The sequence below is a fragment of the Ictalurus furcatus genome, chromosome 26 (assembly GCF_023375685.1).
Source record: "Ictalurus furcatus strain D&B chromosome 26, Billie_1.0, whole genome shotgun sequence".
Lineage (NCBI taxonomy): Eukaryota > Metazoa > Chordata > Actinopteri > Siluriformes > Ictaluridae > Ictalurus > Ictalurus furcatus.
In genome coordinates, this window is record NC_071280.1 from 12,671,729 (window position 1) to 12,743,817 (window position 72,089).

Below are 72,089 nucleotides of genomic sequence, written 5' to 3' on the forward strand. Positions count from 1 at the left end.
GAACCACTCTTTCACAATTCGAGCCTGATGAATCTTGGCATTGTCGACCTGGAATGTCCCTGTGCCGTCAGGGAAGGAAGAAATCCATTGACGCGTTGATAACCTGGTCATTCGGTACAATCAGGTACTCAGCTGACTTCATTTTATTGCCGCATAATGTTGCTGAGCCTAGACCTGACCAACTGAAGCAACCCCAGATCATAACACTTCCTCCACAAGTAGGCGCTATGCATGACTGGTGCATCTCTTCATGTGCTTCCCTTCTTACCCTAATGCACCCATCGCTTTGGAATAGGGGAAATCTGGACTCCTCAGATCACATGATTTTTTTCCATTGCTCCACAGTCCAATCTTTACGCTCCATAGCAAATTGAAGTCGTTTTTATCTGATGAGCCTCACACTGATTAGGCCACACAGCGGTTTAGTCCCAGTTCTCATGGAAATGCGCTTACTTTCACTATTAAACCTAGCCATGAGTTCTACGATATGACTTCACCAAGCGTTTTAAAGATCTCTGATCCCAATCAATCAAAACTCCAATCAAAAATCCTCAAAGCTGACAGTTCACCACTCTCCTTCCAGGTTTTTATAACGTGTTGGACCATTCCTAACCCAATTCCAGGGATTTCAGCAAGCTCCTTAGTTGTTGTCTTTGCTTGATGCAGGCCAGTAATTTGCCCTTTCTGAAACACAGTAACATCTTTTCTACGACCATGGGACACACCTTCCGACGGTTGTTTAAGAAATAAGCTACACACAGCATCAGTTACGGTTACAAGAATTGTTGCCAGCTGAAACATGAAACATATTCATCAGTGCAATAATACTTCAATCATAGGCTTTTAAGTACTTGCTTAATTCAATCTGAACAGCGACCTTTCTTTTTTTTTTTTTTGTGGCCAGACAGTGTATTTTATCACTGACGAATTTAAGAAATAAAGGGTACATTTACACTTTTTACACGTGATTAACATTAGTCAGTCAGGGCCTCTGTGTGATCTGTTCTTCCAAAATGATATTCCCTTGACCATCATCATAATAATAATCTTAAAAAAAAAAAAAAAGTAGTTTTCATTCTGTGTGTTTGTGCCGAGTGTTGTCTACTCTTACGCACTAAGGAGTGTTTTGCTTGCACTGTGAATGAAGCAAAAGAGTTTTGAGGGGTACAAATTGAAAAGATTTTGTCCTTTACACTCTCCAAACATGTCTCTATCCGCATGTTTAAAAACATATGGTCTAATGTCCTGGATACATAATAACAGTATGTCTTCTCATGAGTTTGTCCTAGGAATTGGCAGTGGAGGTAAGTAAATAGAAATTATTATTATTATTATTATTATTATTATTAACAATATTCAACTTTGATCACATACTGTATTGTAATAACACCTAATGACCACATGGTGGTAGCAGAGTTGCAGAATTTTCACCATGTCCACTTCTTATTTGATTAGTTCATTCACTTTTATTCCAATACTATAGACATGACACAAAATATTCATCTCATGTTTGTCTCTACTCAGGCCTACAGTGCATTCTGTCTGGACAAACTGTTTAAAAACAGCCCCCAACGCATTCTACTGCGATATTCAATTTTGCTTTATGAACATTTATTCCTTTTTTCATAATCCAAATCATAAATAAAAATCAAACCCCATCCATTTTGCATACCAGTTAATCATACACAGGGTTGTGACCGAGCTTGGAGCCTATCCCAGGGAACGCGGGGCACAAGGCTGGGGACATTCTGTATCACGGGGCACAATCTCTCTCTCACACACACACACTACATTCCCCCACAGTGTCCCCAAAAATCAACATCAAATTAGATGAAATTGAAAAATGATGTAAACAGACTGTAATAATAATGTAATAACCAGATGAGGGCGGTAGAGTATAAGACGTGTGATTAATATAGCTCACTGTACTTGTTTTGCGTGTGTTCTCTGTAAGGAAATGCTTCCAGTGTGTGTTATATTTACATTACTTTTATTCACAGAATACAGTCAAAGCATAACGCTGTTGCAGAAATGATACAGACGTTTGCACCAGTTGACCACAAACAAGTGCTAGGCAGTTGTGAGCAGAAACGGGAGAACGTGAAGAAGTAAACACACAGAGACACAAAAAAAAAAAATACATGAATCATAAAACAACCAGTTAAACTATAATTAATGCTGTTGATGTTTGCATTGTACACATTTATACCACAGCACTGCAAGCTCTACCTCTATGCACAGACTTGTATATTGGACGCTCCACATGAGCGGATTTATAAATGCGTGTATGTTTATTTTGCATTTTTGGAAGGATGCTTTGTGACAGTGCTTTGTGACAGTCAAATGTAAAGCTGTAACTTTATGCTTTATGGACTTTGCATTATAGGAAAATAATCCACACGATAAGAGTAACTCCGCTTTGCGTCACGCGGCATCACACCACCCTGTTGTAGATCATTTTCCTATAACGGCATGCCCTGTAGTGTGTGATTTCTTTCTGCAAATGACTTTCAAATGTACACCACATGCTCCAGGTCCTCTAACTAAAAGTGCGACATCTGTACCGCCAAGGGTTCATTTGAATACTTAGTTTTTTCAAAGTAGCATTGAAACGATTGTGAAAAGCATCGTTCTAAACCTAAATGGAGGTAAAGCTTTGTATCTTCATACTTGGGCTATGTGAACCAAGTACGCAAACAGTGAAACAAAATGAACAGATACTAAGAAAAAGAACAAATATGCTGATAAATGAACCTCCTGATTAGCGTGTTGATATTAATATAGTCATATCCTTCTGTTGTTAAACATGCTCCTTGGGGCTGTTTGTTTTGTGAAGGTTATAATTAACCATTTTTTTTTCTAAATTAAGATTAATTAGGTTTGGGACTGATTAAGGGTGCTAATTAAAAATGGGCACAAAGGCACACAACTTCTAGAAACTCCATGTTGAGCACTCCATAAAATTTAAGCAAAGCTACCATTGAAAATGGGTAATGGAGCGTGTGTGTGTGTGTGTGTGTGTGTGTGTGTGTGTGTGTGTGTGTGTGTGTACGCGTTCACTCAGCTGTGAAATCTCCATGAGGGCTGAAATTGCAGTTATTTGCTGAGATTATTTATGAGTCATTTGGCTTTTATTCTCTCTTTGTCTGCTGGACGGCCCCTTTTATTAACGACTTAAAATGATTCTTAATGGTTCACGAAAACACTGAATTTGCCGTCTGATTGGCGTTGAACATCCAATATGTTGCTCTAAGGTCTTACTGAATGGGGCTGCGTGTGACAGTGATTGAAAGATAGTGATACGAGGGGAGTTTGGTGCTCACATGGACAGACTAGCCTGGACATATGAAACATTGTCCACATTTCTGTGGCTGCGCTCAAAAATAGTAACGTCCAACTGTGGCTCTGGGAGCCAGACGATGAGCCAGACGATATTCCAGCCTCGCCATTACAAGGATGCAACTGGAGAATCGGTATCAGGAATGGGTTCCATCAATCAAAAAATATTTTCTTATTATATAAACCAGACCTGTGCTCTAAAACAGCTACTGAGCCTTGTTAATGAGTTTTGAGTTGAATCGGTAACCAGGCATCTCGAAATGACAGTTTCAACCATAAGAAATGGTAGCAAGTAGAACCATTTATTTACAAATGCAAACTTCAAATGGCTGAATAATAAAAATAAAGCAATCAGCAGTATCCAGATTTGTTTAGCATCCCTGTTCAAAAATATAATTTGAATTTCAATTACCAAGGAGTGGATTTTGTTCAAATTTGAATACAGTTGTAAAAGGTACCAGCACTGACCCTGTCCTTAAAGGTCCTTAAAGGGAAGCTCCATCCTGAAACACATTAAATATGTTTATTTGTATGTTTGTGATTTGTTTAGGAAATTTCTGGTGCTAATTTTTTGGTGGTTGTTGTTGTTGTATTTTCTTTCTACCTAGGAGAAGTTAGCGGTTGTTTGCTGCGTTGATGTCACAGGGGAGATTGTTAGAGCTAGCACAGTTACAATAGTGTTTAATAGGAGGGGAAAAAAAAATCAAACATAAGGGCTAACAGTCAGGTTACTCACCAATTTCTGAAGACATTCATCCATCCATTTTCCACACTGCTTATCCTACACCGGGTTGTGAGGGAGCCTGGAGCCCAGCCCAGGGAACTCGGGGAACAAGGCAGGGGACAGCCTGGACAGGTGCCAAACCATCACAGGGTACACATTTACCCACTGCAGACAATTTGGAATTGCCAGTCACCCTACAACGCGTGTCTTGGTACTGGAGGAGGAAACCCACCAAAGCACAGGGAGAACATGCAGACTCCATGCACACAGGCCGGGCGGGATTCAAACCCACAACCCTGGAGGTGCGAGGCAAACATGCTAAGGCACCATGCCACCCCTGAAGACCTACAATGTCACATTAATGATAAATCCAACACAGAAGCAGGAGAGTCATTGCTGCAAAGGTTAGACTGAAAGTTCCAGCATGCAATGCAGATATATGAGTTATGACCGAGACTCAGCTCGAGCAGCTAGGAACGAGATCTACAAAGTGATGAGTGTAATGGTTTTGACGAGGGTGTTAGCATGACAGTTTGGGATGCTTTGGGGAAAAAAAAAAACCTTTCTGTTAAGAGCATCAGCTTAGCAAGATAGCAGCTAGAAAGAGAATCTTTATTTGTAGAGAAACATTCATTTGTACTTCTCAATTCCAATCCCCCAGCTGAAACCGAGGCATGAGACATGAAAGATTGTTTCTGTCCATGTGCTAGGGTAGAAAAGGTTTTTTTTCCCCCCAGTCAAAAAGTACTACCCAATGCATAGTGCCTGCTGTAAGTGCTGGGTCATCCACTTATTCCAGCAGTCATGGTCAAACAGCGTCTTTGTAATGGACTTACAACAAGCACAATGCAGCAGTAGCAATGGCTCAAACACTTTGCACAGTCAGTTTCTTGCAAACTATGTACTGAGTCATATTGGTCTACTAATTGGCTAGCAAAGTACACAACCCAAGAACAAAGGTTATGTAAGCTGTCAAGTGTATATGAAGTAGTTTGGTTATGTAAAACTTCATTTGGAACGGGAAATTGAATGATGTTGCAATGTTGTTGCTTGTTCTGCTTTTTGTGTCTTGTTTTGATTTTCTCGGTCGTTTGTCTTTGCACAAACTCATCGGAAAACTTTAATACAGCTAACAAACGAATAACCATAACACTGATGGCAGGAAAGTCAACAAAGGTGTGTTAATGGCAGGAATGAAAGCAAGAATGCTGTGCATTGATTTTCTTAAAACAGACACTGTGTGTGGCCAAGCTGAGCCATACCATTGCAGGTTTGTTGTTGGAAACCAAATTTCCATCACAGGTTAATGAAACCAACCACAGTTGGGAGCAGCTTGGCCTGACTATAATGGGTGCACAGCCAGGCATTATGTAACCCTCTCAAGCTTCACTATAGACACTTCTTAAATAAATCTGAAATATTGCTTCATTTAGACAGTCCCTCCAGGATTTCACGATTTTGTGATCGCAGAAATGAACACAAAATCAAGCAAACTCTGCAATATGCTGAGGAGCTTGCAATTTTTTCAAAATTACCGCAGATTTGGGCCGAGACGCATCATGTGACATCACAACACGCTTTCAGCCAAAGCATTCTTCAATTCATGTGCGTCGAACATGAGTACAGCTAAAAGGTCTCATTTACCAACAAATATCACTGCAAAAGACCGTGCAGAACCATTTTGTGCGATTGCGATTTCGCCAGTTCCTGTAGTTTTCCACAAAAAGCACAAAAAAAAAAAAAAAAAATACTCTCCAAGTTGTATCGCAGATTTTGAAAAAAAGCCACAGCAAAATTAAGCTTTTTTTGCTGCAACAATCACAAACAAAACCTCTGTGAAATCCTGTAAGGATTGGTTAGGCTTGCTCAATATTAGCAAATCATTTGCCTTGTCTAAAAAGAAATGAATCCCACAGCCATAAACTAAATATAATAAACTCCATAATACTGTCTTCTGAAACAGTTCTATCATCATCAAAGCTGAAAAACAGCCGAGAAATACAAAGCCAGAAAAACACTCTTAATAATAATTATATTATTATTATTATTATTATTATTATTATTATTATTATTATTACTATTTAATTCAGTGCCCAGGGGTGATTAAGTCAGTCTTAAGACACTTTAATAGAAAGCTTGACTTGACAAATCCGATTAAGCTACTCATCCCTGTTACATATCTTGAAAGAGCTCCATTTGCTGTCGGCTCCAGGGTTTCAGTCTACACAGTAAATGTGATGCATTTTTATAAAAAATGCTGCCGTGGGTTTGTGCTAGAATGGCTTGAAGCTTGAAACTTAAAAGACATCTTGATTTAAAAGCCTTGATTTGCATAAGCGCTCCTCAGAAGACGGAATATCAAAAGAGAATCTGCTATATCATTTCTGATCATTGTAAAGCGCTGGAGTATTAGAGTGATGTGTGGGTTTTGTGGGTCAGTGCTGAGAAGTCATCAGTGTGTAACAGCAGAACGGAAGAAGCAGATATGAAGTGTGTGTGTGTGTGTGTGTGTGTGTGTGTGTGTGTGTGTGTGTTTGGAAACAAAAATCTTTTATCTTTTTGTTTAATTGCATGTGCAGACATATTTAATGGTGGTCGCTTGAAAAGGAGGATCAATCTAATTTCAAAAGTAATAATACTAATAATAATTTCACCGGCAATCGGGTCCTGTAATAATTTTTGTATTCATGAATATTGAACTCAGCAGACAGAATGAAAAGATTTTGCCCTCCTAGTGAGCACTAAAAAAAATAAGAAAATGTAAAAAAAAAATATTTTGTAGGGGAAAAAAGAAAACTTCCCTGCTGGTTACCTTCTAACCTTCTGCTTTTAGCTTTCAGTCAAGCAGCAAAAGAATTTCTCTCTCTCTCTCTCTCTCTCTCTCTCTCTCTGTCTCTCTCTCTCTCTCTCTCTCTCTCTCTCTCTCTCTGTCAACCAATCAGAGTAATTGATTTTATGGCTGCTCTTATCAGACACAGCAGGCCTCATCAATGACAATGCACAGGATATTGTCCTCTGTCTCACCCTAACTAGTGAGTGAACGAAAGAGCAAGAAAGGAAAAGCAGGGAAGATCTTACAGTACTTATCCCGAGGGCTGAATGAGATCAGATCAGGATGATTATGCGATTAAAATGAAATCTCTGATCAGCTCTGTGTATGTATCTGGAGATAAAGTATTAGTCATGCTTGATTAGCAGCTACACTGCTAAACAGTTCATTAAGACCCTGTACGCACCTTTCTAATGATATAATCTAATAGAAACATCTGTCTCGTTTTACTTATAGAACATCACGCCGCGGGCCACAACATCACAACGTCTTCTGCTAGCAGAGTGGATGAGTGGGGTTTCATGGTGAGCGCTCACACTCTTGGGTAATTGGCTGCTCATTTCAGTTCAAAGCTAAGCACTGGTTAAAAGCCTACTAGACAAGGGTAGCACATCATTAAATATACCATTAAACATCTGCAAAAAGATGTGCCAATGAGATGTGGTGTAGCACAGGACACCTTTGAGGAACTAGAGTACTTTAAATCAAGGATTTCAAAGTACAAGGCTGTGCATCAGTTGGTACTGGGCTGCAACACCTGCCAACTAAGACAAGTGTGTATACTGCCATACTATTTTCTTCTTTTTCTTTGTCGTCTTCTTCCAAAAATATGGATTCATTGCCACTGGGGATGCCCCAAAGATGCAGAGAGAGCTTACATTGCCATTTGGAGACAACATTCTGCTCTTAAAGACAATCTTGTGACAGGAGAATAGCTGAACAAGACAGAGGCAAGTGTTTAATCTGCAAGCTCAGTTGATGTTATGGCATTAAAGGCCTTGTATCTTGTGGGCAAAACTGGGCAGACGTTACTCTTTCTAGTAGTTAAAATTATGCTGTATGCATATAATGTGCATGTAGGGGTGTGGTAATTGCCATGTACAGATGTGTATGCAGTAATGAATGAATAATAAATAGCAGTGTGTTGTAATGGACTCGTATAGAGCAATGTGCGGTAATGGACACGTATAGAGCGGTGTGCGGTAATGGACACGTATAGAGCGGTGTGCGGTAATGGACACGTATGGAGCGGTGTGCGGTAATGGACACGTATGGAGCGGTGTGCGGTAATGGACACGTATGGAGCGGTGTGCGGTAATGGGCACGTATGGAGCGGTGTGCGGTAATGGGCACGTATGGAGCGGTGTGCGGTAATGGGCACGTATGGAGCGGTGTGCGGTAGTGGGCACGTATGGAGCGGTGTGCGGTAGTGGGCACGTATGGAGCGGTGTGCGGTAGTGGGCACGTATGGAGCGGTGTGCGGTAGTGGGCACGTATGGAGCGGTGTGCGGTAGTGGGGACGTATGGAGCGGTGTGCGGTAATGGGCACGTATGGAGCGGTGTGCGGTAATGGGCACGTATGGAGCGGTGTGCGGTAATGGGCACGTATGGAGCGGTGTGCGGTAATGGGCACGTATGGAGCGGTGTGCGGTAATGGGCACGTATGGAGCGGTGTGCGGTAGTGGGCACGTATGGAGCGGTGTGCGGTAGTGGGCACGTATGGAGCGGTGTGCGGTAGTGGGCACGTATGGAGCGGTGTGCGGTAGTGGGCACGTATGGAGCGGTGTGCGGTAGTGGGCACGTATGGAGCGGTGTGCGGTAATGGGCACGTATAGAGCGGTGTGCGGTAATGGGCACGTATGGAGCGGTGTGCGGTAGTGGGCACGTATAGAGCGGTGTGCGGTAGTGGGCACGTATAGAGCGGTGTGCGGTAATGGGCACGTATAGAGCGGTGTGCGGTAATGGGCACGTATAGAGCGGTGAGCGTTAATCGGCACGTATAGAGCGGTGAGCGGTAATGGGCACGTATAGAGCGGTGAGCGGTAATGAACACGTATAGAGCGGTGTGCGGTAATGAACACGTATAGAGCGGTGTGTAGAGCAGTGTGTGGTAATGAACCACGGGACATGCTGCTGTTCTTGCAGTCTCTACACATGTTGCTGCTCAGCAGAAACAGAGTTTTGGCTAATTAACTGCTAAAATGCTTCACCGGGGCGGGGCCAGGCCAGGCGAAGAGAGGCGGTCTATTGTACCACAGAGCTTTTCTTCCCTTAAGGCTTTTCAGTGGAGGGCTCAGCTTTGAGTGTGTGGGAACCAGGATGGGTCGACATCATTACACGGCCAATTAAGCTTAGGTCACCGGAGACTAAAGAAAGAGCAGAGCCAGCGGGAGAGACTGTGCCCTCCTCCTCTCCTCTCATCTCCTCTCCTCAGTGCTGTCCTCCTATCTACTCTTCTTTTCCCACCTGTTCACTTCCCAGTGTGCATGTGCGTATGAGTCTCACTTTGGTTTCACGCTGCAACAGCGTATGAAAAATTTAGCTCTCAGCTTGACAGTTTGATGAACGCACCCTGGAATTGAATTGTTCTTACTGTGCAACTCAGCACCTGAACCGATCAGGCTGATGGTTATGCTTTATTAACGACTTCACGTTAAGCCTGAAGCAACTTGTTTTTGTCTGGCGTAAAAACGGCAAAAGGGTTGGAGCCAGCTGTGGGTCCTACACGCACAGCTGCTGTGGGACAATGGACCAGGTGAACGTGCAAGCAGTTTTACCCATGCGAAAGGGCCTAGTTGGGCTTAGTTTGCATGTGTGGCGGAGGAGCGTTCTCTCTCTCTCTCTCCCTCCCTCACAGCCAAAACCTGCACCTGGCCTGGAGCTCTCTGCAGTCTTGCAGGTGCTTGACTCGCTTTTGTGGTGGTTCCTCTTCAGGACAAAACTACATGGAGGGTGGGGGCTGTGCCAGCTGAGCCCTCAAGCAGAGGATTATGACACCCCCCAACCCCATACACGCACAAGCACACTTTCTCCAAAGTATGAGGGGGCACTGTCAGAGTGGGAGGCTCCAGTGCTAATTGTATGTAATTAGCTCTTTTAATTAGCCAGCCAGGTGCCTGGGGTGCTCTCTCTCTCTCTCTCTCTCTCTCTCTCTCTCTCTCTCTCTCTCTCTCTCATACACATACACATACACACACACGCATTATTGCAATGATTCTCAGTCCTGGTCCTGGAGTACCCCTTCTCAGCATATTTTGGTGCTTTCCTTGCTATAACACCTGAATCAACTAATCATCAAATTACCAGCCGCTCCTGTGGGTGTCTTAAAGCAGGGAAAACACTAACATATGCAGGGTGGGAGAACTCTGAGACCAGATAGAGCCATTAAATACATCATGCACACATGTCTCAGAATTGACCCAGTGTGTATTCCACACATGTACACCAAATGTACCACATCAGCTTTACTAAACGATTTTAGTCAAGGTTTTTCATAATATTCTGTAAAAATAAAAAGCAGACGTCATAACTTTCCATAAATCCTTCAAGGTTGAACCCCCCAAAAAAACTCCAAATAGGGAAACTTTTCAGAAATGTTTGACTCGTGTTTAGGTTGAAGAGACAAATGCATACATGTCTCGTTTTTTTTTTTTTTTTATGAAGACATTTTTAAACTTAATATATGGAGTGAGTTTAAATGTTTTTTTTTATCACAGTGTTTCTTTATGTGATAAAAAAAAATGCAACTAACCTGCATTCTGTTTTCACCAGAGAGCAAATTTGCATGAAAAAAGAAGAAGCAACGTTCACACTAAGTATCAATCACATGAAAGATTTCAGGACCACAACGCACTTAATCCCTAAATCCCTTGTTTTGACCATGCATGTGTCCTGTGTGTGTTTGTGTGTGTGTGTGTGTGTGTGTGTGTGCAGGATGTATTTGCTGAGGGGAGTGTCTATCTTGGGTCTCTCTGTGCTGTGGAGATCCAACCTGCTGAAGCGTTGTGCAGTTACCTGATCTGAGATGAAAGCTGCCCTCTGGCTCTTTGATGGACAGCTTGAATAGGAACACTTACCGCACTGTGATAGATAGAGAGGATAAGGGGAACAATACCAGCCAAATTATAGCCTTCTGGTGTGGGAGTCAGTGATACCCACCCCCCAACACACACACCCGCAAACATGCATGCAAACACTGGAATCCCCGCCTACACAGATCAGCTAAATCTTACCATGGCATGATGTATGTGTGTGTGTGTGTGTGTGTGTGTGTGTATATGTATGTGTATGTGTGTAGATGTACCTAATCGAAAGAATCTCAGCTGGACACCGTCCCTTGTCTGTGCTCTACACTTCCACTTGCTGAGTCTTAATCCAGATTGCATTACAGAGAGGAGCACTGAGAACGTGTTCATAACAGGATTATAATAGGATTATAATGAGATTAGCGGTATCTCTGATCAGAGTTCTCTTTAATTTTCTTTCAATCTTTCTCTTTTCTCTGATTCTCATGACCCCCTACATCTCTGTGATATCATTTTGGAAGACTGGGCTGACAGCACAGTAACACAATGGGAGTCATAGCTTGGTCAAACAACTGATTGATATATATATATATATATAATATGTATGTAAAATATGTAAAAAAAAAAAGAGAGAAAGAGAGAGAAACAACTGATATATATATATATATATATATATATATATATATATATATATATATATATATATATATATGTATGTATGTATGTATATATATATATATATATATATATATATATATATGTATGTATATATATATATATGTATGTATGTATGTATGTATATATATATATATATATATATATATATATATATATGTATGTATATATATATATATATATATATGTATGTATGTATATATATATATATATATATATGTATATGTATATATGTAAAATATGTAAAAAAAAAAAAATAAAAGAGAGAGAGAAACTAGAAATCAAAACAAAAGTCTTCAACATTTTACACAAACATTCATGGGATTAGACACACACAGCTCATGAAGATATACACAAAGGTTGTGTGGTTGAAAATAAATATGCAAATACAAGCTCCAATGAGGAAGCTTAATCCAAGAGCAAATTTAATCATCCTCGTAACAGCAAAGCTCTCCCACATCCTGTTTACTAACCGCGGCTCCTTGTCAGTTTTATCTGTCCAATCAGTGGTTGAATATGAGCCGTCTGAAGTTCAGGCCTCAGAGGAGCTGAATGTTGATTGGTGCCACATCGATGCATGGAAGCCCAATTAAGCAGAACATGATCCTCAGACCCTCCCACTCACGCGCAGGATTGGCTTACGGATAATTGATTAGGCTTGGCTGACCTCCAGGACTGTAGGGTAGCTGAACAGGTAAGGCCAGGTACACACACACACACACACACACTTACATACAGTCATGGGAAAAGATAGTACACCTTTCTTCATTTCTCTGTTTTTATTTATGAGGTCCTATATACTGTAACAATTGTGTGGTCCTCACCAACTTCTGTAAACAAACAGAAAACCAAACCATTTTCCCCTAAAAAAAAAATAAAAAAAAATAAAATAAAAGGAAACCAGTATTCAGAATCCAGACGGGCAATAATAAGTACACCCCGATACTTCAGTACCATGTAGAAGCACCTTTAGCCAAAAGAACCTGAAGTAAGTGTTTTGAGTTGATAAGTATCTCACCTCATTTTGGTAGTTTTAAGTCCAAAAAGCGTCTCAACTCAAAAGGGGGCAGTATGACTACACTACAAACCCGATTTGAAATCATTGCGACACCTCTCTGGATTTGGGAGTATTTAAACTAAACCATTTTAGCATTTTAATCCATCTACAATAGCCATCGAATCGATTGGCTTTACACGACAGGAAATTGGTTTCAGCACACTAGGTTGGAGATGAACTTGAAGGACATGTGTAGATGGATCTTTGTCAGAAGTTTCATCAAAATCCGAGAGAGAGAGAGAGAGCTGGTCTTCTAAGCAAATACAGAATATTACAGTATCCTATTTCAGTCTATAGGAAAAAAATATGTGTAGCTTTTGGGAATGTTTCAGTTACACGGTTGTTGTTTTTTTCTGAAGGTTGTCCTTTAGGTCCACTAATTCTGCTGGAGATCTAGCCGAGGTCCACGTGAACCTGTTGGATAGAGAACATAGAAAGAGCAATTTTGATTCTTTTTTCTTTAATAAATGCTTTTTTTTTTTTTTTTTTTTTTTCAACAGTAGAATTTTTGGATAGGTTAAATGTTCAGTTTGTAATGTTTCTGAAAACACCTTGAAAAAATGGTTTAGTCCCAATGGACTCAGAGTCTCTTCTGTTTAAAATTTTATGTTATGGCCCAGAAATGAGCTCCACCCTCAATCAGAACTGCTCAGCTGTATCTCTTTTTCCTAAAACGCAACTCAAGAGGCATGAAGTTTCAACAGAGGAGGTGTGGTGCCTCAAGGAAAAGGATCATTGCAATTGTATTTCACTTGTTAGAATTACAAAGTGTTGCTTTAATGTCGTAGAGAGAGGTTCCTATCATAAACATGGCCAAAGACCAACATCAGAAAAATGTCTGGCTAAAGTGGAGACAGATAGACAGAGACAGACAGAGACAGACAGACAGACAGAGAGAGACGGACAGACAGAGAGAGACAGACAGAGAGAGACAGACAGAGAGAGAGACAGGGAGAGAGAGAGAGGGAGAGAGAGAGAGAGAGACAGACAGAAAGACACAAAAAAGTAACTAGAAATTTTTACAAAGCGAGAGCAGTAAGAGAGTCAAGATGAAGATGCAAGAATGGAATCATTTTTCCGGATGCACCCTAATGCCCCCGCACTGCCAGCTGTGGTTCGTCCTTCATCCCTCAGCGCTCCTTTCTTCTCTCTACATATTCTGGCAGTTGCAGTTTTAGGCAGTTGCTCCATCCCGATAGCCGTCTCACCCCTGCTGAGCGCACCCCATTACAGCCTCGCTCCCTGCACACACTGCCTGACACACTAAAAGCTCGGCCTGGGGAGCGGCCAGGTTAAGAGATGGAAAATGGGGCAGTGGTAGAAGAGGATGGGGTATTTAGGGCACTGATTGCTGATTTGGCAGCAGGGGGGAGAGTGTAGTAATAACAATTGCTTGTTCACCTTTTCTGACTTTTTTTTTAAAGAAATGGAGGAAGATGGAAAATTCAGATGGACAGAGGGTAAGGACAGTGTGTGTGTGTGTGTGTGTGTGTGTGTGTGTGTGTGTGTGTGTGTGTGTTAAAGTGGAATAGCCAGCTTTGTATCCGCATTCCACTGATTCTCCGTGTCTTTCTTTTTTCTATCCATCTATCTATCTATCTATCTGTCTATCACTTCCTTTATTCCATCCATCCTTCCTTTCGTTCTTTCTCCCTTCCTTCATCCCTTTCTTTCCTTCTTTGTCTTCCTTCTTCCTTCCTTCCTGTCCTTCTTTCTTCCTTTCTGTCTTTCCTTCTTTCTTTCTTTCTTTTTCACTTTTTCTTTTTCTTTCGTTCATTACCTATCTATCTATCTATCTATCTATCTATCTGTCTATCACTTCCTTTATTCCATCCATCCTTCCTTTCGTTCTTTCTCCCTTCCTTCATCCCTTTCTTTCCTTCTTTGTCTTCCTTCTTCCTTCCTTCCTGTCCTTCTTTCTTCCTTTCTGTCTTTCCTTCTTTCTTTCTTTCTTTTTCACTTTTTCTTTTTCTTTCGTTCATTACCTATCTATCTATCTATCTATCTATCTATCTATCTATCCCTTCCTTCCTTCCTTCCTTCCTTCCTTCTATCCCTGTCTCTTTCTTTCTCCCCCCTTTCTTTCTTTCTGTCTGTCTTCCTTTCTTCCTTTCTTTCTTCCTTTCTCTCTTTCTTTCCTTCTTTCTTTCTTTCTCACTTTCTTTTTCTTTCGTTCATTTCTTTCCTTCCTATCTATCTATCTGTCTATCTATCTATCTATCTATCTATCCCATCCTTCTATCCCTGTCTCTTTCTTTCTCCCCCCTTTCTTTCTTTCTTTCTTTCTGTCTTCCTGTCTTCCCCCCTTCCTTCCTTCCTTTCTTTCTTTTTCTTTCTGTCTTCCCCCCTTCCTTCCTTCCTTTCTTTCTTTTTCTTTCTGTCTTTCTCCCTTCCTTCATAACTTTCTTTCTTTCTTTCTTTCTTTCTTACTTTATCTCTTTCTTTCTTTTTTCTTTCTTTTAGTTTTACACTTGCACAGTTATTTTTTTTTAAATATAGAACTTACAATAAATTTAGTTGGTTCCCAAAAAAGGACGTGGTGTGGGCTGAATAACTGGATGCTGTAAAAGCGTCACTCAGTGCCACATTTCCATGTTAATGAAGGTGATGTTTACTGATACTCACGCAGCCCCTCCTGCTCATATCAGTATTTGTATCAGTTTTAAACACATTACCTGTTCATTGTGCAGAATGTATTTATGTTTGGTGACATCTCTAATAATGTGTACATGAACCCAGAACGCCCATCGAAGGGGTGATGAATTCATCCACTTTCGCCGTACGTACCCTAGGTTTTTATCCAAATGCATGTGACACATTAAGCAAATCAATTGAAGCCCTGAAGAACTTCAAAGCTTGTGTTTGATCTCACCGAACCAGGAGAGCTCAGCGAGCGGTTTGAGATGGGCCTGTTCATTAGATAAATGCGCTTATGCACTTTGAACAAAAAGACGATGCTTTATCAAAGCCCTGCGGTGGATGTGACAGGTTCCTGCTTTAACAAATTCCTGCTGGAAGTACGAGTTGCCCCAGCCTGAGGTAACTGATATCAGGAAGTGTGCACCATGTATGTGGTGACAGCTTCCCTTACAGTCAGGATGTGGCTGAAAAGAACTTGTCATCTAAGATGGCTACTGGATTCTTTTCTTGCACTTTTCACTGTCTTGGCTCTTCCTGACTGCTTTAAGATCAACATTGGTGTAAGTAATAGGAGAGAGAGAAAGAGAGAGAAATTTAATTCAAAAGGCATGTACAACAACAGGATTCAACTTCCTTTCCAGTATTATTATACTGCAGAAATGCTGTTTCTTTACTCCTTACTGTACATACCTCTTGAGGGAAAAAAAACAAAACACTGATGGATCTTTACATATCTAAATATCTAGACAAGTCTACACTCAAATGATCACGACCTTAAAGGAAAACTCTAAAACAAATAGTTTATATTGCGATATTTGTGCTGATTCGTTTGATGTATTTTGTTTTAATCCTGTGAGTTAGAGTTAGAGACTGTTGGCTTCTGGGATGTCCTGCACATTGTTAGTACAGTTACAATGGACTCAAACGGGAGAACTTTTTTGTTGTTGTTGTTGTTTTTTTTAAAAACAATTTCAAACATAAGATTTTTCAGTGACGTTCAATGTCATATGAAGGAGAAATCCATCACAGACATAGTGGAGACAGCAAATGCTGGACTCAATAAAGCAGCAGATTCTGCAAAGTGTATGTAAACTTAAGACCTCGACTGTAGCTGCATTGCATTCTGAAGCACTGAGTCCAGAGTTTGCTGTCTCCACTACGTCTATGATGGATTTCTCATTCATATGACAAGCTCCATCCATGTTTTTTTTTTCTTTCCCTCAAGAGGTATGTAAGGAGAAAGGAGAAAATTCTGCAAGGCGCATGTAAACTCGTGACCTCAACTGCATGTGATCACTGGTTAGTATTCTACAAGATGACGAGTACAATGGTGTTTACGGTAGAGTTAGCATGAAAGGTGAGGAGATGAGAAAGCTGGACAGACTAAAGGATTAAAGTGCTGCTGCATCACTCTGTAGAGAGATGAATTCCTGTTGCCATTATCAGTGGGCACACAAATGGCATTGTGGGTAATGTAGAAAACCGTGAACCAAAGTATTAAATTGATCAACATGTATATGAAAAAAGTTGACTTTGAATTTCATTACAAAATAAAGCTTGGATGTTAGTAAATATCATATTAATGATAAAGATTAATGTGCAAGTCATTCAGGGTGGAGATACAAGTGTGCAAGATGAGACTCTATGAGATTATCTAGAAAACTCATGTGAGAACAAATGCTGCGATATTACTAGGCAAATGGTTGATGTCTTGATGACTGTTTATTCTATGAAGCACTATTCTACGAGGCATTTTGAGATGGCTGATTTACCTACAAGAGGAAATGAAGGAGAAAAACAGGAGAAGTGTCTGGAAGCTAATTGTTTCAGAAATAAAGGAGCTGTTGGTGATTTGTGATGGATTGAGGATGTAAGGATTCATCAGATGTGAAGTACAATCAGTACAGGTAGGGGTGTGGTAATTTACAGGCAAATCACCAGGAGACTCCATGCAGAAAATGCTCAAGGGTAAATATATATATATATATATATATATATATATATATATATATATATATATATATATATATATATATAATAAAAAGTTAATTTTGCTAAATTTGGAAGTTCCTTGCAAATGTGACTCCTAGTGCAATACTGCTGGAAAGGTGCAAGTCTGAATGATGTAAAACCTCAACATTACATGTAATGGTGTGCTGAAATTGTCCTTAGTTTTGAGGTTGAAAACTCTCTCTCTGTCTCTCTTTCTCTCGCTCTCTCTCTCTCTCTCTCTCTCTCTCTTTCTCTCTTTCTCAGAGGTCACTGAGTCCCACACAAAGCCGAACACAGCTTCCCCTGTGCAGCAAGCTCTGAGAAATCGTCTCAGCGCCAGCCAAACTTCCAGAATCCCACAACATGGAGAGGAGCCAAGAATTGGGACAGGACAGAGAAAAGGCAGCTGAATGAGTGAGTGAGAGAGAGAGAGAGAGAGAGAGAGAGAGAGAGAATCACTGAGCTCTGTTCATTAACCTCATCTCACTGTGCACCCCTGTACATACACCTCCTTAATCTTGGCAGACACAGCATGAGCTCTAGTGGATAGTGTGAGCAGGAGTAGGTGTGTATACGTGTGTGTCTGTGTCTGTGTCTGTGTGTGAGAGCTTTTTTTTTTTTTCCCTTCTTTTCCTGTGTTTGTGTGCAGTGTTGTTTATATGTTTGCTGTTTGTTTTCTGTTTTAATGTTTTGCTGTGTTTGTCCCTATATCTGCTGGTGCTCTTGTGAGGCGGATTTCCCCAGACCTTGATCCACCATGCATGATGTACAGTATCTCACAAAAGTGAGTACACCCCTCACATTTTTGTAAATATTTGATTATATCTTTTCATGTGACAACACTGAAGAAATGACACTTTGCTACAATGTAAAGTAGTGAGTGTACAGCTTGTGTAACAGTGTAAATTTGCTGTCCCCTCAAAATAACAACACACAGCCATTAATGTCTAAACCACTGGCAACAAAAGTGAGTATGTTGTGTGGGTGTGTTATTATGTGGGTGTGGTTGTGTGTGTGGTTGTGTGTGCGGTTGGGTGTGTTGTGTGGGTGTGTGGTTGTGTGTGTGGTTTGGTGTGTTGTGTGGTTGTGTGTGTGGGTGTGTGGTTGTGTGTGTGGTTGGGTGTGTTGATGTGTGGTTTTGTGTGTGGTTGGGTGTGGTTGGATTTGTTGTTATGTGGGTGTGGATGGGTGTGTTGATGTTGTTATGTGCGTTGTTGTGTGTTGTTGGGTGTGTTGTTGTGTGGGCGTGTTGTTGGGTGTGTGGTTGGGTGTGTGGTTGGGTGTATTGTTATGTGGATGTGGTTGGGTGTGTTGATGTGTGGGTGTGTGGTTGTGTGTTGTTGGGTGTGTTGTTGTGTGGGCATGGTGTTGGTTGTGTGGTTGGGTGTGTTATGTGGATGTGGTTGGCTGTGTTGATGTGGTTGGCTGTGTTGATGTTGTTGTGTGGGTGTGTGGTTGTATGTTGTTGGGTGTGTTTTTGTGTGGGCGTGTTGTTGGGTGTGTTGTTATGTGGATGTGATTGGGTGTGTGGTTGGGTGTGTTGTTATGTGGGTGTGGTTGGGTGTGTGGTTGGGTGTGTTTTTGGGTGTGTTGTGTGAGTGTGTGATGTTGTGTGGTTGTGTGTTATGTGGTTGTGATTGGGTATGTGGTTGTATGTGGTGTTGTGTGGTTGTGTGTGTTGTTGTTGAGTGGCTGTGTGGTTGCATGTTTGGTTATGTGTGTGGTTGTGTGTGTGGTTGTGTGTGTTGTTGTGTGGGTGTGTGGTTGGATGTTTGGTTGTGTGTGTGGTTGTGTGTGTTGTTGTTGTGTGGGTGTGTGGTTGCATGTTTGGTTATGTGTGTGGTTGTGTGTGTTGTTGTGTGGGTGTGTGGTTGGATGTATGGTTGTGTGTGTGGTTGGTTGTGTGTGTGGTTGGGTGTGTTGTGGTGTGTGTGTGTGTGGTTTTGGGTGTGTTGTGTGGGTGTGTGGTTGGATGTATGGTTTTGTGTGTGGTTGGTTGTGTGGTTGTGTGTGGTGTTGTGTGTGTGTGTGTGGTTTTGGGTGTGTTGTTGTGTGGGTGTGTGGTTGTGTGTGTTGTTGTGTGTGTTGTTGTTGTGTGTGTTTGTGTGGTTTTGGGTGTGTTGTTGTGTGGGTGTGTTGTTGTGTGTGTGGTTGGGTGTGTTGTTGTGTGGGTGTGTGGCTGTGTGGTTGTGTGTGTGGTTGGGTGTGTTGTTGTGTGGGTGTGTGGTTGTTTGTGTGGTTATGTGTGTGGTTGGGTGTGTTATGTGGGTGTGTGATTGCGTGTGGTTGCATGTGTGGTTGAATATGTGGTTGGATGTGTTGTTATGTGTTTGTGGTTGGGTGTGTTGTGGTTGTGTGGGTGTGTGGTTGTGTGTGTGGTTGGGTGTGGTTGGATTTGTTGTTATGTGGGTGTGGTTGGGTGTGTTGATGTTGTGTGTGTGGGTGCGTGTGTTGTTGGATATGTGGTTGTGTCCACAAGGATAGAATACACATATCTGACAGTTTTGACCTTGTGGGGACATTTTGCTGGACAGAACAAAATCTAAAAAAAAAAAAAACCTATAAGAGACAAAAACTAGAAGAGATATTTTCCTTCCTTAAGGTAAGGTGTAGACATAGCATAAATTATCTGCATTAAAAAGTATGTCAAGGATAGTAAGACAAATGTGTGAGTGTGAGGATTTGTCATCTGACCGCCTTCTTTCAACCAGGAATGTGAATTTATTAATATAACTAAATGGATATTAACATACATTTATTACTATAAATTATTGCTATTACATCACCATAACCCTGACCAGGATGAAGAGGCTACTGAAGGAAAACAATGAATGAATGCTATTTCATTAAAATGTATGTTTATATAACCCGATGTTAAAAAAAGCTACAATTTAAATTCCCACAAGAACAAAACTGAAACTGTTCTAGAAACAAATGCTTGGCTTAGTTGAAGAGAAAGGTCAGAGAAGAATCTCAGGACTGGTTTAAGTTGACAGAAAGGCTACGGTAACTCAAAAAGCTACTCTGTACAACCATGGTGAGCAGAAGAGCATCTTAAAATAAGCCACAGCAGCAGAAGAGCACTCCAGCGTCTACTTCTATCAGTCAAGAAAAGGAATCTGAGGCTACAGTGGGCACAAGATTGGAAAAACCTCGCCTGATCTTTCTCCTGGTTTCTCATGAACAAGCCATTTCCAACAGTTGCTATGAAGCCAACTTTAAACGTGAAAATGTGACTCCTGCGTCAGCCAAACACAGATACTGTATTAAAACCCAACGTTAGCTTGAATATGGAAGCATTCACATATGTGTTCACTTGAAACTTGTGTTAATGTAACTATGCAGCAACTGTGGAAGTCCATTTTTTGTAGAAATTTTGACTTATCTCAAAATTCAGATTTATTAGATCAGAATTTACACGTATTATCTAAAACGGTTAGACTTATTATCGCTAAGTTTTGATGTACAGTATGCCAAAATTCTGACTTGTTTTCTCAGAAAATCTGAATTATCTCAGAATTTTGTCTTATGTCAAGATTCTGAGTTGTTTTCCCAAAGTTTCACACATTTTTGACTTATGATGGACGTTTTGACTTATTTGTCTTTTGGGACTGTATCTTTTTTATACTTATCGCAACATGTTGACATATCTCGAAGTTATGAAATTGTAAAATTTTGAGATAACGCTTCAATATTTTAACTTATCTCAGAAATGTTGAGATAATGCATCAGAACTCTGAGAAAAGTAAAAAAAAAAAAAAATGGCATACTGATTCTGCCAGAAAAAAAAAAGTAAAAAAAATTGTATTTTTTTGTTTCTTTTCTACTTGCCAGAAATGGGCTTTACTATGTAATCCTAATAAGTAGTTTTTCTTTTCCTTTCTTCTGTTTGTTTAATTTAGGGCAACTCCATACAATACATTCAACACCTACACTTTTACACTTCAACTTTTCCCCTTAATCCTTTAAACTGACTTGTATCATTTGAAAGAATTATGACTTGTGATAGCTAAATGATGACTAATACAACCTCCAATTTTCAGCAGCCTGACCAATACAGCAACAGTAACTAAGCATAGATGGGCTTTGTAGTTTGGTCATCCTTTGCCATTAGTATTTTGAAAACTAATGTGTTTTATCTGAAACATCCAAACACTTCGCAGCTCTGCCTCAAGTCAAGCTGACTTCAAAAAAGTGTAATGTCTCCCCATCAGAAATTGTACAAAGTTAGAAAACCCATTTCACCATTCAAAATATGAACCGTGACACGAAATAGCTTTTAAACGAAACGTAGACTAAAATAACTGACCACCCAAGAGCAAATATTCACAAAAAAGAGTTAAAGTTGATTTTGATTGGTGAAGAAAAATTGTACTTTCATAGGCCTGCTGGCTTTAATTATATGATCAAACAGAGCTTGGGGGGAGAGAGTGAAGTGTGGTGAGAAGGCTTTTGCAGTCGAGTAGGAATCAAGGCTGGAGATCAGTGGTCTAAAAGGCCTTCTCGACTGCCTGCACACTGGGAATGAACGCTGCTTTTTAAATTTCACATCCTCCTGGTTGCGAGGCAAGAAAACCTCACAGAATTAATAACTAAACTAAAAAAAAGACTCCAGTCCAGATCCACTGCTAATTCATACTTTCCTACCATGATTTATTTTGTTTTTGGACGCCCCATGACTTGAACATGCAAACCTTTTAGGACTCTCTCCATCCAAGAGTCCCGTCAATCTGTTAAAGTCGCACAAGCACAAGCACAAGCACATGCACACGCACATGCGCTGTCCTCTAGCTGCACACTATGCTTGCCTTCTCCATGGTGACTCAGGTCGATGGCAAAAACAAAGATCAAACAGTTTTTTTTTTCTTTTTCTCTTTTCTTTTCTTTTCATTTTTTTTTTTTGTCGAAATGTCACTCACTCACTCTCCCCTTGTCACTTAGTGGTCCGTTTGGCCTGCTCTTGGTGGCCCGGGGGCACTGAATAAAGCACAGCAGAAAGAGGAGGCCGGAGCAGAACCGCAGGGCGCCATTGTTGCTCTGCTCACACTGCAAGCTAAGCGGGAGATGGCAGGACTGCAGGGGTCAAATAAAACCGCACAAACACTCCAGAGCTGCTGTGGTCGTGGACTAAAAGTGGACTTTTTCTCTTTTTCAGGCTGATTGCCATGACCAAATTATGTTACAGTATTGCTAATGTATTTAAATCTGGTACATCTTAAATCAGCCAAATAATATAACGTATACCCAAAGCTAATGTTTTTATGGGTACTTTTTTAAAGATGGAGTACACAATGTTTCTCTCTCGCTCTGTCTATTTTTGCATGGCTTAGTAGTTTGTTACTTTTTGCCATATAGTCCCCTCTGAAACTATTGGAACAGCAAGGAGAATGCGCTTGTTTTTATGCAGTTATTGCAAGCAATGGATATGCAACCAAATATGACGTTTTATTCACTTTAATTTACTTCAAGACTTATCTGTTCTTATACTTTTGCTCACCTAAAAATTGGGTGGTCTGATACAAAAGGTTCTCTGTTTTATGTTGTTTAACACATCTAGATGTAAATACCAGGAAATAAAAGCTGAAATCCCAAACTATCGTTTTTTTCTCGTCTCATCTTTTGATCTCAAAACCAAATGTCTTTGGTGTACAGCACCAAATGACTTGGGCTTGCCGTTCCAATAGTTGTGGAGAGGACTGTATGTCTTTGATATCCACTTTGTATTTATGTGCAAATTAGAAATGCAAATTGTAATGTAAATTGGCAGATTTTCTGTGTGTTTGGAAATCTTTTAAATAAATTTTAAAAAATTATTGTATAACTTGTTCAAGGCTTTAGTTGTTTCACGTATAATACCCAGGATTTCTAATTATCAGACTACTACAAATATGTCAGGTTTTGAGGAAAAAGATGTAGACCGAAGAGTTAAATCCATCAGTGACACGGGTGATTTTATCTTTTTTTTTTTCTTTTTAAATATACAAAATTCTTCTTTCTGAAATCATGCATAAAGGGCCTTTAAAGTCTCATTCACTACACAACAACTTAAATATTTGGTTTCTAGGAAACTGCAGTCTTAAAAAAAAATATCCGAAGGACGGTTCAATGGATAGTTAAAAGTTCTTAGTTTCCTAACATGGTTCTTCTTGAAAGCCATACTGACAGTGAAACATTTAGCCGTAGGTTCTACATAGAACATTTAAATGGTATAAAACAAACAGATGAAAAATTTGAGAAATATTAGAATGAGAGAATCAGTATAGGCTCCCTGTTTAGTGCCTGACAGTAAAACCCGATAAGGAGCTGAACTTTATTCAAACATGCTAATGTGGGTTATAAAGGAATGCATGTAAATTAAACATCATGTAAAATGAAAAAGTTGTTTGACTGAAATATCTTCAATTTACTGTACAGCATTTCAGCATGACGTTGTAGCTACTCTAGTTCAGTGCCCTATTGCCCCCCAAGTAGTGGCAGGTTGATCGGATGATTATTTCTTTGAGAGAATAAAGTGGCTGCTAACTGAGCCACGGCGATTACCTACAGGTAATCAAGGCTGGGGCTGGACAAAGCTCCCGGCCTGGAGCTCCATCGCCTCTCCTCAGATTCTGTTACCTGTTGTCTATTCACACGGCATAATAGGGCAGTAACCGGAACCAGCCACTAACCAGCCAAATTTGGCTGTCTGTCAAGTTCATTGTTTTGCTCTGGGCTGAAACAAAATACCAGGGGAGATGTGGGTATCAAAGGGCTCAAGGCCTTTAGCCATGACCCTGGAGTGGTGGCAATCCGTGACCTGTACAGCCTCTCTACAATTTCAGAACATCTGAGTGGTAGTTTTACTCCTCAAACAAGTCCTGAAGTTCCTATTAGCTGGGTTCTGCTGTGACGGCCCTGAGGAGGGAAAAGAGCAGAAACCCAAGAGATATCTATTTATAGGCAGAAATAATAATAGCAACTCGTTCACACCGCCTACTTGCCTTTTGAGAGAAAGAGAACGAGAGAATAGGCGTAAAAAGAGAGAAAGTGTGAAACAGAGAGAAGGGGTGAAGAATGTGTTATAAATAGAGGGTGTGCGCGTGGTGGATCAGGTAAGTAAATGTGGAGCCACAGTGACAGTTTGTTCACAGTCGGAGGTGATGGAGACAAAGCTCCCTTCCCCAGTGATAATTACAGTTTAGATCTGCTTTCCCCTTCAGCTCCAGTCATGTTTATACAACCTGTTATAACCTCTCCCTTCTTCTCCACTCTTCTCCTCTCACAGTTTTTCATCACATCTGACTAGTAGGGGAAATATAAACAGCAGCACTTCCAACTAATCCTGTCTAAAGTATTGATGCAATAAAAAATACCAAGCCATGTACTTCACATTGGCGTGTGACTGCTGTTTGGCTAATACAGCTTGAAAGTTATTTTAGAAATATTGCGTACTTGTTCTAGAGCCTTGATTCAATCTGGTTGACTGGTTCAAGTTAAACCAAAAATGTGTAGATATTTTGAAGTTATAACTGCTGGGTTATTATTCAGTTCTTCATCCGTGCATTTTCTGTACCACTTATCCTACACAGGGTCACGGGGAGAATGGAGCCTATCCCAGGGGACTCAGTGGACGGGGTGCCAACCATTTCTTCATCTGAAAGCACGTTATTCAGTAGTTACTATTAATTATTCTCTATCTTTACAGAAACTGATCGAAAATGTGTGTAGTTATGAGAGTGAGGAATGTAAGTCTGGGAATTTAAGGACTGAAAAGATGGACCTGTACAGTGGCAAAGCACATTTACAAACCAAATATGAAATCACGACCTGCAAAACCACAAACAAGATTGCAAGGCCAAAAACACTGCAGCAAATTTGAATTTGGAAACCCAACAATAAATCAGAAAACACAAGAGCATTAACTCAAAACAGAATGGGTAAATCCTTATAGAAGATGTTTTGCATTTTCAGTCCACCGTAGACCAATAATCTCACTGCTGACATAAAATTTCACATTCTTAAACATCAACTGGCCGAAAATAAACTACAGTAAAAACAGACATTGCAAGGACACTAAAGAAAATACAGAAAATAAGTGCAACCAATGAAAATATCAGCTGTGAGAGATTTGCCTTCCAGGCAGGGCTTGATCTTCTATGTTCTTGTGCTACTTCTTTTGTAGAGAAAAATATACTGCAGAAAAATGAGGGGAAAAAAGGTGCCTCAATAGAAGTTGTATTCCCGTGGCCTTCACTTTAATTGTTTGACAACTACACAGTATGAAACACAGACAGTTTCATATTGTGTCTAGTTGACCTCAATAGATATGTTTTTTAGGAATGATTTTCCAATTCCCGACCTAATGGTTCTTTTTTTCTTCTCACTGTTGAGGAGGCCTTTCCCCCCTTACCAATTGCTTTGCCAATAGACATTTCATTATTTACTCAAGAACTTCAGAGAAAAACATTTTCTTCAACTAGAAACATAAAGTGAACTGAATTAGATCCAACTTAAGCAGCCTGGCTTTATTTTTGATTGTGTGTGTGTGTGTGTGTGTGTGTGTGTGTGTGTGTGTGTGTGTGTGTGTGTGTGTGTGTGTGTGTGCTTGCAGTCAGATTATGGAAGTACAATAGGAAGTTTAAAATATCTTTCTTTTGCGGTGTTTTAATCCTGGATCTGTGCTTCCTCTAAACCAGTTTAGCATTTCTGCAGTGTGGACGGTGTAATAATCAGTGTAAAAGTGGATCAGAGTGGTGGGAGTGTGTGCGCGCTTGTGTTTGTGTGTGCGTATCTTGAGACAGGGTATCACTAACATGCATGGTTCCCTGGTTAAGCAAATCCCTGTCTAGGATTTGCATACTGCTAAATACGTATGAGCACACAAACGTGAGAGAGGATTTGGAGACACATGTATACACACACAAACACACACATACACACTTGGGGGAAGCTGAGCGATGGCAGTTACTCAACCATTTCATGAGACCTTGTCATACCTAATTCAACACATGCACCTCATAAGTGTTTCTGTATATTGGTTTGTTTGTGAAACTTGAAGCAACTTGGTGATCCATTCAGGGTGTGTCCCCACCTTGTTCCCAGTGTTTGTGGAATAGGCTTGGGATTCATCATGACCCTGACAGGATAGTGAAGATTTCAGTCATTTTCTTCCACATGCATCAAAACCTATCCTGTAAAAGTACTTTAATTAATACTTTGATTTAAAACTTTAATTATCAATAAAAATAGCGTAGCATTACAGCCTACAAATGGGATCATGCAAAGCAGTCCATGGAGTTCACGGTTAGTCTGAAGTATAGCTTCAATCAGAGCAGGTCAGCAGAAATATTGTGCACTATTCAATTGCTCCATGGAGTAACCAGACTGTTTGGACTGCTTTATTGTGTATACACACACACACACACACACACACACACACACACACACACACACTTTTCTCTACATTTAAGCTGTTCCACATTACATAGACGGTTTACTCATGGAGGCTCATTTGCAACCATCTGAGCAGCTTGAGCCAGCAGTCGATTTAGAAGTGGGGTTTCGGTTCCACCACCAGCGTTTATATTCAGAAAGATGCTATTGTAATCCAGAGGGATAGTTCTGTTCACCACCTGTTGGTTGTCCAGTGATACAATTTTATGTCCACATTAAACCATGTGTTTTCTTGTGTATGACTGCTGTTGCACGCATTATAGTCGTGAAGTTCTGGTTGCATTTGTAAGACTATGTGGCCTTCACTCTGAGCTCGCTCTTTGATTTCAGCACCTGGACAGCTCCTGTGTCTTTGCCTAAAGAACAGGTTCCCAGCCCCTGGTCCAGGAGAAAACTCCCGTCCTGTACATTTTAATACTTTTCCTGCTTAACACACCCAATGTAATTAATCTTCTAATTAACAGCCCTTACTAAGCGTTAGAGCAGTGTGAGGGACATGGGGTACTCCAGGACCAGGGTTGTTTTACTTTTTACCTGCCAACGTTTTAGCAAGCAGAAGTTTACTGACTTTTGTTGGTTGTATGATAGGGGTCAGTGAGAGAGTTCCTAATTTTACTATTAGCCCATAATGTTCATGATTCTAACACACTATCTATTTCTGTCGACCATGCTATTGATGCAGATTAACTGTAATTTTTCGACTGAGCTGACTGACTTTACCTTAAAGTGCTTCTTATATATTAGTTCAGTATTTTTAAAGAAATACTGTCAACTGGAATTGTATGCCAATATAAATAAAACGAGGGGGAAATGGTTATTTAGAGATACAGCACATTTAAAATGATTAACCTGATTGGGGTTGGGTTCTGTGGATTGAAACCAAGGGAATTCAAAGCACTAATGCTTCACTAAATAAATATGATTGCCTAATGTGCTTAAGATTTGAATAGTTTGGATTGTAGTACTTATAAGATACTTTCAGAAAAACAATAGTATTAAACTATACTTTTCCTTGTCAGTGGGATGGTACGCTTATCTTTGTACCTTGTATCTTTCACCTGGAAGTATGGATAAAGTGTACTGGAAATATGGATAAAGACTCATGGTACATCTTTGGACCATATTTAACTTTTAGAATAAAACTTTAAAGGTACTGTAAATTGGATGCACCTTTCTAGGTAAAAGCACCCCTGATGATAGCAATGTTTTTTTAGCCTGTCTGTATTTTTTACATTAAAAACCGTCCTAGGAAAATCTATCACAAAATTTGTCAAAATTTTAACAAGTAAGAATTCTTGTATTATATTTTGTAAGAAAAGCCAAACCCCACCCCCTCTTCCCCAAATATGTTGGCTCGTGCGAATTCCTTCGCATTTGCAATCATGAGACCATACTGGCCCAGGAGAATAGAGGCCTCCAAAACAGCTAATGAATGTGAGAGGGACAGGGGTGGGCGGACAGCTAGACTGGGCTTCTTTGGGCGAGTGTGAAATGGAGCGTCACAGGGCAGTGACGGTGGTGCAGCTGCGCGTGAGGCCTGTGAAACACCGAGAGAACAATCGAGCTCACTGTTCACCAACCGTACGCTCTCCAAAAGCCCATTAGCATAGGCCGTTCTGCCTGATTAACTTCCATAGCCGGCCAGGGACATGTCCTTTGTCCACTAATCAGCGTAAAACATTACATTAAAGATGGCCATCAAGGTTGCAGAGTGACATCAAGCGACACCTTTCAGTTTGAAACTGTCCATAAAATGTATTTATTCTACCAGGCATTTGAATCTAGTTAAGGTCTGTATTTCGCTACTGGTGTTGTATTTTAATAATTTCGTTGATTTTCATTTCATTTCATTTCTATTTATTTCATTGCTGTTTGGGTTTAGCGGAAGATAGTGTCCAGTACTTTGGCCAACACGTGTCTGAAAATGAAAAGCACTCACTCACATAACTGTGAAGGGAAAACACCCCTAAATTGAGATACAAGAATATTCTAGAAATAGAAATGTCCATGCTGATGTTTAAACTGAAACTGATTGATAGGATTTCACTATAACATACCAAAGTACAAGACCTGTTAATTTCTGATATTAATATGTCAATTAATTTTGATGATGATGAGAAATGATACACTCACACACTTGCTTTCAGCAACAGCAATATCCCTGTCAGGGTCAGAGTGGATCCAGAGTCTATCCCAGGAACACTGAGGGTAGCACAGGAATACACACCGGATGGGATGCCAGTCCATCTTGGGGCACCATCCACACACACACACACACACACACACACACACACACACACACACACACACTCACACACTCATTTACACCTAGGGCAATTTATCTTAGCCAATCCACTTACTGACATATTGGGAGGTGGGAAGAAACTGCACAACCTGGTGGAAACCCACACATACACAGAGAAAAATGCTCAGGATCATCAATGTGAATGTTAAATTATTCTTTAGGCAAAATGAATCTTTCTCTGGCTATTTATTTCCATGCTATTAGAAGATAGTGATTCCTAAATAATTAATTGTATAATTAGCTTCACCATGGGATTGTACAAGGAACCCTCTCTAATATGGAAACACTCTGTTGTAGGTTCTACGTGGACTATTTAAGGGTTCCCCCAAAGGGGAAAACTGAACAAACATTCCTAGAGTTGATTGGTGGTCCCGTTGAGTTTATTGTTGTTGAAACTAATCAAGGGTATTGATGCTGTTGATATAGTATAATCTATCAAAACAATTTATATGCAATAGGACACGTTCTAGATTTGGAGGCTATTTGGAGTCTGCCACCACCTACGTACAGGCTTTAAGATTGTGCAGTCCTTGGAGGGCATTTATACAATGCTATTAGATAACCCAGTTCCTTCAGGGTTCCTTGCATAATGACGAGTTCTCCACTTCATAAAATGGTTCCACTTGGACGAAAGCACTCCGGTGTAGGGTTCTACATGGAATATTTAAGGGTTCCCCCAGAAGGACAAGCAGAAAAACTCTTTACAGTTTTAAATTGGTGGTTGCATTGAGTTTAGAGATTTGCAAGTGTTATTTTAAGCTAATTAGGGGCATTGGTGTTGTTCATACACTATATTGCCAAAGGTTTGCAAACACCTTACAATCACACCTATGTGGGCCTTCCAAAAAACTGTTGCCACAAAGTTGAATGCACATGATTATCTATAGGATGAGTGTGTATGCTGTAGCATTACAGTTTCCCTTCACTGGAACTAAGAGGCCCAAACCTGTACCAGCATGACAATGCTCCTGTGCACGAAGCGAGATCCATGAAGACGTGATTTGCCAAGTGCAGAGTTGAAGAACTTGAGTGTGCTGCACAGAGTCCTGACCTCAAGCCCACTGGGTTGAACGGTAATGCTGACTGCACCCCAGGCATCCTCACCCAACATCACTGCCTGACCTCACTAAGGCTCTTATGGCTGAATGAGCACAAATCCCCACGATCCAAAATCTAGTGGAAAGCCTTCCCAGAGAAGTGGAGGTTATTATAACAGCAAGGAGTGAGTAAATCTGGAATGGGATGTTCAACACATTCATATGAGTGTGATGGTCAGGTGTAAACAAACCTTTGGCCATATGGTGTACATGGTAGTCTTCTATTCATAAAAAGAGTTTAATGCAATAGGAAATTTGGAGTCTATTTGCAGTCTGCCAGCACCTAGACGGTTTCAATTGTGCAGTCCCCAGGTCATTAAGGGTTTCCATGTTCTCCACTTCATAAAAGGGTTCTAATTAGAAGGACACACTCTGTTGTATGGTTCTAAACCCTTGCTTGAGTTTCAGATTGGCAGTTCCTTTCAGTTTAGTATTGTGTGAAACTAATTAAGGACATTGTTGATGTTGATGTATGATTAATAAGGTGAATAATCTGTTGATCAAAATGGTCTGTATGCTGTAAGATATGTTCCAGAATTGGAGTCTAAACTCCAGCACTTACAGGCTTTAACCTTGTACAGTTCTTGGACTTTTCCTTCTGCATCTGCACCGCTGTGTGTGTTGTGTGTTCAGGAACTCGCTGAAGTCTGTAATGAGCTCTGTGAGGCCAAATGAAGAAAAAGTTCCAACTGTGCCAAATTCCACCAGAGAGAGAGAGAGAGAGAGAGAGAGAGAGAGAGAGAGAGAGAGAGAGAGAGAGAGAGAGAGAGAGAGAGAGAGAGAGAGAGAAGGCAGGAGGAAGGCAGAGAGAAGAGATTAAGCCAATGCCTATTTCTCTATTTCCTTAGGAGCATGTTCACTGCTCTTGAGCTTGATAAAGAAACCATCAGGCCATTGACCGGACAGGCAAATTGTGTTTTTGGGCATTTCTGTAGGATCGAAGGTTAGAAATTTAATAATGAATCAAATGTATTTTTTTTTAAATTGTCATTTGACATTCAACAAGATGCTAAAACGAACTGGAGGAGGGGTGAGGGGCATAAACCCGGTCTCTCGCCTCACTGGGAGCTTGTGGATTAGGCAAGAGGCTGCGAGATTGCGAAACACGCCAACGTGTAATTGCACGATAAGGCGCGCGCGGAATTTATTGGCCCGGTTGCTGTTTCTGCTCCGCATATAATCTCGCGCCTCTCCAATCTGTCTTCGTAATCTTCCGTGGCAGAACCGCAACCAGTGGCGTCAGGAGCGAGGGTTTTTTTTGGGAGCGCTGAGAAAATATGCAGGGGAGTGATAAAGTCGATGCTAATTAGGGACATTTAGGACAGGGTTTACAAACGGGGGGGGGGGGGGGGGGGGGTGGGGGCTTGGGGGGGATACGGGCCAATGATGGCTGCTGTTTCTCACTGGTGAAGTGAGTTTTAGTGCCAGGAAGGGTAGACTGTTTGGATTTTCGTGTTATTGGTCAGAAGTTTTTTTTTCTGGTGTGTGCAGGAAAGTGAACTGGTGAATTTTGCCAGAAAACACTTGTTTCAGCAGCAATTGTTCAACTCCTAAAAAAAAACCCCAGTACCCTTATCTTTTGTTCCTTTAATATGTAGACTATTTATCACCTGGAAATGTGGATATCGCCCAGTAAAAATATTTTTAACGCATAGCCTATAAATCTACTGTAAAAAGTTAGAGTAAAACTTCAAAATATATAGAGGTACAAAAGATGTATACTTGAAGGTAACAACCCAGAGACAAGGACTAGTACCTGGTAGCTTAGTACCTTTTTTATGAGTGTACTGACGCAGTAGGATTGAGTTAACCTTTAGTCCGATATTAAAGGTAAAGGAGAAACGATTGAGAAGTTAAAAAAGGTTATTTACTTTATGAAAAAGGTTTGGTTAAAAAAAAGAGTAAATTGTGTGCAGCTTAAAGTATTGTCTATACAGCTATAATTTATATAGTGTATAGTTTAGTTTAATCATCAGTCACATTATTTCTGGTATATAGAAATGTGTTCTATAATGTAGTTGGATGATGTTTTTTTTTAAACACGCACACTTCGATTCAGACGATTTAGCTCACACTCGCCACATTAAGTGTTATTCCATTTTAAATAAAACACACACGTTATGGGGGAGGGGGGGGGGTGGGGTGGACCCTGCCATTTTTTCACTTAATTAGTATTCAAGTATTAGTGGCCTGTGAGCCCGAGTTTAGCTCTCATGGCCCTCTAATCCTTTTCCTTCTCCTTCTCCTTCTTCTCTCCATTCATCCCAAATCCAGCTCACATCCTTCCTCAATGAGAAATTCAAAATGTCATATTTGTTTCTTATGGAGAAAACACAAACGAACAGACGACAGATATGCGCATTGTGCAACAAAAAAGATCCGGAAAAGTACATGTTTTAGGAAAGAAACGGGAAGATTTTAATGTAAGTATTGGAAAACATGTTTGGATTTTATATGCGGAGTGGAACAAGGTGATGCTCCCAGGAGGATTTAGACGGTGAAGTGCAACTTGGACTTTGAATAATGTGTTTTGCTTTGTATGCGTTGCGTTTAGTTTTCACTGGATCATTTTTATTTAAAGAGGCCCTGATCTTTGACTGACCCCATCTATCATCCCCCTAAACACGCACCAATGACAAGTCCGGAACAAGCTGAGGGTTTCTTTCTTTTTCTTTTCTTTTTTTTTTTAACTTATTGAAAACCTCTTTTCAGGAAAATACCTAAGCAACTTCTTTATATCTTTAGTTTATACAAGGTGTTTATACGAATATCTTTAGTTTGTACAAGGTGTCACGTGACATGTTTGTTTGCACTTTGAAATAATGGGATAAATTCTAGGACCGTATATCCTTTTGACCCTGCTCCAGCTAGGCTATTTCATAACCGACGCATCATTTACTCAATCGCTTTAGTATCATTTATGTCAAATACACGTACAGTAAACGATCCAACAGCAAAATTACTGAACCTACGAAAGAAATCATAAAAAAAATCTATCTATGCGTAATCAAAAACAAAATAATAACTAAAACAGCAACAACAGATTTCCATTAACACAATTCAACAACTAAGTAACTTGTTATACCTACATTATATTTATACTAAACGTGAAATTGTTAAGAAAAAACGATAAGTAAAATCTATTTTTTGTAAAATGCAGTATGGGTAATTTGATATCTTAACAATGACATTACATGGAATAAATCATTTCATCGTTAAGACAAAATGTATTTGCAATTGTAGCCTACAGATTATTATATTATGACAATAATGTAACATACACTCATTTTAATAATAATAATAATAATAATAATAATAATAATAATAATAATAGGTCAATACAATCTTTGTATATCTGTTACAGACTACACTGGACTCTAGAAACATAAGATTTTCACAATATATTTACAAATTTGCATTTAAGCTTGTTTATTTATTTATCTATAAGCTCACAGCGGATTTTTGGCTCAGGAAGTGCTGGATCGCACTGGAGTCGGCAGTCGATGCAAAGATCAAATTAACACCAGAATAAGAGCAACAGCTGAGAAATTTATTCGTTTCATCCCAACGCAAAAAAAAACCTTTGCTTTTCTATTTGCAATAATAATAATAATAATCATAATAATAATAATAATAATAATAATAAGTGAAAAATGAATTAACGAACTATTTACAGTTTGTTCAGACCTATCACTTTTTTCCTCTATCATATGTGCACAATTTACAAGAATGAAAAATACAACGACCAAAGGAAAAAAAATTTTTTTTTTAAATACACAGGCTCAGTCACGTGTTTACAAACCAAACAATTGCGGGTTATGGACAAATAAAATACCCTTTAAAATATAGGCGTTTTCACTCTGGATTGTTCCCCGGCATTTCCTGTGTATTAAAACTTGTATTTCACAGATAATAATCATTAAAAATATTTAAAACTCTTAAGTTTTCACAAAATGATCTAGATTGTGTAAAGGCTGGTATCCTTATCCTTTTCATATTACATATTGGCCTAAAGCTATTATCTGAAATGTAGGCAAATCGGAGAAATGAATTTCTGTTGAATGACAATACCAGTGAACCAAGGCTTAAATAATAATCACCTTTAAATTTACAACAAAACATTCTGTACAAAAAAAGCAGGTATTTATAATCTAAAAAGAGGTAAATATTTGGTTACTTGTTTGTGAATATATGTGGTTCAGTTTAATGATTTTGCTTCTTTCTTTAAATGTGCGTCAGTGGGACGGTTCCGTTAATGGCAGCGGCAGTGCTCTGATAGTGCTGCGGCAGCGCGTGCAGTCTGCTCTGAACAGCCGCGTCTCCAGCCTCGGCCGCCGGTAAGTACATGCTGATCATCTCGCGCAGGTCACCGGGACAGGGCGCGCGGGATGCGGCGCTGAGGGGAGGGCTCGCGCTCGGCTCGGGCTTCACGAGCGATCCGAGCGTGCCGACGCCTCCCGCCGCCGCCGAGACAGAGCTCTGGTGCTGCGTGTACGGCATGGCAGCGTAGGCCGACGGCGAGGCGCTCACGTAGCTCGGAGAGTTCGACATGGGGCTGTACTGCAGCGCGCTCATGTCGTAGCGGTGCACGGACTGCGCACTGGCGGCGTGCTGATGGTGCGGGTGGTGGTGTCCATGGTGATGCGGGTGGTGTCCGTGATGGTGAGCGGCGCCAGCGCTTGCGTGCTGCCCGTAGGCTAACTGCGCCTCCTGCATCATGGCTGCGGCGGCGGCTGCTGTATACGCGCCGTTTGCCCAGCCGTTCACGTGTGCGTAACTCGCCGCGCCTGCTCCGCCGCCGTGACCCACGGGACTCTCTAACCTCTGCACAGTGCTCATCCCCAGAGTCACACCGCCACCGCCGGTAGAACTTGCGAGCAACCCGCCGGCCAGGGAGTATTTGTCCTTTTTAAGCAGCGTTTTGGTCTTTCTGCGTGGCCGGTACTTGTAATCCGGGTGCTCCTTCATGTGCATTGCGCGCAGACGCTTCGCCTCGTCAATGAAAGGCCGCTTCTCCGCCTCGGACATGACCTTCCACTCGGCCCCAAGCCTCTTGCTGATCTCCGAGTTGTGCATTTTGGGGTTCTCCTGTGCCATCTTCCGCCGCTGCCCGCGGGACCACACCATGAATGCGTTCATGGGGCGCTTGACGCGCTCCTGGCTCAGTTTCCCCGGAGCGTTTTGGCCCGTGTGCCCCGCACTCGTGTTCGTTTGGGGAGCCGGGGAATGCAAGTCCGTCTCCATCATCATGCTATACATTCACCTGGCTTTAACTTTCGCACTCAACACGCGAGAAACATTCACTCTTGGAGCCAAACAGCGGCGTCCCTGTCCTGTCCGCTGGCACAGACGCGTAAAAGAAAAGGTTCCCCACAGAACAAGGCAAGGTATACAATCCAAAACGATACAAGTCGCTATTTTCTTTACCTTTCTTTTCAGCTTTTGAATTTCTCATCCAGTGCCGTGAAAAAGCCTGTGAGCTACTTTGTGCGGCGCGGGAGAAAAGTTAGTAGCAGAGCGGCCATATGATGCGCTTTGACAGCCGCTAAATGAGAGCGAAGCGACCAATCACGTTCGAGCTGGGGACTGATTTGCATGGCGCGCGGTCACGTGACCTGAACTCAGCTTCCACTCTCCAGCGCTCTGAAGGTAAACAGTATCCTACAAAGCCACGCTGCCGTGCGCATTTTGGACAAATTATATTCAATTGATAAAGAAATAATATCCAAAAACCAGAGTTGGACTAAACCCTTACTCTTTTGAGAAACAAAACTACGATGCTGTATACTGTGTAATTTCTCCTTACTATTTACTAGCAACTATGGCAACTAATTAAACAGTAGTTTGGGATAGAGCTAATTCCTTAGTGTCTACATATGAGGATTTTCTGTGAATATAGTATACTCAAGCAATTAGAGAGAAAGTGGATCATATTTAAACAGGTCCTGGAGGCAAATTAAGATTATAAGAGTGAATGCAACACGGTAGAAGAGCCATAGACGAGTGCATTTAATTAAAAATTGTATTATTATTATTATTATTATTATTATTATTATTATTATTATTATTTATTGTTGTTTTCGTTGTCGTCGTCTTTGTTGTTGTTGTTGTTGTTGTTGTTGTTGTGTATTGAAAGCATTTACATCTATATCTCGTTCATCCAATACACCCCCAAGGGTGATAAAACTGAAGCTTCAAACTTGAAACATTTTGCTATAAAGTACATTCTTGGCAGTTTTGTTTTATTGACTGATCTCAAGTGCTTAAAGTAAATTAACATCACTCTTCAACACATTGCTAAATAAACAAGTAAACTGTCCAAAATATAGTTAAATATTCGGATTTTTTTAAAGGGTATTGTGTAACGTAGTTATAATGGAAACAATATTTTTTTGTCATCATGTAGCCCAAAGGTCACGAGAAAAATGAAAACGTGCATAAGCAACTACGCATGGCTATTTTGATGTATTTTGAGGTTTTTGACATTGTATGTGATCAAATAGGCTATGCGCTCGCACAGCTTCGGGGTTTCTCACACAGCTCGCTGCTTTTGTTTCGAGCTGCTTTAAAAACCCGTGAAAGACTCTTTTCAGTAAATTGGTGCCACAGGTGCTTCCCTGTTGTGTCAGTTGCTAAGAAACAGGTGACTGACGCCCAGCGCACGTGCCACATCAGACCACTTTGTCCACAAGTGGCTTTAGGGCATGATGGAAGCTAAAAAAGGGTTCTCTGAAACTGAAAAAAAAATATAATAATAATAACGATGTTACCCCCATGACAATAATAAACACGTGTTGTATTAACTACTTCATCGAAAATAAATGTATAAATCATTTTAATAAATGTCTTTTTATGTCCTTAAGCTAAATAGCACAATCTGGTAGTTAATAGAGAAGCCTAATGAATGCCCAGGCTTGCTGAAGATGAAGGACGGTTTCTGTTTTAGATACAATAAATTGGATAAAATGGGAACGCTGTACACAAAATTGGATAAAAATGAAAGCACAATAAACTCTACTTTAAAGCATCGCATCTCATTCTTGATGGAGTCAAACAGCCCTCAGGCATGTATGAGACTGCTCCAAAAGAAAATGTATCAGCTTGTATTTATCTAAATAAATAAATAAAATATATTTATAATCCGATTCAGTGATTCTTTAGTTTTTCCCTCGAGAGTAAAAGTTATATGCCAACTGTCTCACAGAAAGCCAAAATTTATTTATTTATTTCTTTATTTATTTATGACGACAAAACAATAATATTTATAATTGGTTTTGTTTTAAATAAAAATATTCTAAATTATACTCTTCTTCTCCTTATTATTATTATTATTATTATTGTTGTTGTTGTTGTTGTTGTTGTTGTTGTTGTTGTTGCTGATGATGATGATGAGGAGGATAGGGATGATTGTAGTGGTTGTTGTAGTTTGTTTGCTTGATTTACTATAATTCACTGTATTATAATATATAGGCTCTATTATTATGTTGGATTGTATTTTTTTTTTATCAATACCTATTAAGCGTATTAAAACGTTTCTTTTAAAAAAATCGCATTAGTATAGTCTCAGTACTCACTACTGAGATTAAAAACGACTGTTTTTATTACTACACAAATGCAGTCAAATGGTAAATGTATTTTAAAAGTCAAAACATACCTACACAGGATACAAGGAATATTAAAATTCACGTTAACCCATTCTTATTGTTTGTGAGTTAACTCGTTATCTGTAATGATATGTTCATTATACTAAGCAAATCTATACATTATTACATGTATAACTGTGCCTGGGTTCAGCGATCTGACAGCTAGAGCATGAGGGAGTCGCACACATCCCATTACTCAGAATTTACACCAGACCTGCTACGAATAGCTCAATTAATTGTTAGTTGAAGCAAAAAAAAAGGGGGGGAAAAACATATATCGCATCAGTGGAACCCAGTTAACAACTTAATCATCACACTCATCACTGCAAGAAGAATAGACATAGCCATTATGCAATTAGATGTTATTTGTGGAATTGCACTATTGCTTTGACAATGCTCACAGTATTCCAGCTGGCCAGTAGAGCTAATAAAACACGATAATAAACAATGTGTGTGGCAGTGGAAGTAAACAACAAACAGTAACAAAGGCGACTAAAGGGTATTGTCTTTATATCAGATATTCAGAGTAAATCCCATGCAGAGTACCTCTCATTTCCTTAAGGAGACATTGGTCAATACATTTGCCAATGACTCTATCACGTGTGTCTTTGTAGTTAATTAAAGTCGGATTAAATTACGTTATATTTTATTGGTTATTGAACTGTTGTAAATGGGTTATCAGTAATTATAATAGGTTATAATATACAATAAAACGTAATATAGTTGTAATAATAATAATAATAATAATAATAATAATAACAACAACAACAATAATAATAATAATAATAATAATAATAATCCTTTATAACAACACCACAATTATTATTATTATTATTATTATTATTATTATTATTATTATGAGAGTGATCTTGGAGTTAGTTGAGATTGAGAGTGAGACAGTAATGAGATGAGAGTGAGATTGGAGTGACGTGAGAGTGGATAAGAGCGAGGCAGGGTGGAGATGAGAGTGACATGAGGTGAAAGCGAGGTGAAAGTGAGATGAGCGTGAGATGGAATGAGATGAGAGTGAGATGAGAGAGGGATGGAAGTGAAATGAGAATGAGAGGATGGATATGAGTATGATGAGAGTGAGACAGGATGGAGATGAGAGTGAGACAGGAGGGAGTTAAAGGTGACATGGGAATGAGGTGAAAGTGAGATGAGAGTGAGACAGGAGGGAGATGAGAGTGAGACAGGAGGGAGTTAAAGGTGACATGGGAATGAGGTGAAAGTGAGATGAGAGTGAGACAGGAGGGAGATGAGAGTGAGACAGGAGGGAGTTAAAGGTGACATGGGAATGAGGTGAAAGTGAGATGAGAGTGAGACAGGAGGGAGTTAAAGGTGACATGGGAATGAGGTGAAAGTGAGATGAGAGTGAGACAGGATGGAGATGAGAGTGACATGGGAATGTGATGAGAGTGAGACAGGATGGAGAAGGTTGTACAGGCCCTATACAATCTGCATGAACAGAGAAGTGGTTTCTCTTGAACCTGGGAGCGCGAGCACCTGACAGATGTTGACCGTGTGAAAGCGCGCGCTACAGCTCTTCAGCCTGTTTTTAAGCGTAATTGGGCGCGTGGGGGTGGAGAGAGAAAGAGGATGAGAGAGAGAGAAAGAGAGAGAGAGAGAGAGAGATGGGGGGGGGGGGGGAGACCCCAGCGCCAAACTTTCATTTTCCGCACATTTTCCAGTCGTCCGCTTATTTTCGGAGTCATTTTCACGTCGTTCAGCGACACGTTGAGTACCGAGCAGGAGCAGGAGGAAAATGAAGCGTGAAACCAGGAGGAGGGAGCGGGGCTGCGGGGCTGCGGGATAACAGTCTCTCATCTACCACCGCGGATAAATCAGCAGTCAGGAAAGCGGAAATGGAGAGTCACAACTCTGACTGAAGCGCGCGCTGAACGGGATGAAGGTTCCTGGACGATTCTTAGGCATTTATTAACAATATACTTAAGTGCATGCAGCAAACATGTTCTTAAGAAAAAGTTCTTAAAATACAAATAATTAAACTCCCAAAGGCTTTTAGTGGATTCATCATATTTTATAATGTATTATTTTTGTTTTGAACAGATACAATATAGATTTAATGTAACAATTCAGTAAAGTTTTGCATTTTAATTGGAAGCCACACATCTGAATTCAATCAGAGTATTGATAAGAATCATTATTAATATTGGTATTACATCCATAATGAAACATCTATAATGATCCTGTGACCAGGATACAGGATAGAATAACCTTGCACACAATTACAGATTTGAAATATAGAGGCAGTTTTTTTTCCTTAATCAAAATTATTTGTCTTATTATATTTATATCATAATAATGCTTTCATTTATATTTGATGAGTGAGAAAGCAGTGTATGAGTTTTACTGCACAGTCAGGGGAATATATATATGTCCTAATGAGCACACCATGGACAAGTTTATGTACTTTTAAACTCCCTCTTTAGTAACTTTTAATTGAACAGAATTTACTGAGCAGAATTGTTTTTCATATCTTTTCAGAGATACATTTTTTTTTTATAAAGCAGGTACAGATCAAACTGGCCAAGCAGGCTAATGGAGGACTCCTTACATCTTTCAGTCAGAGCCATTCTTACTGAATGACCTTTCTTCCTTTTGTCATTATATCTTTTCCACTATTTTCAATCTGAAACACTCAGGGATTCATAATATGGCAGGCTCCTTGCAATTTATCTGCAAATAAACATATTCAGTAGTAGCCTATATATAATACATCATTTAGCATATGAATGGACAACAACTTCACCTCACAGCTAGGCAGCTAACCAAACTTAACTAACCAAGATACATATCATTAGTATGCAGTGTGGTGTTGTTATTAACCATAGATATAAACAACATACAACAGTTATGTTATAATATCATAATAGACAAGTAATCTCAAAATCACAGTTGAGTGTCTTAATGAACAAAATGATGTGGTCATTTCCCCCTGTTGCCCCTTTCCATGCATCAATGTACCACATTCACTCTCTTTAAGCCTCTTGAATTGCTTTACATATTAAAACTTAAGGCTCATTATCCAGTGCCTATAGAAAAGCAATGCAACAAATTAAAATCAGCAATGTTTTCTTTAAGCTCGGGTAAAATAGGCATATTTTTGCCTGTATTGGACTATACAGAGATGATCCGGCCAAATTTTCTAGTGTTATTTTTTTTTGGTTTTGTTTTCTTTTGCCTCAATTACCTGTGGCCTCAAAAGAACGTCTACTGAATGATAATACTGAAATGCCTTTACAAAAGGGTGTTATATGTTAATTTCTAAGGAAGAATCAAAATATCAAACAACAAATTCCCATAAACAGATTTCATTACAGGCATAAGAGATGCACAGGACAAGCTTGTCCTTTTATTTATGGGGGAAGAAATACTTACTGTGCTACACTGACCTAAAGCAATATTACATAGTGTACATTAAGTGTGAAATTAAGTATGAGGCCATTTGATGCAGATATCCACCAAATGCCCCCTTCCCTTTTCTCCACAATGCATATGTCTATACTTGGATCTGTCTGAAAACTACAAATTTTTAGTCCTTTTTGTTTTTCTTGCAAACACACAGACAGAGAGACAACAGACAGACAGACAAACAAACACACACACACACACACACACACACACACACTTCTATTTCCCAGCCAAATTAGTATTAGCAGCTCATCAGAAGATCAAAGGCCTCACAGATAAACACACACAAATGCGCACACATACACTTATATGCACACACACACACACACACAGACACACACACACACACACACACACACACACACACACAGGGATGTGTTCGCAGCGTGTTTCCACCTGCCTGCGCTCCTATCCCTGCTGTTAGCTTGGGAATCTCTAAGCCCACAGGCCTCTCCTACCCAACCAGCAAGCAGAGTCAGCTTCACAGGATCAGCTGAAGCTTCTAGAAACAACACGTTAGTGCACTACGGGGGTTAACACTATCAAAGGCATTTTTCTCTCTCGCAGGCGATTCGCGTAAGCTTCCTGTCACAGCAGCTGTCAGGTCTACTGCATGAGCCCTGATTTGACAAGGCGTATGGATGCTGCCATAGTTGTGACCTATCCAAAGTCTCTATATACATGTCTCTCAGTCATGATGTTTGACGCAAGCAGGGATGTGAAAAGTGAGGTGACGGAGCCGAAGCAAGAGAATATGTTTCCTTTCACGGTGTATACGTGAGGATTTAAAGAATGCTTTAAATCCTTACATCTCAGTATCTTGAAGGTTAAGGATGACAGAAACTTTATTTGAAGCGAGTGTTCTGAAGAATTGACAGCAAAATGGATTAGTACATAACCTTCAAATATAAAAGTGCAGTGAAACTACATGAGAGAAAATAAATGAATATCAGAGAACTCAATGTTCTGTAAGCTGTATTCAGTGCTGAGGATGGTGACAGCTAAACAACCTGTTGATACCTCGGTATGCTATGATTACTGGGGCAACAAAGACAAATTTCCTGATCCTAGCCATCACCATTAGTTTGCCTAAATTGTCATTTTTTCCACTTGTTTTTGTTATTCTTCTTTTTTTTTATATTGGTGTTGGTCTATTGCAATTTCATGCTAGATTTTACTTTTCAGGTCTTGGTTAAAACATGTAGTCTTATTCAAGCCAATAAAAAACCATGGTCTCCTTGCAAAATTGGAACAATTCACACGGTAAGATGTTAAAAGGGTTAAGGGTAAGATTATTGTCAGGGTGTTAGTGTTTGTCCATATTCTTACCACTTCATTCGTTTGCAATCTAAGGATCCAAAATCCAACCACACTGCCCTGTTGTTCAAATTCATACAAATCTGTCATAAGCGATACGAGGTTTAAAAAATCAAATTTTATCTCACATCTCATCATTCCATTAATAATCCAATAGAAGGTGCCAGTTATAGTTCTTTAAAGTGATGCCATACAAGAACCATTTGATTTAGTTTTCCTGAAGAACCTTTTAAATTGATGGATCTTTGACTGTTTTTGATGGTGCCACAGAGAACTAAAAAAATGTTTCCCATTCTAAATGTAACAATTATGGTGGAAAACAATTATTCAGTCTATTGTGGAAACAAAAAATAAAATGTTCTTTAGAGAACAAAAAATGGTTCTTGATGAAACCGTAAATGGTTCCACTCTAAAGAACCATTTCAAGTACAGCACAAATTATTATGATGGCTAATGAGTACTGACCCAGCACACTGGGAGTCCACTGTATTAACTCTCAACAACAAAAATATTTCCTATACCACACCTTTAATATAAAATAATCTTGGTGTATCCTGGATTTACAAGTTCCTATCTTAATATGGTGATGGCTTTGTAATTCGTTACAGTTTGCACTGCTCAATTCATAAGAAAAATTATGATCATTAAGGATGGGGTTAGGGGCAGGTGACATCTTCATGTGTATGAATCGAAGCTCTTCACATTGTCCTCATATGAATTTGTATGGTTTTATAAAAAGAAAATTCCTTATCACTACACAAATAATCACCTGTGTATATAGGCGCATATAATACTTTAATAAATGCCTCAACACTCATATTAAGCAGCTACTGGAACAGAATGATGTGTCTTTAGAATGTATGATTTCCATCGAATGCTTACTAAGAAAGCTTTGATCACCATATGGACTCAAGACTTCCCTCTTTGTCTAAAACAAGAGAGCGACCTCCTCAGACCCCCCAAAATTATCAACACATAACGGATAAATAAAATAGTTTCCTTTGTCAGTTAATCATTACACCATTTCTGATTGATACCTAATGACCAGGATGGGATTTTGGCAGCTTGTGAGACCACTTACTCAGAACAGCTCTGTTAATGGTCCCAACAGCCTTATTGTATTCAACTACATCTGCCTTCTGGAAACACATCTATAATTAGTCCCTGTGTCACCCATTAGGAGGCTAATGGACTTTGGCTCTAATGAGCATTAGACAAGGCATAGGCCCTTGCTCAGGTCTTAATGTAGGGGTCTAGTAACCCTGGGACAGAAGATGGACTGGGAAAGAAAAAACAGCTTTTTGCAGTAAATCCTTTGCACAATGGTTATTATGCAGTATGAGAAAGGAAGGGATCATTGGTCAACCACTTTGTAGCTCATATTGGTAACCTAATTCAGATGTTAATCAGGCTACCGGCTTGTGCCTGTGAGTGTGTGTGTGTGTGTGTGTGTGTGTGTGTGTGTTAGAAAGCAAAAGGACTGATCAGAAGCCTTCTTTGACATGCCCCAATGAGCAAAAATCTCACTTCCAGTTCTTTGCCAGTTAATAAATGAGAAGTGAACAGATGGAACAGGGACCATGTTGATCTCTGTCAAGACTCTTTGCTTATAACCAGGGGCTGTCAACTGGTAGTACTTCAGCGATCCAAATGAGCAGAACTAATCAATCTATCAAAACTGGCCGTAGTTTAGCGCCTCCATTTTTTTTTAAACATAAGCCATCTCAGATTCTGTAGAAGATCCTCTGTTATGGCTTATCCAATCATATTTCTGTAAATGATTTGGCTGAAAGCAGCTCATGGAGAAAGTAAAGAATTTTCACAGATGCTCATAGATTTTGACAGAGCTTATGAAAAAAAATGAAGACAGAAATGGAACTAAATGAACTGTACTATATGACCAAAAGTATGTGGATGTCTGACCATTACAGCCACATGTGGGCCTATTCCAAACTTTTGCCACAAATTTGGAGGCACAAAATTGCATAAGATGTCTGTATGTTGTAGCATCAAAATTCCCCATCTCTAGAACTAAGTGCTCAAACCTTTTCCAGCATGACAATGCTGCTGTGCACAAAGTGAGGTCCATGAAGACATGGTTTGCTGAGGTTGGAGTGGAAGAACTCGAGTCTCCTGCACAGAGCCCTGACCTCAACCCCACTGAAAACCTTTGGGATGAATTCAGGCCAGGCCTCCTCGGCCCAACATCAGTGCCTGACCTCACTAATGCTCTTATAGCTGCATGGACACAAATTACCACAGGCACATGCCAACATCTAGTGAAAAGCCTTTCCCAAAGACTGGAGGTTATTATAACAGCAAAGGTGGATGAAATTTGGAATGGGATGTTCAACAAGCGCATGGGTTTTATGGACAGGTGTCCATATACTTTCGGCAATATAGTGTAAGTGTTTATTCTACACAGTTCAAGACATGTATGTGTTCAGAGTCCAGTGGCACTAGTTAAAATTGGCACCAGTTGAAACAAATCATAATTATCTAATGAACTTAAGCATCAACATAATGCACTATTTGCACCATAATACACAAGCCAGCTGTCCCCTATAAGACAACTACCAACCCTGGAAATTGAAGGTTGACAAGGATGTCCTCTGAGACATGTGAAGCCAGCCAACCACATTTTTCCTCATCCTCATCCACATCCTCATCCCGCATACATGAACCCACAGATGCCCATGATTGGAACTTGTAGACCTTCACAAATTTTACTAACCATGCAATCATAATTCAATTCAATTCAGTTTTATTTGTATAGCACCTTTAACAATGGACATTGTCCCAAAGCAGCTTTACAGAAATATATCAATTCAGGATATAGATTTTAAATGTATGAATTTGTCCTTAATGAGCAAGCCAGAGGTGACGATGGCAAGGAAAAACTCCCTGAGACGATATGAGGAAGAAACCTTGAGCGGAACCAAACTCAAAACAATGCAATTATAAATAAATCCCTTCTATAAATGTTCGAATACTACATGTTGAAATAGTGCAGTTGTGTAACCAGAAAATTCATTGCAGTTTTCACATGAAGTCTGTTTTGTTGAACTTCTCCACTGTTCACTGATGGAGACTTGAGTGCAAAACTGTTTGTGGCAATTGCAGTCCTAAAGCTATCATACCAATTGTAGAGAACCTAACAATTAGGTTACCTATAATCAAAACTGATCTGCAGTAACTTTTTCTCACCCCTTCTCCCAACACCAACTCTTCTCAGATCAGCAGCTCTCGACTTCTCAACTATCGTCACTTATAATCTTATAATCCTTATAATCCGTCTACGAGGGTCGGCCGCCCTCACCCAAATAACCATAATCTCATTACACCTCCTATGAAAGTTTCATATTTATCTACTGATTTCAAATGAAAGTAATAAGGCTTCTCACCCACCCCCCTTCTGATCTCTGCCACCAAAAACCCTAATCATATTTCGCCCCTATCTGAAAGCAATCAGTAATTGTGTGTGCAGCAGCAGAATGAAGCACAGCAGCAATAACGGCCAGCAACAGCGAACGCCGCCAGTGCAGCTGGGCTAATTAAATTAAAAACGACGCTAGCCCTGTGGCTATAGGCACGACGCTTTCATAAGTATTCCGAAAAGCGGGGTTATATTGTAATGGACGTTGAGGTGTTTGATGTTGAAGAGTCTTGATAGTGGGTTACTGTGGGATTAATGTAGAGATGGTTGGTAGCAGTGGGTTGGAGAACACCCTTACTAAGCAGTGGTGTCTAGTCAATAGGGGCAGATATTCAACAAATGTTAATCTTCATAAAGTCCTCATTCACAACTACATACATTTTAAATTCTGTTGAAACACTAATTCAGACCCCTGCTGATCATAACCATGTTACAAGTCACTGCTGATCATAACCATGCTAGTTGTTATGTAATCTGTTATGCAATTTTCTCACCTAAATTTCTAAATTATCCTCTTGTGTCCATTTTCATATAATCATTTACATAATATAAAGGAAAAAAGCTACAGCATGTGAACTAGAAGTAAAAAGAGCTGACTGTCAAATGCCACATGACCAGCGGCAATGCGGAGTCTGTCTGTTTGTGGTGTCTAAAGCCGCTAATCTTGTTTTTGCCCTGTTCTGACAGCGCTGCAAATTAGTGCTGACATGCTAACAACACGTATGAAACGCTCTTTAGCCCCCAAAGTCAAGCCACACTGACTCATGATGACCTCAGTGCTCTCTCTTTTTCACTCTCACTCACTCTCACTAGGGCTACATTAACCATCAATGACATCCTCCCTCTGTCCTCCTTCTCTCCTCCCTCACTCTAGTCTTCTCTCCACCAGGAGACTACCCCAGGCCCCTACTCTTTTCCTTTTGAGGATAAAGGGCAAGGGAGAAGGGGAGCCGGCCGGGGCTGAGAGTGAGGCCTCTCAGCTGGGTGGCCCTCCTTCAAACCCTTCCTCTTCTTCCTCCAGTCTCCAAGCACCATAAATGAGGTCATCCAGTCCATTTCCTTTTCAGGCTGACAACCAGCTGCGTTCAAAGTCTTAGCCCACCATACCTGGCCTTTCCTTTTCAGCTGCACCACACACACATACACACATACACATCTCTCACCCATTCTCATCCCTCATTAATGCTTGAATAAAGTACCTTGGCTGGCTGTTAAGATACTTTTCACCCCACACCAGAGAAAGGATGTATAAGAAAGTAGTAAACAGGAATGGAAAGACAGAAGGTATGAGAGAATGAACTAACTGCTTCAGACTTCATAATGAAAATAAGAGCAAGAAATTGCTCTTCTTATACAATGCAATCTTGCACAACTTCAAACAATCAAGCAATTCTATTCAATTCATGCAAATTAGGATGTAAATATGGGATATGAATGCTAGCCCCACCCCCTTGACCTTTGTAACTTTTTCGACTGATTCTACAGCCATGCAAATTGTTACAAAATTTCCAACTATGTTGCTACATTCGCTCATTTCAAAAGTGAACATAACTGATACGATGCAAAGTATAAATAAAAGCCGCTCTTACTTAACATTTATGCTAGCAAATTTAGACGTCTCAAATGTGAATATGAAAATAATTCCATTTAAGGATACTTTATTTAAATGCATTTCCAAACCCTTTGAAAGTCTGACTGACTGATATTTTAATAAATGAAACAAGGATTTTTCAACTAAGCTGATGAATTTAGCTCAAAATGATTGATTTGGAAACTTCTTTTACTTCATACTCTTAAATGTATGCCTTAAAATGTATGTTTCAAACACCAACAAAACACCAAAACTAAAGCCAAGAATGCTTTGATACACTGCTATTAAAAGTATTAATGCATACACATAACATATGCCTGACATGCTGATTGAGTTCACTTCAAATAAGAGCCATATAAGATTCATATAACAAGAAAATAAATCTGCAAGGCCAACATCAACAAGAACTAATCATTTAAGGTCCCTTAGCATTCAGTCATTTTGCTAATCTGATTTTGTCTGCTGTGGTGGTCGCCTCCTTCCTCCCCACCCCACCACCCCCTTGACATTTCTGGAACTTTCTGATGCTTTCCCCTCCCTCTGTGCATCCTCCTTCTAACAAACCGTTTTCCCTCCTCAGAAGAGGTCTTCAGGTGTCTGCCACTAGCCCAGTGCCCTGCGACCCACCTCAGAGAAACTTCAAGACCTCTCTGCTTCTGGAGGTGGGGCTGTACGGGAGAGACAGAGAGAGAGAGACAGTAGAAGAAAAAGACACAGAGAGATCTTTCTTCCATCTTCTTCCCTCTCCACAGGATGACGATGGATCAGAGGGGGGGCATCTCTCTCTCTCTCTCTCTTCTGCCTCTCTCAGCTCCTCCAATACACACACTTCTTCGCACCTTCCACGTCTTCGGCTTTGCCTCCGAACCACACCGGCGTTCCGAGCCACACAGGATAGATGAAGTTCCATCGGGAAAGATGCATCCTTCCTCGCTCACTCCAGAGCTCTAACCTGATCCCGCCCAGACCCCAGTCTCTTTAGGCAATGGAGTGGTTTATTTAATTTTCCACTATAATGGTGAACTCTCTGAATGAAGAGCTGGTTGTGAAAAAAAATGAGGTGAGAGAGAGAGAGAGAGCGAGAGAGAGTGAGAGAGAGAGAGATGGAGAGAATGTGAAACAGCATTGATCAACAAAAGAAAAGAGAATGTGAGGCAAGCAAGAAAAAAGAAAAGAGTGAGCCCAGAGAAACAAAAGCTAAAAGCTACCACTATTTTGATTCACCCAGTACCTCCCGCCTCCCCTGTTTTTTTTTTCTCTTTTTAAAATTACATCCAAAGTGTGATATCTATTGTGGTGGGAAATGACAGCGAACAATGTAAGCAGGGTCTTGGCAATTTTCACAGGGGCTTATTCACACAGGGCCAACTGCTGCTGTACATTCAAGCCCACAAAACGCTTCGATAAAAGGCGCATCGGAGGGGGACGATGGGCGCTCATTGTGAGGGACAGTGTAAACAAAAAAGGTAGAGAACAGGCCTGGACTGAGTGAGGGGATAAAAAAAAAAGAGCCATGCTTTATTCTCATCCGGGTGGGTGTTTTTGGAGGGTGAGTGCGTGTTGGTTTTGCTTGAGCGTGGCCCGGCCCTCTGTGATCACGCCAGCGTCAGACTGGGAGGCCCAGCTGGAGTATTTAAAACCGAGTGGTTTCAGAGAGAGAAAGAGAGAGAGAGAGAGGATCGTGACCGAATATGGAGCACCATTTTGTTTCTTCACCTAGGCCAAAATTGTCATTTATTCCATGGTTTATTTTAATTTAGCAAACAAACTGTTGTTCATGCGAATGGAGTCGATTATACTCCATATAGCTACAGGCACCATTCCTCTCGTACAGAATGCTTTCCTAGACTGAGCTCGGTCTATTCAAGCAACTCCAATCACACACACAAACACACACACACACACACACACACACACACACACACACACACTCACACACACACACTGCTCTACAAGACTGCTGTGTGTCCCATTCATACACAGACTCCACCTGGGAGACACGCTCAGTGTTTGCACAAGATTATATTCCCCATGGGCAACCATTACACACACACCCCACACACACACACACACACACACACACATACACACACATACACACACACACACACACACGCACACACAGCAGCAGCAGCCAAGTCACTATTGCATCCTCCTAAACAAACAAGCTCAATGCACAGGGAGAAGCAGACATATCATTATAGCACATAATAGAGCTGGGCTCAGACATCAAAAGTCTGTCTGCTGAGAATGTCACTCAAAACCGATTACACAAGAGTTTTGTACATATTTACACAAATTCCCAACTCTTTCCTTTTTTTTTATTCGAGGTCAAGAGCCAGTGACATGCCCGAAGCTTCATCGTACAATATACAAAATGTAAAAAGTCAGACTAGTAAGACTAATAAACAAGTCATTATCATCAGTCACTAATCTGAAACCAATTAACCATAATTTCATTTCCATTTCATTTTGGCAGGTATTCTTATCCAGAGCAACTTAAAGCTCATCGGCAAAGTCGTCACACTAGAACAAATAAGTCAGAGGCTTTAAATCATTTTAAGCTAAGACCCTGTTAGAGAGATAAGTACAATGAATTGGCACAGCAACACAAACAGTATTTGTTTATTTTGTTTATAATTAGTTATATTCCTATGTTGCGTTGTGTAAAATAAAATATGAAAAGAAAAGCGATCGTTAAAAATCATTAATTTCTCATGAAATGTAATCAAACCACTACCAGGCTAACTGCTCCTAATTCCAACTCTGTAGATTTTCCAAAAAAACCCCCAAAAAACTCATGAGTGCTTTCCCCAAACAGGTTAAAAAAAAACAACAAATGTTAGTAGAGGTCAGGTTTAATTCTATGAAAATTTAAAGCTTATGATTCATTTCTTAAGAATGCTGGAGTATTTTTCTTTCTTTCTTTCTTTCTTTCTTTTTTAAGAATCTGATCAGGATAAATCTGACTGAAAAAAGGCAATTCCTTTATAGTCATTCTAAAATGTATAGTTTTATACAGTATGTATATGTTTTTTCGTGGAAGAAGCCACTATGAAATATAATATTTTTGAATTTGATTTTTATTTGACTTTTTTTTGTTGCAGAAGTAATTCACAAAATTTGAATTGCAAAATTGGAAGAGTGCGATCCTACATTGCTAATTAGCTGCTGGCTCATTTATAATCTAATGTTGGATGCAACCAAATACACAAACAAACAAGTGAATGAATAAATATATAACTAAACAATTGTAAATCATCCAATAATGTCCTATATTCAAAATTAGAATGTTATTTTTATTTAATTCGTTTTTTTTTTTTAATCGCAGAAGCAATAACATCATTTTGCTCGTTTACAGTTTTTTTCTCCTCCCAATTCTGAAAAACAAGCCTTCAGGCAATCACCATTATCATGTGGTATCCATTGTAAAAGCCCTGAACCAGCAACACCACCACCACCTGATGGAAGGCCAGTCATCAAAGAAAATCCAGGATGTTTTTCTGATTACGTATGCAGTTCGTTGCCAGTCTTTATTAGGCTTTAGTGGTAATATGTCCAGCATTCAATGAGGGGAACAAAACCAGCCCATGTGACACAGTGCTGTCACAGCAAAGCAGGAGAGACACCCAACATGCAACAGAAGAGACAGCTTAGCGCTGAAACAAGCAGAAATATGTGGAACGTCAGACCTCGAAAATGTAAAACAGCTCTCAAAGCCATGGAACCTCTAACTACAGTGTGGTTTTAAAATTAGACCATTATTTAGTATCGCTTTTCAATAAGTTGTGTGAAATTTACAACCACAAAAATTCCAAATTTATGTCAAATATGGTGTGTTAGAATTTCAGTAAAAACAATACAGTTACATTATAAGTCCATTTATCATGCCTTACAAAATATCTTATATATATATATAATTTTTTTTAAAGTCATATTTTCATAAGCCCTATTTAGATCAGACTAGATTTCAGGGGAACCTGGGGTAAGTTTCTGGACTCTGTGATTTTATTTCCAGAGTGGGATTAGATCCTCCACTGTGAGAATTACAGACCAACTTGCCAAGTGTCTTTGGACTCACTCTGTGGTAGTCTGATCATTTTAATTCCATCCGGATCCACACTTTACAGGCAGATGCTTTCTTTTGCATTGGTTAAAAAAATGTTTTTGCAATACTACTCCTCTCTCAGTTAAAACACATATCTACACAAAACACTTCTGACATCACATAATTAGAAGTTGTGCGATTCTAAATGATCGGTTGACAAGCGAATTAGCAGTTGGCTCAATTATAGTCTAATAATCCATCCATCCATCTTCTATACCGCTTATCCTTCCTTCAGGGTCACGGGGAAACCTGGAGCCTATCCCAGGGAGCATTGGGCAGAAGGCAGGGTACACCCTGGACACCCATTCATACACTACAGACACTTTAGACATGCCAATCAGCCTACCATGCATGTCTCTGGGGGAGGAAACCGGAGTACCCGGAGTACACAGCACGGGGAGAACATGCAAACTCCGCACACACAGGGCCATGGTGGGAATCGAACCCCTGACCCTGGAGGTGTGAGGCGAACGTGCTAACTAGTAAGCCACCGTGTGCCCATTAGTCTAATAATAAATAAATAAATAAATAAATTTTTAAAAATCAGCCAATAATGTCCTATATTCAAACTGCTAAGGCATATATGACCATATGTGACATAAATGTCCAGGTTCTTAGGAGACAACAATTCTATACAAACTTACTCGTCCTGTGTTCATTTTATCATAGACACGTGTAAAAAAATTGTATTACAGAGACTAGCATTATTAGAAACGGTGGTTAAATATGGCTAGCAAATTAGGTTGAAAATTGAATCGTATCATATGAGACATCTAAATGTAGCCTAGAAATGGCAAAATAAAGAGTTTAAGTAAGAACTGTTGAAAATATATCCTCAAAGACTGCATGAGTAGGTGGAAGTCTTGAAGTAGCTAGCTATGTTAACTAGCATGTAGCCTAGCTAGCTAATGTTACAGTCGCTATTGCAACTGTAAAAATGTTAACGTGTCATTTTTATGGTGAAGTTCTTTTTCATGTCAGAGACCTTTTACTTGCAATAAACTATAATTGTTGTCGGTTCCAAACAGTGATGTATTACAAGGGTGTATTACATAAAGATACATTTTTATAGCTCAAACATCTCTGAAGGCTTGGTTTACACTGCATGCTTTTTTAAAATAGATTTTTGGTAACATTTTACAATAACAGTAGATGAATAATCCTGAAATAATACCTGCATTAATACATACTTAAATATGAACTAATGATGAGATAAGCCATGTACTAATCACAAACTAATGAAGAGCTAACCTTCACTATGACGTGAGTCATGCATGGATTCCTGCGTGAATAACGACCCCCTTTAGTATGTTAGTACATGTTTGTTAGTTAATGTATTAAATAACATGTAGGGGTAAAATAAATCAAACATGTTCTAGAAGAAAGAATATGAATTAAACATGCATAATTTGAAATTGTTTTTATCATTTTCCATATGCAGCTGCATACATAAACAGCATTCAATGGCGCTGGATTAATTTCATAATGTACACTGATCCTCCTTATTGAGCATGGAAATACGCGTTAATAATAAACACCAATAATTTCATCTCATTTTGTGTCATTCTTCATAAATGTATTAAGTGCTACTAATTTTTGTAATAAAATTTTTGTTATAGTACATGAATCAATAGTACATAGTCTTACTCATAACATAATCATAAACTCACCTATGCACCTGTGCATAATGTGACTCACCAGCCTAGCTGCCTCACTTTATTTTATTTTATTAATTAATTAATTTTTTTATGTGACCATGACAACAGCTTGCTATGTGTTTGAATTAATTTTTTTTATCAACTATTATTTACTCCATTAAAGTCAAATTTTAGAGTTTGATATTTGGACGGATTTATTGTTGCTGTGTTTTTGCTATCAATCTGTCAAAATGGTGTGAATGAGCCCCTGTTTGAGTCCTAACAGGAGGTATATGAAAGAGAAAGCAGCTGACCCACTAATATACGAGGTCCCTGGGCAGAATTATGTAACATGACCAAGGTCTTGCCATACATTATGCACCTTTTGATTTCCTAAGGGGCTCCCAGTTGTACTCGAATGACTTCTCGCTCACTGTGCAGTTAATATGAGGTTAGTGAAGTGGGGGAAGTGGCAGAAGTGCAACAGGTGGAGGATATCAGCAGTGTATCGTATGATTCTGTAGTGCTCACCAGTGCATTGCCAGGGTCTGTAGATTTGGACAAGGCTGACTGGCCAGATATAAATTGGCCAGTGTTTGTTAATGTCAACATATGTTAGGCTACAAAGCTTTTTTTTTTCTGCAGGAACCTTCTGGAGAATATAGGAGAATATACAAATCTCCTGTTTCTTCACACTCTCTTGAAGTCTCGAAGTTGGTCTAATGTTTGAGTTCCAAAAAAGTACTGGACAAGTGGTTCATCAAATACAGCATCATACTGTCTCGCTCTCTCTCTCTCTCTCTCCCTCTTCTAAATGCACACACAAAGAAACCCAGTTCAGAAGCTCAAGGAGAATTTTTCCAACCCTGTTATTTCTATGATGTTTTATATATATATATATATATATATATATATATATATATATATATATATATATATATATATATATATATAAATGAAGGTTTTCATATAAACAGATTTGTTGATGGAGAATTGTCCAGCAACACAGACAAACACCAAAACAGAGCCTGAACTACTTAAGCAAATTTCTGAATTTGTCCAGAAATGTGTACGCTCTATACAGCACTCAAAAACAAATTATATCCTGATTTGTTTTGTTGACGAGAATCGTTCTTAGTACCCATCTAAACCATAAAATTTTGCTATAATTCTTATGCATTCTTTAATAATAATAGCATCAAAGTATCAAATGCCTGCTATTCAGAAAAGAAATTATAACCAAAAAGTAAATAAGCTAGCTAGTATACTAATAACATAATTAATGCATTAAGTCTGAATTTCATTCAGTAGTTCATGTTGCTTTAAATGCCTTTTTAAAAAATGTATTTCAACAGATCAGTCAACAGATCCTTTTGTAGTGTTGGACATTTCTAAAGGTTATTATGCTGTAGATCCAAAGGAAATTAATTCAAAAGAGATGATGATGATGATGATGACAGTTTTACAAGTGGGTTAGTTTTTTGGGGGGAAGGCGGGGGGGGGGGGGTGTTTTTTTATTTGTTTTTTTTTTATTATAGGATGGCATCAGCTTACATTCCACCTTAAAGTTATCATTGTCAGCAAGACACGGATTTATGATCTATAAAGAAGCTAGTTGGGGGATAGGCAGTGTGATATATGGAATTTTACAACAATTTAAAAAAGGTGTATACAGTGTGATGGTAAATTTGACTCGGAAAAATAAAAGGTTGTAGTTGTATCCAGTGAAATAGCTCTCATAACAGTTCAGTATTCAGTATTCAGTATCTGTATTAATAAGTAGCAATGACACCGTTGAATTCATGATTCTGATTGGTCAGAACATGTCGCTCTGACAGTAGTTTCTATATTAACAGCTAATTCACAAAATCTAAGACCAATAAACAGGATCAACAGATTTAAAAAATCCATTGTTATTCAACAAAGAAAAATGGATAAATGTTGATATGGTGCTTGATATGGCTTTAAGAAAATATTTATTTAACATGGACAGTGTTATGGACAGAGTTATGGACAGTGTTATGGACAGTGTCTCCAGTGTCAGTGCTTTGTCACGTTCATTTTGTATGGGAAGCCAAATAACTCAAAATCTGGTCCAAACTGAGCTACTCAGAAGAACCATGGCCCAACTGATATGCGCAACCTACTGGACAGCACGGCGTGGGCGGGTTTTAAGCACGCTGCGCGGACCAGTATGGACCTCCCAGCACGAGTAACGAGACCTGCGTGACGAACTGAGCAGCACAGCGAAAAATAAATCATTTGGTTACTTACAGCCGTGCAAATAGGCTTACAGTTACATGTTCCTGCTCTTTAAAGAGAAACAATTTGAATATGAATACAATTCACTGAGACCTCTGAGTTTTCTTATGCTCGTAAACTGTTTTCTGCTGTGTGTCTATTATTGATTCTTTCAAGGGCTTCGTCAATTTGTTAAGAATTTTGACACTACTTGAAAAAGTTTCAAATATTCTCCTAGCCCTGTTTGGCATCTCCTATAGCCTAAGAATTTTAAAGCTGAATTTTGGGGAAGAATTCAAATGAATTTGTGGGTCCAGTGGGATCAGCGCTATGCTGATCTTCTGAGTAGCTCAGTTTGGACCAGCTTTTGAGTTATTTGGCTTTCCATAACTTTGTAAAGTTCCACCACATGAAAGTCTTCAGGATTTTGCACCTTCTGGTTTCTCGGTAACAGGACAAGCTAGGTTTTTCTTTGTTATCTTTGTAAATTCATGAGTAACAAAAAAGAAATAAAACTTTTCAGATATGCTGATATTGGAAAATAATCAACTTCAAGGTGCTAACTGTATCTCCAGGTCACACTACACTAGACCATCACAGTCTAGTGTTTTCAAGCGGCGAGTCATAAACATAAGGTCTGTACAGTCAATGGAATTATCAATAGGTAAGTCATGCGCTCACCTTTTTTTGCCACTGATAATTTTGGAGTAAGAAAGTTCAGCATTAAAAAAATCTTGTTATAACTGAGACTAAATGCATATATTCCATGAAAAAACTGAATGGGTGGTAAGAAGAAAATGCCAGGACCTTTTGAGAATGAGAGACAGAGAGAAAGAGTGTGTGTCTGTGTGTATGTGTGTGTGTGTGTGTGTGTGTGTGTGTGTATTAGACAGTAAGAGTAGCAGAGTGGTGGGGTTGTAGTGAGTGTTGTCTGTAATCGTTGTGATTATAGCCTTTACATCCTCTTCACCCTCTGAAGCTGCGAGAGTCGATAGAAAATTGAGACCCTCCCCAGACTGAGACGAAGACCCTATTTTATCCCATTTCTCTCCCTCTTTCTCATTCTTATTGAAGCACACTGATGCACAACAGTGCATTTGTGGTCCTGCCAGGGATCAAGTCTCATGCATATTATCTACTAAAGTGTAGGGAGTCTGCCTCTATCTCTCACTCAGACAAAATCACACAGACAAGCATGCAAGAACACACCTCTTGCTATTCACCCAAATCTTGTTATTGGATCTGCCAAACCACAGGCCTCGCTGCATTACAAAGCCCCTCGACCGACTCAGAGAAGCCCGCTAAGTGCTCGGTCCTGCCACAAAACCATGTAGATGTCCATGTAGAGGAACCCTATCATCTTTACAGCCAAGTAAGCATCCAATTGATGATAAAATTACACATCTTGTTTACTTTGGATCCCATGCAAGAATTTAAGAATTCCGCACAAGCAGTTTCCTTGGGGTTCATACAAATAAAGTTGTGAGAACAAATTATGGTCGCTGCAGTCATGTCCAGAATTATTGGAATCCATAAACATAAACATATTTTCTTAGGAAAACATAAAGGTTTTCTCAAATACTACCTTTTTTTTTTTTTTTTTTTTTTAAAAAAACCCCTAGTTATGATTTAAAATTTTTTTTGCAATTCAGACATTAATGTCCCTTGTAGAGGATCTTATATTAGCAGGTGGGTGCTCTCTTTGATTCAAGCTTTCAATCGAATTTAAAACCACTGGCCATTGCAAAATATTGATTTTGGGTCCAACAATCACTTCTGTCTTATTTCAGATGTATGTTTTTGAGGTCACCATGTTGTTGAAAGATCCATATAGCCAAGTTATAACCTCCACACAAATAAAATATTTTCTGTCAATAGAAGAAGCCAATAAACGTGCAATATTAGTTCACATTATCAACAGGTTTCCGCTTTCATTCTACATTATACCTATATATCTATATATCTATATTATATCCTTCTGCTCTAATCCAGTGCTGCCGTTGCTATACTGTAATACTCTCAAGAATAAAGATCATCACATCAGTCAGGAACTGTTGAAGTTGTGACATGAAGTTGGCCAAACACTTACAAAGATAATCATTAAGCCTAATTCAGAACACATCTTAAAGAGACTGAAATAGTAAGTAGTTACAGAGAGGTAAATGTTACATAACACTAATGTTACCTAGCTGATGAACCAACTATTTTTTGTTCACAAGAATCTGTAGAGATAGTGATATTGTGAGTGAGTAAAAGAGATAGAGAAATAATGTGATTGGTAGTTATTTATATTCTTTGCTTTTTTTTATTCTGAAAGCTGAAAACAGCGTGCCTACAGAGCCCCTTAGTAAATGCTTGGTCCCTTATCCATTGACGTCTCTGCTTACTAAACAGCTATAGTTTTCCACCAACCCCCAAGAAAAAAACTGCTTATTTACTTCTGGCCAATCAGAAATACACCTTCAGACATGTTCCAGAAGGTGTTTCTGACCTGGACCAAAGTGTTGCCTTATACGAAACCTCAAAGCCAATTCTGGAGAGGCCAAGGAAAATATATCTAGTCTGAGATCAAAGTGTGGCGTAATTGGATGTAGCATGGTGTTCTTTTGTCTGCTAAAAACACACCCAAGCAGACATCTACAGCATCACTGCGAAAATTAGCTGCAGCCACAGAAACGTTCCAGAAAAACGTCGTGTCTGAGACATTCCTGTGCATAGTTCGGTCTAAAGATCTGTGCTGAATTTTTGGACTGGAAAGACACTGCGTCTGCAGATGCCAAGCGTTCGAGGCATAACCAAGTGCTAAGCTACTCAGGTTTGCATCAGACGAGCCTGAGGCGAGTCCTTCATCTTTCCTGTGAGTGCAGATCCCTGCAGCTCAGAGATCAGTGATTATTCTGCCTCGACAAAGCCAAGCATCTTCAAAGTGGGACGCATCCGTAAGAGAGGTTTGAATGAGGCTGTAATGAGTAATCTGGGACAGGAAGGAGAGCTAAGCTTGTACACGGTTTGGAGGATGACTGGGAAGATTAGGGAGCTGACACTACTGCTGGAGGCAATATGTGTGTGTGTGTGTGTGTGTGTGTGTGTTACAAAGACAGGAAATAAATATGGAGAGCAAAAAATAAAGACAGCAGGTCCTTCACATCAAACTCATAAGTACAGCTACACACGCACAGATGAAGCACTCTCATTTTTTCTCCCCAAACACCTCTGTCTCCATGCGCACAACCACACACACATACACACACACATACACACACACAAACACAGGGCCCACGATCCTTTGAACTTCCACTCGACAAAATGCTCCATTGAATCAATGAATAATTTGGCCAGGTGTCTGTAAAGAATGAGGGGAAGAAAATAGATTGGCTGTGCACGGGCAAATCTTTGAGGACGTCCCTGTGTTTAGATAAAAGCCAATGCGATAGCGGAGAGTGAGGTAATAAATAGCAAAGAATGCACATTTACATTTCCTGAGTAACAATAAGTTCCAATAAGTCCCTCACTTCCACAGCAACAATTAGCAATGGTGATCTAACAAATATCACGTCCACTAGAGAAATCCTCTATTCTTATAGAACAAACGTTCCCGTTTAATCAACATCCATAGTACACTTGCTATTTCAAGCCTTTGTTTTGTTAGTTGGTAAGTAAGCACTTTTTAAAAAAAAATTTTTAATAGTCTAGTATATGGAGCATTGTAATCTACCGTTTACGACTTCTTCAGGACATCCACAGCTATTTATCTATGTCATGTATGCATGTATATTATAATTATATAAATACTTTTACTCACTTTTCTGGAGGAAGGCTGTGTTTTCAATTTAAATTTGTAGAAAGGTCAAAGTTCAGCTGTGACAAAGGTATTGAATGTATATCATTTTCGCACTAAGAACAATTTAAAATACAATGTATATTTATACATTTTGATTTAATAATGAATGGAACTAAACTTAGGAACTGTGCTTGAGTGAGGAAGTAAACCGTGTGCATGAGGTAATGTAAAAATACATTATCAAACTATTTCCCAGATATTGAGCTTTCCTCATATTGAGCTTTCTGGTTAAGGTGCTTATACTGAGACCTATCTCAGAGTAATATTTAGACTAAAAAAAGGAAATAATTATGGAAGGCTTGCTTTGCTTTTCTGCTAGCTTTCAGTCTCTTTTCAGTAGGGTAGGTAAGTGTGACATTAATCTGAAATCAGGAATATAATGTTCAAAAATGTAATCTGATCACAACCTCTTTATCATCGAAAGACTGCAAAGAAATAATGTGTTTGTGTTTACAGGCTTAACAGAATTCACAATTTCATTTACACAGTAATAGAATTCTTTGGAAAGATAGCGAAAAAAAATAAGTACATAATAAGAGAGAAACTGATGAAGGCGTCTCATAGATCGTGGCATTCCTTGCAAATGCTTCAAGAATTGTATGGTTCAGCACTATAGAAAAAAACATCTTCAATAAGGGCACAGCCTTCTTCATCGGTGCTCTTTGGAAATTAAAAGTGGTGGCATTTGAATTTTCATGTTGGAGGGTGAGGATTGTTGAAAGGCTGTTGGCTGGATGCGGATGTCCTTGGGCTGGGAAATTAGCAATTGTAAGACTGGGGGAAGTGGGTGAGTGTGTATGTGTGCGTGAGTGTGTCGAAGGGCTTAGAAACAGAAAGGTTGTACAATGGCCATGACAGGCATATGATTTAATGAAAGAGAATGACCGTTCCGGAAACTTCACTAGCACTGCAGGAACGCAGGAGAGAAAATAAAACACACAGTTAGAAATAAGGTGGTTTATTCCGGATGCTGAGAAAAATGTATGTTATGATGTAAGGATGTAGGTATGATGTCAAAGTATGATGGCGAATGAGTTGTAGAAATGCTACATTTTCATTTATAATATAAAATATATAATCAAACATTTGAGCTTTTATTATTATTATTATTATTATTATCTATCGAGTAATTTATGACCTAAAACCATGAAAAGAAATGAAAAATTGAAAGTGAAAGTAGGGCTATTCCTCAAATAAAAGTGTCAAAATGACACTTTTACATTAAATAAATAAGCAAACAAACAAATAAAGAAATAATAATAACAGTAATAAGAACAATAATAATAATAATAATTATTATTATCATAATCATTATTATTATTATTATTATTATTATTATTATTATTATTATTATTAGCATAAATAAATATTGCCAGTAAAAGATCAGCTATTAATAATAATGAAATAAATAATACCAATGTAAAAAAAAAAAATAATAAAACTCTTTCAAATAAATAAAAGTACAATAATTAAAACAATAGGCTATAAAAAATCATTTAAAGGTAATATACCAGTAAAAATAATGAAAACATTTAAAATTAAAAGCTACTGAAATCAGAAAAATGAAAATGTTTTTAACATTGTCTCACAAATGAAAATTAATACAAATCAACTTGTAAATTTGTAGGAAAATTAGGGTTAGGGCTTGGGTGGGATTATAATCTAGACCATCCTTACAAATTCATTTGTACTGAATTTATTAAATTCTTATTTATTTCTTACAAATTCATTGTATGAAATTGAGCATATAATTTGCTTGAATTTGTCTGATGTTTGTGTTTATTGTTTCAGTAAAGAGCTAGTGAGGCTAATAAACAGTGGAAATATGGTTAGCGTGTCCATATAAATCGGTGTGGATTTAACTGGATGTTTTTTTAAAAAATATAGTTGATAAATAAAGTTAAATTCATGGGTGTGTATTTAGTTGAACAGACTGGCATAAGAGTCACGATCTTTAAGACTTTATAGGTCTGAGTGAAAATATTATGTTTTTTTATGGAAATGAATTAATTACACTTAGATACAGATTTTCTCAAATTATTTTTAAGTATAGTAATGAAGTAGATTTACTACTAGTCACATATAAATCCCACAGCCATGTCCAGATTCTAAAGTTTTTCAGGATTCAAGGACTTTTCCCTCCTGGTGTTGTCAAATCTATGCCACATGGACAAAACACACAGACTTTGTGATACTGCATCTCAACAAGAAAATGGCACCCAATCCCTAGCTCAATTAATAGGCATCATGTGGCATTTTTCGTCATGTTAAGCACTGACATGTTCATTGTATTGGTGCAAACTTCATAGTATTACATCTTGGGGCAATTTATTTGTATTTGAACACTTCACCCTGACCTGCCAATATAAAGACATGACAGTTCATCATAAACAGTCATAAACAAGCATCAATCCCAGATGAGACAAACAAACCATTTGCTTTTAGTCTGTGGTTTACCAAATCCTCTGGTATCCATGCCATAGCTACACGCATTGATTTAGATAACATTTTTCACACAGCAATGCTCTAACGGCCAATAATTCTTGTCATATGTCCTTGGCTGACTATATAGAACTGTCAGTCCAAAGCAAACAGCAATGGTGGTACTACTGCATGACAGACAGCTGTATTGATCATCAGTCAGAGTGTGTCTGAAGGATCTCATCTCTATTGAAGGGGGAAAAAAATCACAGGCCCTCCAGTAAAGCTGTTGGGGAGCAGAAGTATGGACATGGCTGAATTTCTCTGCATAGCCAGTACATCTGTAGATGATAGATTGTACAATTAAACAGTTGAATTTAATTGTCTTTGGTTATCTTTAGGTTGGACTTAGTTGCATCAATATTACCTATTCATAAGGCATCTAGTAGCAGTAGGCTAACATTATGGGTTGTAGGGTGCTGGGTTTGTTTTTTTTTTTTTTTTTTTTTTTTTTTTATGAGCGTATGCCACATGAAATGTTTGTGCCCAGACTCTTCACAGATCTCGACAATGAGGGAGAAAATTCTGAGCTTCAAAACAAGTTGCAGACGCAGCTACAATAACCTTCAGAGAGAAGCAAAACCCAACATCCCTCATGAGGTCATTATTCACCAAACACTTGTGAACAATGAGAACACGTACTCGCTCTCTTTCACCTGAGTACAAGACCAATTTGTATGTATTTTCCTGGACTCCCTTTATTTTAGTCTTTCTCTGTTTCCTTTTGCTACCCTCCCACCTTTCTCAATCTCATTTGATTCCTACTTTCCCCTCACCCTCTTTTACCCTTTCATCCTCTTTTGCTCAAGTTCTCTCTCTCTCTCTCACTCTCTCTCTCTCTCTCTCTCCCTTCCTCTCTCTCTCTCTCTCTCTCTCTCTCTCTCTCTCTCAGTACCTCTCACGGTTTGCAATCGTCTCCTCCAAGGTCTGCCTGCACAATAGCTGAACGACAGATTTGCATTTTTGCCTGCCGCCTGTGTCTGACATTGTAAGAGTGAATAAGAGTTCACCCTCCAGGCCACTCACCTCTCTCTGCACAGCTAATTACAGCCTTCACAATTAGCATGCTAATGCTAGTCACAGCATGAATGTCATCCGCTGCTAATAAAGCCTTGGCCTTGCGGCTAACTGCCTGCCAGCTAGTGTATTATCCCATATTATCCATTCATTTGTACATAAACCCATTTTAGGCTAATTAACTTTGGCTTATGCTTGCATTTAAAGTAAAAAAAGAAAAAACTTGGGTGACTTGGTCAAGCAGGCTAGCTTAGAAAGCTAGTCAAGACTATTATTGTTTGAAGCTCAGCAGTCAGCTTCATCTAGGTTAGATAGAAGCACTTCATAGAAATGTAATATACAGTACGAGCTAAACAAGATAAAAATATTTCCTTTTGTAAAGGCACTAAACCTTTTTCCTGGTTAGGACTATATAGTGTGATCATTAAATTGCAAATTGGATGAGAGATGTGGGCTAAACTATGACAGATGGGGATTTGATGGGCTAAAATGGTTATATAAGACTCCCTGTGGACCAATCTTGTGTGTATACTTTATTTAAACCACTATTATCCAGACACTCGATCTGTTTTCTCACACAATTCTGTTTTCCAGTTAAACAAGTCCAAGATAAACCCAGAGGTGGAGGATTTTATGCTATATACTACTATCTAGTGGATTGCTAGAGTAGTAGTAGGCAAATGAGAGTCGACAACATAGAGTCATCAGGCATACGGTCTAACAGCTGCTTTTAAAACATAATAGACATTGTTCAACTGTGTTAGGTATATATACTGTATGGGTTTGTCCAGTTTTAAAAAAAAATCCAGCCAAATCCCATCTCAAAAACCACACAAAAGGACTGAAGCTAGCTTAAAAATTCAGGCATTGGAAAAAGCAGACATATTTTTCTCAGCCTTTGTGTAGGACACAAGGTCAACATGGTGCACATGCATTTCTCATGCAAGATTCTGGTTCTTATATTACATTAGATATTATGATATCAATTCTTTTATATTATACAGATATTATATATTTATAAAACATTGTACAGTGGAAATTGTTCTGTACATTATAGACACACTCTCTGCCCCGCTGGAAAAAAAAAACAAAAAACAATCGAAACCACCACAAAAATTCTAATGGTTTTCACTACAGATACCATTACAAACATTACCATTACCATTATTGGTCCTTAATGGTATCCACTAGACATAACATGCCACCAATAGAAGGCAACAAATTACCAGTAGAGACCCACAGGGACCATTACAGTTTCCATTAAAACCAATACAATTCCCATTATAACCATTAAAACCATTACAAATTCTATGAGGGGTTTTTTTTCAGCAGGGTGTACTCACACTTTGCCTTTGTTTGCACAAATGTATTTGATTTTATTTGGATTCTTTGCTATAAAACAAGACTTTGTCTTGACTTAACTATAACATGTCATGCAGCCTACGTAATATTTTACACTATCCAACATCAGCCTGTGTAAATTCTGTGTAAATAAGCAGTATTGGTTCCATGCATGACATTTTAGATGTTACACAAGCATATAAGTAGTGCACTATAATATCTGTTCACAAGAACATGGTAGAACATTGCCTTTGACAAAAGAAGAACGTATTGAAATCATTCTCATGGATGATGGCTGAATCGGGAAGCTGATCGGGAATTCGAAAAGACTTGAAGTATTGCAGGCCAACTGAGAAGTGGACGTCCAACAACATCCACTGACGAAAGCATAACAGACGTGGTGCTGGAAAAAATAGTCCCCTATGTATGGAGACTTTTGGGACACCTGGTATTTCTAAAGCTTGCTTTATTTTGGGATTAGAATTATTCATATGTTAGCAAACACAGTAGCAGGTTTGTTTGATTTTGTAAAAAAATAAATAAAACAATTCTTCCAACCAATCAGGATCCACCACTGATAGTACCTATTTATTCAGCTGATTTTGGATATTAGGTTTGTGTTAAGTTGAAATGGAAACCTCTAGCTACACGAGGTCTTTGTGGATAAGATTGGACGCCCCCTTAGATAACAGATCATAATAACACCTTAAGCATCAAATGTGTAATATGTGTTTTATCATAACTCCAGAAGATCATTCATTCAGCTCAGTGAGATGCACTTCACAGATAAATCACTCTAGCATGACATATGGAGAATTCATTAGCAATTTATTGCAGTAATTTACTTAAGACTTGGCCTGTTCCATTGAGACACAATTATGTGAAGCGTCTGCATTGTTTGGTCTTGCTGTCTTTCTCTGGGCTAAGTGGAATTTAGTGTTTTGTGCTATCACAACTACATTCTACCGGTGGTCAATTTGGTCAATAATGTAAACATATTAAACGTATTACTATACGTATAATGCTTTCATTCAGCCAAATGTTACTTACCCAAAGCATCGACAGCTGTGGTCAAGAAGATTCTCTTCTATGACACTATTGTTCCTTTCTCCCGTAATTCTGCCATACGTTTCAATGGGCTTCGGGCTACAAGGAGGCTCAGGTGACAGCAGGACACAATGACCTGTCATTTGTAATAGAATTAGAAAAAATGTGTCACCCAGCATTTGTAAACCTGTCACCAATTGGCCAGATTAAGTGAGATGAACCTCAGCCTGATGGAGGGCGAGAGCAGGGTATTAAGAGTACGCCGGGTGTGTGTTGGGTGAATAGGAAATGAAAGTGGCAGAAGGACTTTCATGTGATTGATGCATTTTTGATGCATTTCTTAATATCCTTTCAAAAAGGCCAAAGAGCCTGTTGAGAAAGAGGCAAGCAAAGAGGGGAGGGTGTGTGTGTGTGTGTGTGTGTGTGTGTGAGAGAGAGAGAGAGAGAGAGAGAGAGCCAGAACAAGGGAACATGAGAAAGGTAGTGTGTGTGTGTGTGTGTGTGTGTGTGTATATGTGTGTGTGTGTGTTTCCAGATGGAATTAGAATAACATATGCACCCAATACCCCTGTTGAGCTCCACCGTCAAGGGCAAGGGTGAAGAGTGCGTAACAGCATGCACTCATAATAGGTTATATTTTCATGTTGACGCCCACTCTCTAACCCAAATCCAAAAAGCAGCTCCCACTTCACAGAAGGCTTCTTATAAAACAGAGAACAAGCGAGAACAGCTTAATGAATTCATTACTAAAGCTTTCACTGATGTCAGGGGGTACGGGCAGTGTTTTCAGCATTGTCATTTGGTCCGAACTTGGAGAGGAGACAAATCATTTGATAATGCTTGCTTTACATTACAGTGCTCTAAACTGACTTTATTTGCTGCATTAATATTAATAACTGGAACAACCTTCAGCATTAATGCACCATAAGTAAGGTAAATAAAATAATCAGCAATGATATTAATTGCTGTTTTCTCATCTAAATACTGTATCAAATAAGTAAAATAATGAACAAATGCTTTATGGTGTTTGTTTTTTTAAAATTTAATTTATAAATAAGAACAAGTCCAACATGAACTGATTCTACATTGAATCTGTCCATTAAAATTATCATTATTATCCATCCATCCATTTTCGGTACCGCTTATCCTTACTGGGTCACGGGGAACCTGGAGCCTATCCCACAGTCACACACACACACACACACATTTTATTTATTTATTTATTTATTTATTTGGTTAAAATCTGTTGAGTTATTTTCTATAACAGCTTTTCCTACAAGAGCTCTGGTTTATATGAATCCGCTCATTCTAACACATTATCGTTTCTATAGTAACAGCTAATTCATACATAAGCACATAATCTAAACAAAACAATAAATGGATTGAAACAACATTCTATTTAGCAAACAAACACATATTATCATTGATCTGATGACGTTTATTTACCATTTTTTGGTAAGGAGTGTCAACAGAAGACAGAAGACTTTGAGCCTTCCAGTTACTGGGTAACATGACAAGCTTGTTTTTATTAATATATTAGTTTCAAGAGAGGGAAATACAGAGAGGCTGGTGAGGGAACAATTATTTTTAGATGTGTTCATGTAAGTGATAATAGGAGCTAACTTGTTTTGCAGATGGCCTACAACATAAAAAGTAACCATAAAGTAATAAAAAGTATGATGCATTTTCTATAAATTAGAAAAAATGTAATTGTTGACAAATATTTGTGATATAAGATGAATAAAAGACTTCAGGGTTATTGGGAAATATTCAAATTAGGGTGCTAACATTAACTCCACTTCACACTGGGTTGTATATGACCATCCCATCGTCGGTTTTAATTGTTGGTATTTACACCCACTGAACAGATCGAAAAACATGCTGTAATTTAATTTATGGGTATTTATTTTTAATCCTAGTCATAAGAGTTCAAATGCAGATGTATTTATTTAACATTTAGAGAAAGTTCAATTAATACAAGTGTTACTTAGTTAACATTGCAATAATAGTTTATTAATGCTAAAGGATACCGATCAGACATAACATTAAAACCACCTGCCTAGTATTGTGCAGGTCCCCCATATGCCACCAGAACAACTCTGACCTGCTGAGGCATGGCCTCCACAAGACCTCTGAAAGTGTGCTGTGGTATCTGGATCCAAGAAGTTAGCAGAAGATCTTTTAAGTCCTGTAAGTTGTGAGGTGGGGCCTCTATGGATCGGACTTGTTTGTCCAGCAACTCCCACAGATGCTCGATCAGATTGAGATCTGCGGAATCTGGAGGCCAAGTCAACACCTTGAACTCCTTTATCATTTTCATCAAACTGTTCCTGAACAGTTTTTGCAGTGTGGCAAGACACATTATCCTGCTGAATGATGACACAGTCATTAGGGAATACAGTTGCCATGAAGGGGTGTACTTGGTCTGCATCAATGTTTAGGTAGGTGGTACGTATCAAAGTAATATCCACATGAATGCCAGGACCTGAGGTTTCCAAGATCATCACACTGCCTCTACCAACTTGCCTTCTTCCCATAGTGCATCCTGGTTTCATCTCTTCCCCAGGTAAGCGCCGCACATGCACCCGGCCGTCCACATGATGTAAAAGAAAACGTGGTTCATCAGACCAGGCCACCTTCTTATATTGCTCCATGGTCCAGTTCTCATGCTCACATGCCCATTTTAGGTGCTTTCACTAGTGGATAGGGGTCAGCATGGGCACTCTGACTGGTCTGTGGCTACACAGACCCATAAGCAGCAAGCTGTGATGCACTGTGTGATCTGACACCTTTCTATCATAGCCAGCATTAACGTTTTCAGTAATTTGTGCTACAGTAGCTCTTCTGTGGGGTCAGACCAGACAGACTAGCCATTACTCTCCATGTACATCAGTGAGCCTTGGGCATCCATGACCTTGTCTCCGGTTCACCAGTTGTTCTTTCTCGGATCACTTTTGGTAGGTACAAATTACTGCATACTGGGAACACCCTACAAGGACCTCCAATTTTGGAGATGCTCTGACCCAATCATATAGGCCCTTGTCACTCAGATTGTTACACTTGCCCATTTTTCCTGCTTTCAACACACCCACTTCAAGAACTGACTGCTGACAATATGATATTTTTCCAAATATCATTCTGTTTCATCAAAGGAACAGCTATTTAAATGTTATGACACTCAGTGGCACTCAACCTGCAGCTTCCTCACAACATATAAAGCCCACAGCCACAATACTCAGTGAAGTAAAATTATTTGGCAACAAATAGAGTAGCTCAGGCCAAGGAGACACTGCTCCCCCCAAATGCTACCTACTGAGAAACAACTTTCTTTTCCTTTTCAAAGTGGTTTAATTAGTCTAACACTGCACATGAAACTCCTGTAAGATTTCAGCACGGCTAAATTAATTTCCTTTTCTCATGCAGTGACACAGCAGTCTGGACTGCTAAGGCACCCTGTGTTGTGTTTCTCAGCGTGGGAAATTATTGTAGCATTATCCAGGCTAGTGAAAACAACATCCCTGAGGAAACAAACAAAAAAAATCATTCCTGTGCCATCTTGGGGAATAATTGATCAGCATTTCTCACACTTGTAAATTTATAAGAATTTCTACATGTACAGGAATCCTACAAAGTGAGAGAAAGTTTAAGGTTATAAATAACTTGAAAAAGAAGACTCACTGTTTTTACAGCAACTTGGACAATTTTTTTTAAAAAGTGAAAAAAGCAATCCATGGGTGGTGTTTTTCTGGGGGTGGGGGATAATTCAAAAAAATAAAAGTAAATGGCTTCCAAGATCTTGTTTTAAACCAAACAATTGGGGGAAAAATCTAATCGAATTTCTCAATACATTGGCTATGACAAACAAAGGAAAAATATAAGTGCAGACAGTATACAGTGTCTACACTGAATTATTAATAAGTAAATAAATATAAGTACAGAATTATTGTTGTTGTAACATTGGATATTGCAAAAATTGGAAAATGGATGGATGGAAAAGGGAAAGGGGGATTATGGAGTGCATAACAGCTTTACCACGTGATGAAAAAATTTGCGTTGCAGATAATGTAAATCAGAAATGAGTGCTTGTTTCCGATACAAAGACTAAGAAAAGGGGGAAAAGTCTCCATTTTTGGGCTAGTTTCAGGTCTTTTTTTTTTTTAGATCAACTTGAGTTGAGACCTGGCAACCCTGCTCACCTGTCTTAACCATGCTTAAATTTTCATAGAAGTTGACTCGTGAATTCTTTTAAATGTTGAAATCGTTCTGATGTTGCTGAAGTGCTACAGGATGTACTGTATCTTTCCCCAACACTGAACATTTAACCATTAAACTGAGCATTTAATATTCTTCTAAAAAATAATGTCATGCTTTTCACAACTCTATTGAAGAAAAAGTCCAATTTAAAGATAATACTTGAAATAACAGTACATGAATAATCATGCACCAATACCTGAATTAATACTTAATTAAATATGAACTAATAATGAGTTAAGGCATGTACTAATCACAAACTAATGAAGAGTTAACCTTAACTACGAGTCTTCTGAATTCATGTGTGAATAACGACCATCTTAAGTACATGTTAGTGCATGTTTCTTAGTTACTGCATTAATTTACATGTAGGGGTAAACTAAATCAAACATGCTTTATAGGAAAGAATATGAATTTAACGTGCATAATTTCAAATTTTTCATATAATTTGCCATGTAGAGCTGATGGCGCTGGATTACTTTCATAATTTACATTGATCTTCCTTATCGAACATTGAAAGTGCAGTGGGGAAATAAGTATTGAATGCGTCAACTTATTTCAGTAAATATATTTCCAATGAGGCTATTCACATGAAATTTTCACCAGACATCAATATTAACTCAAGAATTCCGGAAATATAAAGAATTCACAACATTAAAGTCCATAAATAAAGTTATGTATAATAAAGTGGAATGACACAGGAAAAAAAAGTATTGAACACACTAAGAAAAAGTGGTTCTCCAAGGCCAGTTAAGGCAAGGAACCAGCTCTAATCTGTACGTAATTATACCTTCTATCTGTGCAAATTAATATCAGCTGGGTTAGTAAATTTATGGTCTATAATATAGGCTTGTCGTTACCAAGGAGTCACACAAGAAATATCTCATGATGGGTAAAAAAGCAAAGAGCTCTCCCAAGACCTTCACAACCATATTGTTGCAAAACATATTGATGGAATTGGATACAGACGTATTTCAAAACTTCTGAATCTTCCAGTGAACACTATTGGGGCCATTATCTGCAAGTGAAAGCAACATCACTCCGTCATCAACCGGCCACGCACAGGAGCTCCTCACAAGATTTCTGACCAGGGAGTCAGAAGAATAGTCAGAAGCGTAGCCCAAGAGCCAAGGACCACTCGGAAAGAGCTCCAGAAACACTTGCAGACAGCAGGTGTCATCGTCACAGAGAAAACAATAGGCAATGCACTCCACTGCTCACGCTCACCCCGCAAGACTCCATTACTAAAGAAAAGGCATGTCGAAGCTCGTTTAAAGTTTGCTACAACTCATTTGCACAAGCCTATGAGATACTGGGAGAGTGTAGTCAGGTCAGATGAGAGCAAAATTGAACTTTTTGGCTGTCATACTACACACCATGTTTGGAGAAGAAATGGCACTGCACATCACCCTTAAATCACTATACCAACAGTGAAGACTGGAGGTGGAAGCATCATGGTTTGGGGCTGTTTTTCATCGCATGGTACTGGCAGACTTCATATAACTGAAGGAACGATGACTGGAGCCCTTTACTGGGAGATTCTTGAGAAGAATTTGCTGCTATCCACCAGGATGATGAAGATGAGACGTAGGTGGACCTTCCAGCAGGACAACGATCCAAAGCATACAGCAAAGGAAACTCTCACTTGGTTTCAGAGAAAAAAAAAAGGCGTTAGAATGGCCCAGTCAATCACCTGACTTGAATCCAATTGAATAAGATTTAAAGACAATATGTTTAGAAGAACGGGCCAAAATCACACCTGAACACTGTGGCCGATTAATTTCTTCATACAGGAAGCGTCTTGAAGCCGTCATTACAAACAAAGGCTTCTCTACTAAGTATTAAATAAATTTCAGTTAGCGTGTTCAATAATTTTTTCATCTGTCATACCTCTTTATTACACATAACTTCATTTATGGACTTTAATGTTTGGATTTCTGTATATGTGTGGATTTCTTGAGTTGAAAATTTCATGTGAATAGCCTCACTGAAATATACTATTGAAATTTGCTGAAAAAAATGTTGATGCGTTCAAATGTTGACGCGTTTCCCCCACTGTTATTAACCTATAAAGCACTAAATGGTCTCGCGCCACAATATCTAAGCGACCTTTTGGTTTTATATAATCCGCCACGCCTACTTAGATCAAAAGATGCAGGCTATTTGACGGTACCTCGAATAGTGAAGGCTACAGCAGGGGGAAGAGCTTTCTCTTATAGAGCCCCACAGTTATGGAACAGTCTTCCTATTAGTGTTCGGGACTCAGACACAGTCTCAGTGTTTAAGTCTAGGCTTAAAACGTATTTGTTTACTCAAGCCTACCCTGACTAGATTCTGTTCTACTACTTCGCAGTCATAATAATCTTTTTTCTCCCTCTCTCCTTTCGCCGAGCCCCACATGAATTTATGGAGATACTAGAGATCCAGATCCTTTCTGCCTCTGGATGGAGCTCAAATCTTCTCTAATTCCAGACTGCTGGGACTACGGCTGCTCCTAAGGCCATACAGACTTCATATAAATCCATAATGAACTTTTTCACACTATCTGTTGTTACCCAGATGAGGATGGGTTCCCTTCTGAGTCGGG

At 39.2% G+C, this 72,089-nt stretch overlaps 1 protein-coding gene across 2 annotated transcripts; it reads right to left on the reverse strand.

Moving 5' to 3' along the window:
* Window positions 1-34,340: 34,340 nt before the first annotated feature.
* sox1b (SRY-box transcription factor 1b) lies at window positions 34,341-35,796 on the reverse strand. 2 transcript variants are annotated; one of them, XM_053615481.1, is made up of 2 exons: window positions 34,785-35,796; window positions 34,341-34,727 (listed from the first exon to the last, which is right to left on the reverse strand). In XM_053615481.1, the coding sequence occupies exons 1-2, from the start codon at window positions 35,373-35,375 to the stop codon at window positions 34,341-34,343; spliced, it is 978 nt and encodes a 325-aa protein (XP_053471456.1). In that variant the 5' UTR covers window positions 35,376-35,796. The 2 variants fall into 2 exon arrangements, with proteins under 2 accessions (XP_053471456.1, XP_053471455.1); XM_053615480.1 differs by having other exon boundaries at window positions 34,341-35,796.
* Window positions 35,797-72,089: the final 36,293 nt, after the last annotated feature.

Coding starts and splice junctions, on each gene's coding strand:
- sox1b (XM_053615480.1), bottom strand. CDS start 35,375: ATGTATAGCATGATGATGGAGACGGACTTGCATTCCCCGGCTCCCCAA.